This window comes from Hydra vulgaris, chromosome 13 (assembly GCF_038396675.1).
Source record: "Hydra vulgaris chromosome 13, alternate assembly HydraT2T_AEP".
NCBI lineage: Eukaryota > Metazoa > Cnidaria > Hydrozoa > Anthoathecata > Hydridae > Hydra > Hydra vulgaris.
In genome coordinates this window covers 25,536,621-25,600,000 of record NC_088932.1, presented here as the reverse complement: position 1 = coordinate 25,600,000, position 63,380 = coordinate 25,536,621, and the positions used below count along the sequence as shown (strand labels likewise).

Here is a 63,380-nt window from a genome sequence, read left to right as displayed (position 1 = left end):
AAAAGACCGATTGCCAGACTGTCTTTGGTTTATTAATATGAAGCTTTGCAAAGTTTGGGCTTTGTTAACTTTGCTGATATGGGGCTCTTTCAATGGTACTCTATCATTGTATCCAGCTCTTCTTAAGGTTATTCTAACAGTTTCAGGCTCCGCTTGTAAGTTATAATCATTTTGCAGCATTCCAGCGAGTTTTGGAGTACTTACTTTAGGATTCTGGATGACTGTTCTCAAAAAAGCTCGTCAATGCAATACTTGAATTTTATTTTTAAAACTCTGTTTGTGGCTTATCAGAATTTTTTTTTGTGGTTTGGTATTTCTTGATAATGGACTGCGCAGTTGCATGTGATTTCTTTACAATTTCTTCTATATTTCAGTATGATTTTCCCTCTTTTTATAATCTAATAATAAGCGATATAAATTGAGGTGAAAGTGCTGGGTGGATAAAAACTTTTTGGCGTAAAAACAGGCATTGTAAAATCTTTTTTTACAATACTTTTTGAATAGTTAACTGATATTTAGTTGAAATTATGCTTATATCTTTGCTGAATAAAAAGTTATCGCATCTGAAAAATGTACAGGATAGATGGATGAAAACTTTTTTGACAGAGTGTATAACTATATATATATATAAATATATATATTTATATATATATATATATATATATATATATATATATATATATATATATATATATATATATATATATATATATATATATATATATATATATATATATATATATATATATATATATATATATACATATATAGAGAGTTTTATGAATAATGCCGATGATTATACAAGTATATTTCGGAGTATTTTTTGTACTTTTTTGTAACTCTGGATTTTCTAACTCAAATCATGGCAACACTAGCCGACAATTTTTTGCAGACCTAGAGTTGGCAGCTGAAATACAATGTATAGATTATAACTTAATACACCGTCTTATAGTTATATAAGAATCAAAGCTAAGTGAATTTTAATTGTCAAAATATTTTTGATATATACCGTAAAAAATGTAAAGTGTATGTCCAGTAATAATCTGGTATCTCCAAGGTCTTTCAGAAGAGACCTTGGAGATGCTACTTCCAGTTGAACCCTTAAATCTTACTGATATGGCTGAATCAGCAGATTATAAATTTGATGCGAATTTAGAGCAGGAATTTCTTTTAATGTATAACTTTAGCTTCGAACATAACGCTATAACGTTATAACGTATAAAGTTACCTTCGTTACCGTGCTTTTTGTGTGGTAATAATTTTAGTTAAAATATAATTTACTCTGAAGAAATATTTTTTTCTTTAAATTATTTTTATTATAGTTGGTTTTTGGAGGAGCATAGCCAGCTAGTTGTGTACTTGACACATTTCAGTTGTTCCCCCTCACTCATTTTATTTATATAATAGCCTCTGGGTGGTCTCTTTATTATGCATGGATTTTTTTAAGATCTGTTTTTCTTTATCTTGCTTGGATACTTCTCCTTTAAAGGTTTTTAAAGACAGACAGTGTAATGTTTCGCTCTATTTATATTTATTTGTTTCTTCTCTTATAAGGTGAAATAAGTGCGCGTTTGGCGCGTACAGTAAGCGTTTGACGGTAGTTTTGCGCGTTTGGGGTTTATATGCGTTTGTGTACGCGTTTATATATAAAAAAAAGTCAATAAAATTCTTTCAAAATATTATTTGAAAGACTTTTAATAAATAAATTTTCTAAAATATAGTTAAAAACAAAATGAATAAAACTCCAATATTAAAACTTAACTATAAAAACATGAAACTAAATGAATTAAATTCCCGTAAACATTAAAAAAAAAAAATGTTTTCAAAATTCCCATTAGAGAAAAAAATTAACTAAGAAAGTTTATAATCCAAGATTTGCTGCACGTACAAAATGTGAAACAATAATTGTAAACGTCTTTCTGATGCATCAAACCACAAGGACGTTAAAATTATCCAATTTTGGGTCGTTATTTTGATGTTAAAGAGTGAGTGCAAATTCAGCTGATTAACATGGTTTGTGTAAATGGAGAAACATCAGATATTTTATCAGAAGTTATCTTTAAATACATTAGTGCTAACAATATTTCTTCAAAAGTTTTGGCTATTTCTGCAGCCAACACCAATACCAATTTCGGAGGTTTAAAACGGAACAATAATAACAATATTCACATAAAGTTAATCTAAAGCTAAAGCGTGAAATCATTGGCATCGGTTGCAATGTTCATATTTTATCAAACGCAATAAACACTGCATCTGGTTGATTATCTATTGATGTGGAGATAATTATTCCTCAAATTTATTTATTTTTTTACCTTTTTACAGTTCGAGTTTCTAGTTTAGAAAATTTCTGCGATAAGGCCAGTGTGGAATATTAAAAGTTGCTAGGGTTCTCAAAAGTTCGTTGGTTAGCCTTACTTTCAGCTATCGAAAAATTGCCTAAGTTAAATTGACCACTAAGATCATACTTTTTAAGCTTAGAAAATTGTCCAAAACTTTTATTTGGCTTTTTCAATAAAGAAATGGGTGAAATAGTATTGCTTTTTTGACTTTTTTAATAAAGAAATGGGTGAAATAGTATTGCTTTTTTGACTTTTTTAATAAAGAAATGGGTGAAATAGTATTGCTTTTTTGACTTTTTTAATAAAGAAATGGGTGAAATAGTATTGCTTTTTTGACTTTTTTAATAAAGAAATGGGTGAAATAGTATTGTTTTTTATATACATTCAAGGCAATGTTTTTTATAACACGGTAAAAAATATTGAGAAAGATGATATTTCTGCTGCTGAAGTTGCCGTAGTATTAAAAGATTTGAAAGACCAGATAAAATCTAGAAAAGAAGAAAAATTTCTACCTTTCATGGTATGACAGCATTTCCAAGTTACCGAAGAAAATAGTCATCATTTGAAAAACTAACTTCTAAAAGAAGTAGACATTTTTTGGAGTGTCTGGCTAGAGTATGATGTAGAGATGAGTAGAGATGAGTGGACGCGTCACTTTAATCAGGTTGAAGTTTTTTTTAAATAAATAAACGAGTTTATAGTAAAACCCATTTATACCAAGCTTGTAGGTAGGGCGGACGCGAGGGAAGAGAGGGGCCACGTGCTCCCCTGCGCTTTGCCCTGTTTGACTAAAAAATCGAAATTCAACATATATTCAAAAATTGTTAGTACAACACAAAAAAGGGCAAGGCAAAACCGTCTTGAAAATATAAAAAATATAATTATTCATTTTATTAAATTTATGCAAAATCATATCAAAAAATAGGTAAATATAGACGCTAAAAAAAGTTGCCCTTGTGCGCCTTTCTATTTATTTTATTTTTGGCGCTTTTTGAAAAAGTGCTCCTCCTTTAAAGAAATGGTATTTAAATCAAGCTATTGTGTATTTATATATGCCAAATTTTCCTTGTACGCGTCTGGTATTTTTCAAATATGGTCACCTTTATTCTCTTACCTTTTTTAATTCATTTCCTTACGCGTTTTATTTTTTACCGTCTAAATAAACAATGTAAACGATGGCTTTTGTTAAAAACCAAAAATAAGATTTTATACAATCTTGTTATGCAAAAAAAATTTTAGTTACTCTTCCAGTTGCCAACTCAGGGTATCATCTAGATATCTTTTACTCCTCAGCTTAACTAGAACAGTGACATTAGCAAAAAAGTTATTCTCCAATCTTACCAAAATTATCTTTAAGATTTCTGCGTAGAAAAAAAGGAAAAATTGATTAATTGATTTAATCAACTCACAACAAAATAAATTATGCAATGAAAATAAAAGTTAATAAATTTGTTTAGAGTTCTGTAAAAGAACTAATGATGCAAAAACTTTGAACATGCTTTAGGATATTATGTTAAGTTTTCTAACAATTAAAAAATTCGTTTTTCCTTTACAAGACTTAGTGATAAAGATTTTAACTGAAAACAAAACTCTTTGTCTGTATAACAATAGATTATCGGTGCTGAAATTGAATTTAAAAATCCCAAATATTTTATTGCGAATTCTAAGTAGGTTTGACTTGCTGAGTTTATAAAGTTTTTATAAAAACATTTCTTCGGGCAGAACTTACTTAATACATAGTAGATAACCGATGGTGTCCAACAAATTGCGTAACAAACCGATATTAAAACAGAAATTTTGATGATATTTTTTGTATGACTAGATATTTGTTTATTAAAATTTAGTGCAAAGTAAACACCAGTCTGACTTTCGTACTGTAAAACATTCTGTTGTGACGTTTCTGTGCTCTCTTGTATATTCTTAATTCTAACGGATTCTTTTTTAAACTCTTGAATGTTTTTGATAATACATTTATAAAAATAGAGAATTATAAGATAAGGGAAAAAACAATTGAAAACCAGCATCGTTATTGTCCAAGCAGTATTCTGACGATAAATACAAAAATCATTTTGTTGATTAATACGATCTGGCAACAGCTGCAATGGTTGCTCAGGTGAAGATTCCAATGGTAGTTCAGTTGACGATTTCAATGTTAGCTTAGGTGATGGGTGCAAAGGTAACTCAGATAGTTGTTGCAACCGTATCTTAGTTGATAATTGCGTTGGTAGCTCAAATGACTGTCTCCGAGGTAATTCAGATGTAGAAAATGGAATTATACATAACATAGTAATATAAATCCATGATATAATTATTACAATTCTCACTGTTTTTACTCTCACTAAACTTTTATATTTGAAAACAAAAGTAGTAGCAATATATCGATCCGACGCAATAAGTAGAACACAAAATATTGACATATAATATGTTAACATGTATAAAAATCGAAAAGAATTACATACAAAACTATCCCAAAATCTACTGTGAGTGCTTTGTTTTTTAACGGCATAGATTGGAATTACAAATATTCCTTGTAACAAATCTACTATCAACAGATTGATAATAAAGTGTATTGATGGTCTGGTTAACATTTTCTTTGATTTTTTTATAACAACCAAGCTTATAACGTTTAGTGTTATTGTTGCCACAGAAAGCAAAGAAAGAAAAGCAATGGATAAAGTTTTAAAAGATTCATGTATTGAAGTGGTATTCATTATTTCTATAATTCAACAAAAGTTTAAATTGCAAGTTAACTATATAAAAAGTTATTTGAAAACTTGTATTTAACTTTGAAAACTTGTATTTAATTTTTTTTTTATTAAAAGTTACAAAAAGTTTATGCTTTAATTTTTTTACCACCTGCAATTTCACAATTTATTCTTTTCGATTATTATTGCTGTTGTTTTAATAAAAATATTTCTCTTATTCCCCCTCAATTCTATTCAAAAGTTTTTTAATAGTAATTAAATACAAACATGTTTTTCTTGTTTTAAAATACTATATCAAACAAATTAATTTAACTTTCAATATAATGTTAACAAATATTTTTAAATATTTATATATTTTATAATAACAAATAAGTTTAAAAATAATTTTGAATAAAACTCAGCAACATATTGTAAAAAATGAAGTACTTACTAGAGAATTTCTCGCAAATCTAATGCTTATCTAATCTCGCGTTAAAAAATTTATAACAATTTTTATAAGTGTTCAAGCCAGCGATAACTCGACGAATCTGATATCAAGTGATAGCTGAATAAATCTTCAAATAAGCGTAAACTTTCTTACCATTAAGAAAAAAATCATGAATTTTTAACAAAAAATTATTTTCATACTTGCGTTTATAAAATATATTAAAATAAATACGTATGCAAATCTAATAAAAAATATATATATATATCTTTATCTTTTATTGTGTAAATTTGCACACATTATCATGTGCAATATATGTGTATAATCTATATAATATTAAATATATCATAAGAAAATACAAGCAATATAAAGGTAAATTAGCAAACATTAAAAATGTTCTTCTTATTTGACAGGATAAATCTTTCTATCATTAATTTATTTCCTCCCGTAAAAATATTTTGCACCAAAAGGTTTTGTTGGTGTTACAAACCTTTTTCACATGTGGGAGGAGCACACGTTGATCAAAATAAATACAAACCTTAATTAAAAGATATATCTGTTACGTTACGTTACACAAGAGATTGGTTAACTCATGTATCTGTCATGTCTTTCAACTTTTACACCTGGTGCTTTGAGAAGCGCCAGGTATAAGACTTGACTGACGTCATATTTAATATATAACACGAAAGTGCCAATCTTATTCAGTTCACATTTTTTGTGTGAGAAAAAGAAAAATCTATATTACTTAATCAGAATTTTATTCAATTTTTTTAAAAAAAAAAATCCCTTTTTCTTATTCGGTCTTAAAAAGATTTTATACGGTTTCAAATGAAATTGAAGTATTCATAGTTAAAACATGGTTTAATTAATTTCTTTGTTTACTAACAACATTTTTACAAAACATATTTTTTAATAACAAGTTTTTGTTAAATCCAAAATATTTTCTTCTTTCGCAATTTTATTTAGTTATTATGTTAGCAAATAATACGTTTTTTGTAATATTTTCCTCTAGATAATTTTATATTTAGAGGAAAATATTACAAAATAGTTTATATTAGAATAATTTTATTTGTTTCTTTTCAACGGGTAGTTTTTTAAATTTATTTTCTTACGGGTTTTTTGTTTATCGTCTAAATAAACGATTTGTTAAAAATTGAATGGAAGATTTTAATCAATCTTGTCAAGATTAAAATTATTTTATCGATGATTTGTAGGAATTTTAAAAATATAATATTTTATCAATTTTTTTGAAATATTCGATTAGTTCTTCGATTTTTTTTAAAACGAATTTTTTCAGAAGAATTTAACTTATTTTTTTAATCTAAATCGATTTTATTTTCTGGTAGGTTAGGAAAAGTTGATTTTTAAAATCCGAAGTGTTTGGTTCAAATTTTTATAAAGATCGTTTCTGATTATAGAATAAGGTTTGTTTTTGCAATGCCATTTTAAAATTAATTTTGTTTTATTTATTAAGCGATCCTTAATCCTCTTAGAATTACAAAGCTTAAAAAAATTTTCAAGGAAAGAATTAAAATTATCCATTATATTTGACGTTAGGAAAGATTTCCTTAAAAAAAGGAAATTCGTTCTTAAGGAAACTCCTTTGCGTAAAAATCTTTCTTATTTTTAGGGGAAAAATTAAAGGAATAATTTCTTAAATTTGACGCTCGAAAAGTTTAATTCTTTACTTTGCCATTAGTGACAACCGCTAAAAGTAGCTAGCCGATGACTAACCACTATATCAAATGTAGGAAAGTTATCGGCTAGTCACTTATAGCGGATGCAACTAATGGTCCACTAAATAACCAATAAGCAAAACTCCAATGAACCCTTTAAAATGTCTATATAGGCCCACTACAAACCCACTACAAAAATGTCTAATGGGAAGAAATAATGAGTGTCTCTATTCCAATGTTTTCTGTGCAGCCATTAACAAATCTTGATAATGGCTGCAAAAAAAATGTTGCGAGTTTAAAATTATTAGTTTATACGTCAGCCACCTGTTAAATCGATTGAAAAGAAAAGTGAAAAAACTCTATTCTATAATAAGAAACGCATAAAAAATATAAGATGTTTAAAGGTTGGATTTATGACAATCATTTATACCATATAAACTATGTTTGGTAACAACGCTACTTTAATTCGCTGTAACAACCAACAAATGCAAACCCGTTTTTTCTAAGAATAAACCTTTTTTTGCATTTTTAATGTACTAATTTTATCACTGCAATTAAGCTTACAACTTAAGCTTAATGAGTGCATTTCTAATATACGAATTTCATCACTGCAATTAGGCTTAATAAGTGCAATTCAAATGTACTAGTTTCATTACTGCAATTAAGCTTACTGAGTGCATTTTCAATTCATTTTGCCAAAAAGTCTTTAAACCATTTAGCATAAAAAAAATCTCAGGTTTTAAACCAGCAGTTCCTAAACGAAATACACTTACCAGTTAAAGAGAAAGATACCCTACAAAGATTTGATCTTGAAAAAACCTATAAAATTATAAATAACCTTGTCTATCTACTTTTTTCTGAGTTTTTTACGCTTGCTCTTTCTTACTATCCTACAAGATGTCATGCCCAAAAATTTAATTCTCTTATCAAATGTAAAAATGATACACGAAAATTTTTCTACTGTGAAAAAGTTATCAAGATATGTTATTCTCCACCTAATTATATTGCTTACTCGTCCACTTAGCCTTTTTTTTAAATCAAATTTAAAAAGTACAATGTTCATTATCATTGCACACTATTTTATCTTGTTTTTTTTTCGGTGTTACATAAAAATAATTTTGATATTACCTGTATTCCTTTTTTTATATTTCTTGTTTTTAAATGCAAATAAATCAGATAATAGTAATAATAGTAACAGTAATAATAATAATGATAATAATAATAATAATAGTTGTTATAATTAATGTTATTATAATTATTTACAAAACTAATGTAAATACATCCTAAATAGCAATTTTTTTTTAGTTTTTTTTTTTTTGTAAAATGCAATATTTCATCAGGACGAAATGTTACAATTTTTTAAAACATATTTTTGGAGCAATCAGACATAAAGCCAACAATAAAAATTTAATTTAACATAAATTTAGTTAAGCGCCACAATGTGTTATAAATTCATGCATTTGAAGTATTTGTATAGTTATTGAGGCTTTGATTTTGGGAAGTATATTAGTGTAGGACTTTATAAATTGACTCGTTAGCCGATTCTAGTCCATCAGACCAATGTTGCTAAAAATCCGTTTATAAAAATGCTTTTCGTTACTAAAAATCCGGACTTTTAAAGGAAACTACTTCCTTAATTTTTAAGCTAGAGATTAAGTAAAAATGTCGTTAAATTGAGTTTTTCTTTATTTGAGTAATTCTTTATTTTCTTAAATTAAGTTTGTCTTCAACCATCTTCAGACAAGGCCAGCCATCTTCATTCATCTTAGGATTCGTCCATCTCTATGATGAGTTAACCAAAAAGTGAAAATACAAAGGTAAGCTAAATTTTTTTCAGACAATGCTATATTATGGTTTGTAGTTACTTTACGCTTGCTATTTAAACAATTTGCTTCCCTCATACACTTTGCCTTAAATAGCCTAAAAGCCTTTGATTGAGCAGCTTCTGAAAGATTTTCAACTTTGAAATCTGTATTAAAATATTTACTTCAAACGGCATCAATATTTACTCCTGAAAAACGCAGATTGTTTTTTGTGTCTGAGCATTCTTTTAAATACAAAATCAAAATACCTAAATTATAAATTGCGAATAAGATGGCTATTAAAAAATGGCAAGCTTTTTGTCAAACAATCTTAACTTATCTATTATAAAACCAAAAGCTTTAATGTCTTGGTTGAGCTACATTATTTAACGATAAAGGTTTAAAAGTATTTTTTGACAAATAAGGTTATGTTATGGATGCAAGTTTAATGTTTCGCAAACATAAGCTATTCCAAAAAACTGCTTTTTTAGCATAGTAAAACTGTGGCAAAAAGCAAACGTTATGTTCGTGCTATAGACTCAAGAGAAAAAAAAACACTAGCGTCACAGCGATAATAACTGTTTTCGTTTTGGAAATACAAAGTAAATTGTATTCTTAAATGCATGCTTCAATGTCCGGACATTGCAAAATAAGTTTTAAAGATTAATGTTACATTTATTTGTAAATATTTCATATTTTAATTATGCGACACTTTTACAAAAAAATAATGGTGCGTTTAGTTTTAAATGTTTAGTTTTAAATATGTATTTATTTACCAGTAATAAGTACTAATGTATTTTAGTTCATATCTTTTGCCTAAGAACTATCATTTTTAATTTCCATTTCTTATTTTTTCGTAGGTAAGAAAAAACAGCTCAGCAACATTCTTAATTTGCTATTTTTTTTTTGCTATTTTCTTTTACCTATAAAATTATACATATTAAAATATAGATTTTATTCTTCTATGGTGTTTTTTATCAGTATATTATTATTCGGTTTTTAAATTGTAATAGTATAATCGTTTTTGCATTTTGCTAAAATATTTTTTAAAAAAGTATAAAAAAGTTAGTGGTTTTGTGACGACTCATATGGGACTTATTACTAAAGTGTTACAATATTGTGACAAGGTAAGGGGTGGGGGTCAAAAACGGTCTAAAATTGCGTGACGTAATTTAAAAATCATCAAATAATATATATATATATATATATATATATATATATATATATATATATATATATATATATATATATATATAGGGGAGAGTGGGGTAATGGCGAACGCGGGGTAACTCCGAACATGGTCAAAACAGCATTGTAGAAAAATAAATTCGACAATTTCTTTTTACCTGCTGAGAAGGGATCCTATGCTCAGTTCCAGACGTGCAGTAGTGTAATGAAGCTGCGGATGTTGTTTACTGTAACTTGATTTTAACTTTTCCTGATAATTTTGGAAATAAAGCCACTCCTTTTTTGTTGTTGCTGTTGCATAATATAATTTTTAGACTTAGTTATTACAATTAGCATTTTATTTGTTATTACACAACAGCGTTTGTGATTGCCCCCCGATGTGTTCGGAATTACCCCACGTAGGTAGGGTAATTCCGAAAACCAATAGTTTTATTTTTGCCATAAATTTTTATTTTATAATAAGATTTTTAAAAATTGCTTTTGAGGGTTTGTGACTGAATAGTTAAACTAATTGATTAGCAACAAATATGATCAATTATAACTGGTGTCTTTAATTTGCATTCCCGCTTAGGTGTTCGCCAATACCCTACATTATATATATATATATATATATATATATATATATATATATATATATATATATATATATATATATATATATATATATATATATATATATATATATATATATATATATATATACATATATATATATATATATATATATATATATATATATATATATATTTATAAATTAGGGTATTGGCTCTATGGGTAAGGGTATGGGTTGTGATGATAAACGCATCATCCGTACCTTCTTTGAGCCCCTGACTGATTATAACAGTATATATATATATATATATATATATATATATATATATATATATATATATATATATATATATATATATATATATATATATATATATATTATAAGTTAAAAAGATTAAAAATTTTTTATGTTTTTTATGTTTACGATGTTATTTATTTTATATGAAAAATTGTAATATCGTTTAATCAGCGAAATAAAAGTTAAATAAATAAATGTATATATATATATATACATTTATTATTTATTTAAGAAACTTTCGCTAGATTTTTGATTTTAGTGTTTTTAGCTTTAATTAAAAACTATTAACCATATTTAATTACAAGCAAACGGTAGCTTCACTTTTTAATGGCTTCTTTAAAGTTCGCTTTAAATGGGCTTCTTTAAGGTAACGTAAGGGGTCGTCCATAAAGTACGTACGCTCATAGGGGGAGGGGGGGTCTTCAAAAAGCGTACGAAAGCGTATGGGAGGGGGGGGGGGAGGGTTCAATTTAAAAGTACGTACTTCGATTTTCTAATTTATCACAATTAACCAGCTAATCAATAGAAAAGTTACATTCTGACTAAAGATTCTAGTTTGCCAACATAAAAAGATGTATGGTATATGAAGTAGAGGGTATAGTTTTCCTCTATGCACACACATGTATGGGCGCCCTCAGAATTTTTTGATGTTCCAGATAGGACACTTTCACACATCGTGCAAACTCATAACTTAAGTCTGTTTATACCTATGCCAAATGAGGAGGCCTTGCAAAATATCGGGATGGCGGAGGCCTGTGAACAAAAAGCCTTAAAACGCTTACCCTCCCGACCCCCAAAATGAGAGGGGTGTAAATTTTGCATAGTTATAACTTTTAGATTTGGAAAAAAATTTGGATGGCCTCCGTCATCCAAATTTTTTGCAAGGCCACCTCATTTGGCATATTAACAAACTTAAGTTTGCACGTTGTGTGAAAGTGTTCTATCATCAAAAATCAAAACATCAAAAAATCCTGAGGGGGCCCATGCACACATGCTTGCCCTTATATACTGGCCCTGAGTAAGACCTGAGGGCCGTGGTTGATGGGACGGAGTCACCCAAAAAAAACGTGTCAATGGCGTCTCAAAGACCGCTAGGTTTTGCTAAAATAAAAAGTTTCTTAAAATAGCAAAAGTGCACAAAATTTGCTGTTGCTCCCTCCCACTGGGTTTTACCCTTTGTTTTCAATATTACTGATCTCACCTTAGACTCGTTTTTTACTTACTAAAGAGGGGTGCCTGAAAAAAACGTCCACCTTAAGTATAGTTTATTTACATTTGATTCGTTAAAAAAACAAAAAAAGTTTTCCTAGATTTCACCGAGAATCGAACCTGGATCTCCGTCAACTATTGCCGCCGCATAAACCTTTCGCCCAAATACACACTTACATTAGAAAATTTTAACTTTATTTAAATTATTATTTGCATTTATACTTAAAGACGTTTTTAAAATGCGTAAGCAAAAAGCTTTGGGGTAGTATAAAGTATCTAAGGTACCCTCCGTCTTTTTTTTTTTTAATTAAAATTTTTAATTAAGAAAAAAAAAACAGGAGGGATGGGGGGGGGGATATTTGAGGGGGGGGGGGTAATTGAGAAACGTACGTACTTTTAAGGGGGGGTGGGGACATAAAAGTACGCATGGCAACAGGGGGGAGGGGGGGTCAAATTTCAAAATTTTTGGCGTACGTACTTTATGGACGACCCCTAAGTATAAAAAAATGAAAGAAAAGATTGCAGCCCCATGCCAAACCCTCAGTCGCTGTAGCGGCACTACTTTGCGTCAGCAGGCAATAAGATAGTTGATGTACGGACTATTTGTATATATATATTACTATTATGATTTTTATATTTAGCAAATAATTCGACAACAACGATACCAAATTCGTGAAATACACAAAATTTTACCGATTTCAAGAATTCGGCAAGTTCGTAAATTTGGTGTAACGTGCGCGCACACACATACATGCACACACATAAATATATAACCTACTTTTTAAAATATGAAATAATTAATGACAGAATTTAAAGAATATGTTTTATTTTACAAGAATATTGTAAAATTATTTATTCATTGACGAAATATATTGAATTGAATTGCTATTAAAGTATGAAATTAATAATACTTCATAAAAAATTTGTTTACTAACACGACACTTGGTACCAAAGTGCAGTATGTACTATTGGTACAATAGGTATGATTATATTTAGTTATTAACATCAATTAACTCATTTTTTTCAACATAATGTGCCAAAGCTAACTTCTTAATATTTTATTAATTTACTGTATTAAAAAGTTTTAAACAGCTGGTTGGAAATTCAAATTTAAGGAAAGCAATTGGCTGAAAATCCGAGACGCTATACCACGTGATCAAAACAATGTTTTAAGAAAAGCTGATTACAAACATTTTTTAAACACTTGAAATTTTTATACAGATTTTAGAAATAAAGAAAAGTTTTTTTTTTGAACAATTTAATGTAATTATTTGATTAAATACTGCTTTTAACATGAAAATAGGTTATCAGAAAGATTTAACCTGGACAGTTGTTAAAGCTAAAAAAAAGAAAAGGTCCCGAAACGAGGTTTGTTATTGTTTCTGACATTCTTTTTATTTCATAAATACTTATAATATTTTGATTTCCCAAAAAACATGTTTTTGTTGTTTTTAAATTCTATTTGTTTAAGGTTGATGTTTTTGAAAAAATAATCCAAGAAAAAAAATTTTTCATTGTTTTCAAATTCTGTTTGTTTATGGTTAAAGTTTTTGAATAAAACTGAATCGGCTAACAATTTGCTAATATTCAAAGAACCCTAACAACTTAAACCCAATAACTTTCAGCCTAAATATAAAGCTTGCTTTATAAGCAGGAGATCGAGGTTCGAAACGAGCTCTGGACAAATTTTCGCGTCACGGTAAGGAAGGAGGCGTGAACTTCCTGGTTAAATGCACTTCCGCGGTGCTCTGTGACAAGACCGTTAGGACTTCTTGGGGCACCTAAAATAAGAATTGAAAAAAAAAAAAAAAAAAAAAAAAAAAAAAAAAAAAAAAAAATATAAAATTACATTTAACACAAATATATCAGTTTTTATTTCTCTTATTGTTTGTTTATTCTAAAAGTAACTAGTAACTAGACCTATTAAATAATGACAGACTTATAATTGTGGCTCCGCGGAGAATTTGGAATCATAAGGTTCCAAGCTCATGTTTTAAAAACTATTTTTAAACATCTCCATAAAATAATCCCCGGTTTTTGTTAATATTCTTTATCTCTTACAACGCGCTTCAAATGATATCAGTTTTATTAAATGCACGTATTAATTAATTAATACACCCTATTAATTAATAAATGTTTATATGTAGAAATAGTAAATTAAAACACAATATATACGATATTTTATGAATTAGTGATTACTTGCGGTTGCAAGTAATCACGTGGTTAATTGCGGCTGCCTAAAAATTAATAAATAATGAGCATTTATTCACTCCGATTTTATTTTTATTTTAAATTCAACTTTGTAATAAAAAATAATAAATAAATTTTTAGTACATTTCATTGAGATTTTGAAAATTAAAAAAAAAACGAAAACTGTCTGAATTGATATCGATAGCAAATTAATCTTTACCGCATAATATTATTTTTATAAGACAAGAAGTAGCTCTACACCCAGTGCAAATCCAAGGGTCTTAACTAAGTCAAACATTTGGGTCTCATTCTTTCTTTATTTAATTATTGATTTTTTTTCAAACTAGCTGCCGTGGTGTAGTTGTAATGTTTTGGCTTCAGAACTTGAGGTCCGTGGTTTGAAGCCGGCTCTGACCATATACGCGTCATTGGTAAGGAAGACGGCGTGAAATTCTTGACCAAATGCTATTCCGCAGTGCTCTGCTCAAGCGTTTTAAGGCTAAAATTTACGGCCAAAAGAACCCAAATTTTTTTTTCTAAATTTTTGGGTTTCTTTCGTTTATGTGCGGATGACGTGCTTTTTATCGTTCATATTTAGCGAATTTAAAATATAACAACTACTTTTTGGCTTATAAAATCCAACAAAAAAGTTTTCTATGCTCTATGTATGCTTTCTTGAATTTTTAACATGAAAATTATAAGCTCGTGTTTGGGTCAGCATATAATATGATGAATTCATAACATAGTTCATTTTTTAATTTATTACTCTATCGAGAAAAATAAAAAAAGATACGAATTGAGTGATCAATATTATGTAATTTGGCTATACTAGTCAGAGTTATATTAGTGCTTTTAATAACCTTAGTACAATATTATTTTTATTGGTTGAATAAAGGGATAAATAAAAAAGTAATCACCACCTCTAAGTCATCAAGAATCCCCAATTCATCAAGAATCCCTAAATCATCAAGAATCCTCAAGTCATCAAGAAACCTCAAGTCATCAAGAATCCCCAATTCATCAAGAATCCCTAAATCATCAAGAATCCTCAAGTCATCAAGAAACCTCAAGTCATCAAGAATCCCTAAGTGTCTATTTAAAATCTGGAACTGTTATGGTGTCTATTAGATTTAATTAAATTTTTTATTTAACTCCGGTTCAGTACCTAAATTGATATTTTGCTAAAGCTTTTTTTTTCATATCAAACAGAGATTGCTCTTATCAATAAGTAATAAACAGAGATTGCTCTTAAGTAATCTATCTAAAAAAAAAGTAATTTTTGTTAAAGTTTATAGAACTTGTATGAGGAGCAGAAATAAAAAAATTAAAATTGCAAACCAAAATAAATTTTAATATAAAAAACTATATTGCATAAAGGAAATTTATTTAACAATATATAACCTGCAAAAAACTTAGTTAAATCTAGACAAATTCTAAATTGTCTTTAAAATTGTCCACATCTTCACATAGATTTTTTGTCTAAATAATCCATGTGGAGGTTTTCTTCGAAAACCTCCGCATGGATTTTTTAGATCTGTCAGTAAAATTCTCTCTATCAATCGAACTTCATTTTTAGATCTGTCAGTAAAATTCTCTCTATCAATCGAACTTCATTTTCGTTAAAAACTTGTTGAAAAGCTAAAGTGAAAACACTTTTTTCAAATGTTTTTAGTTTTTTTAAAAAAATGATTTAAACTTGAATTATTCTTCTTCCTTTTTTTTTGTTTAAAAAACTCATAGCATCAAATAGACTGCATAAAGAAACTAATCTAAAGAAGAAGGACGAAGCTCTATTCACTTAAATCAAATTTTCTTGACGCTTTTCGTCAAGAAAATTTGATTTAAGTGGTGAAAGTTGGTACTTATTGTCAAGTAACAAAACTGTACTTTATATGTTTTAAACGAATGTGAGCTGAAAATGTCCTAACTAATGGTTTGCTGGAGAAAAAAAAATTATGTAGAGTTATTCTTCAAAAGTTTTCAAGCTTCAGATTAATGGCTAGACAAAGTAAGGAAAAAATGAATTAATTTTATTTTATTCAATCTTTATGATTAACGACTTTTTTTAGCTTTTTTCAGTGATTTTTCTATAAGAAAAAAAAATAAACATATTCCTGATTAAAGTTTATATTAAATAATAAAAAAATGCCCGGGACATACACTCTAAAAAAAAATAAGTTGTATTAGACGGATCGGGTTATAGATCCGTCCATCGTTATTGTACCGACGGGTTTTCTATTAAACTAACGGATTAAAATTTTAACGGATTGAAGTCCGTTGGTATTACCCCATTATAATTTAGGATGTGTTACGTTATAGAAATTCTATTGAACTATTTTTCTTGGGTTAACATTATATAAAACGCACAGACATAGATTTATAATAAAGATTTAAAATAAATCACTGCTAACAAGTTAAGCTTTTGTTTGTTATACTGTTTTTTTGTACATGTGCACACTGCAATTCCACCAAGCTGTGGTGGGTTTCTTAAAAATATAATAAATAGTATAAACTTATATAAAGCAAATTTAAAACCTAAATTAAGTACGTAATGCCAAGTTAAAATAAAATCATAATTTTACAAATAACACTATAATTTTACAAATAACACTATAATTTTACAAATAACACTATAATTTTACAAATAACACTATAATTTTACAAATAACACTATAATTTTACAAATAACACTATAATTTTACAAATAACACTATAATTTTACAAATAACACTATAATTTTACAAATAACACTATAATTTTACAAATAACACTATAATTTTACAAATAACACTATAATTTTACAAATAACACTATAATTTTACAAATAACACTATAATTATACAAATAACACTATAATTTTACAAATAACACTATAATTATACAAATAACACTATAATTTTACAAATAACACTATAATTTTACAAATAACACTATAAGCATGATTTGCTAGCTTTTATTTTATGAATTTATTTATAAAATCGTATTTATATTTATAAAATTGCTATAATTTATTTTATGAATTTATTTACAAGGCCGTATTTAAGATTTTGGCGCCCGTGGGCAACAAAATTTTAGCGCTCCTCCACCACTTTGCTTATAATTAAATTTAAAACTAGTTGGTAAGTAATACTACTAATACTAATTATAGGGATTTGTGGTGTCTGTATTTAGTATTTAATTTAAAAAAAAAAAAACTAATGCAGTGGCCTGGTAAATATTATTATAATATTTAAAAATGTAAAAAATAACAGAATAATATAGGTAATATGCTAATAAAATATAAATAAACATAAATTATATAACATATTATTAAATACATAATATATAAAATAATTACTTCAGTTTTTTTTTCTTGCTTGGTAAAAAATAACAGAATAATATAGGTAATATACTAATAAAATATAAAATAAACATAAAATATATAACATCCTATCAAATACATTATAATATAAAAAATCATTACTTCAGTTTTTTTTTTCTTCCTTGTTTTGACGCAAATGTTTTTATCACATCTGAGTAATTTAAGCTTTTTGTAAGAGTAGCTTCTATGTTAAGAACTGCAAGACTATTAAGTCTTTCTGAAGACATAGATGATCTTAAATAATTTTTTATTCTACGGAGTGTAGAAAAAGACCTTTCGGTTGAACAGTTGGAGGCCAAATTACAAAGGAACATTCTTAAAGCTACATTAACATAAGGAAAAATTGTAACTAATTGTTTTTCTTTTATAAATTTACTCATATCTAATAGGGTTTTAGGACGGTTGGTGGTTAATTTTAATACACTTTAAAAATAAACACATTCATTTTCAAAGGATTCATCTAGATCTTGTTTGTAAATAGTTTTCAATTTTTTTGCATCTTCACGTATTTTTGAAGGGTCTAGTTCATATATTTTTAAAATAAAGCTGTATTTAGATATTATACTGTCATGAGCAGATTTTCTTTTGTTTAGTTCGACTGTTAAATTGTCACATATGACATAAAATGTATTAATTTTAAAATTGTTTTGGCTATCAAATGTATGACCAGGATCATTGGATTCATCAAAATGTTTTTTTCGTTTTCTTTGTTTATTTCCAAATTCCGGAATTTTATTACAATCTATAAATTTTTCTTTTGCTGCGTCTTCATAGGTTTGAAACATTTCTCGTACAGATTTAACATAAGCAACTAATGAATTATATAACTCTGCATCGTCAATGAACCCAATAAAACGTTCCACTGGTTCTCCATTTGGTAATACATACCTTATAATAAAAGAAAGTTGGTCAATGTGAGTTATATCTGTGGTTGAATCAATACTAATTGAAAAGTATGTCGCCGCTTTGACTTCTTTAAGTATTGTTTCTAGGACTTTTTCTGACATTATACTTATGAACTGCTCATAAGTATAAAAAGATAAATTTGATGCATTTCCTTTACCAGGATTCCCATATTTACTTATATGCTGAGACAAAAAAGGATCATATTCTGCAACTAATTCCATTGCCATAATAAAATTACCACTATTAGCAACAGAAGATCCATACTTTTCTTCAGTTCCTCTAAATGGTAATCCATGACTAGCTAATGACTTCACTACAGAACATACTCGAGTTAGCACATTAATCCAATAATTTGTCTCTATTTTTAATTGACGAGTAATTGTAGTGTCTATTCGGCCTAAATCAGTTGCCCGTTGTTTCCTTTTGTATACACAAATTTTATGTCCTTCTGAGTTTTCATGTTTTATCAATTTTTCTGGATATTTCCAATTTGAGAATCCTTTTTTAGAAAAAACAGTCTGGTTTTCAAACAAATAACAAGGGATACAATACATTGATCCATTTGTTTCTGAGTAGGATAAATAATCTCGTTGGCATGTCTCTTCATTGACTAATACAGTTTTAAACCAATCTTTGTTTAAGTACCTATTAAAAGTCCGATGACCTCCGGATTTATGTACAATGAGATACTCTTTTTTGGAATGTGTAAAATCTGCATTTATAATTTGGCTGAATCCATTTAACTTCATTATGAAGTTATTGTATTAATGTAATTTTAACTAAATTAATATTAATTATTTTAAAGATGTATTAAATGTAACTAGAGAGCTAGATTATAAAACATATAACTAATAACCGACAGTTGCCAAAAACACTTACCTTTTATTTCTTGTTTTGAAAAAAAATCAAATATTTTTGGAAGTTTTGAAATATTATTTTCAATTTTCAATTTTCTTTTTTTGTTTGCAGCTCCGCTAAGTTTTTTTTTTGATTCATTATATATCAATAATAAATATATTAATTATAACTATATAAGTATAATATATTTTACCGTGACCGTGCTCGCCGCTATACTCATCTATGACGGAGGCCGAAATAATATTCCGCAGATTGGGAAACAAATAACAATTTACAATATTGTACAACTGTCAACTGTCTACCTAATATTTAGTATTTTGTATTATAATATTATATTTTAATATTAATATAATTTATAATTTTTCTGAAAACTTTTTATAGTCTCCGTAAAAATTTTGGCGCCCCCTTGACATATTCCAGGGGGGGGGCTATTGCCCCTCCGAACCACCCCTTAAATACGGCCCTGTTTATTTATAAAAAATTTATTTTATCAATTTCTGATATCATTTTCTAAAGATACCATGCAACAAGATATCTTTAGTAAAAACTAAAAAAAAATCTAATTACGCTTGAAAGTTTGCATAATTTCCAGAAAATTTTTTAATTGGCTTAAGATGAAATGATAAATCAAAACAATAAATAAACACATTAAAACAAATAGAAGTAACAATACAAAATTTTAAATTTTCTATCGTTTGAATTAAAACTTACACGCTGTAAGTTTTGATTCAAACATACAGCGTGATACTACGTCACATGTATAAAATAATAAATTCTAAAATTATATAAAAAAAGCCATATATAAACGTTATTTAGTAGTTGCAGAAAAATAATAGTCTTTAATATTTTTTTTTTATTATTTACTGGCTTAATGTGTAATATGCTGCTAGTAAGCAGGTAGTTCTTATATGTTTATGCAGGTTTAGTAATTGTTTTGCAAGTGTAGCGTCATTATTTGGAAAATTCCTATTATTTGATTTATTAAGGTCTAGGTTTTCAACCCCTTAGTACAAAATAAGTTTACAATATAGTTTAAACATAAACTTCATTAAATATGCTTCAGCTTCAAAATAGGTTATTTCGACCTGTCGAAATGAACTAAACGCACACACTATGCATTTTTGCTTTTCGTCATTTCGTATGTAGTTTTGGCATTAAGATTCCAATATTGTTAAATTTGTAGAAATTGTTAACTTTTACAATATCTAAAAAAAAGATCACAAAATAAAATACAAAATAAAATAGATCATCTGCATACATAATTACCAATACATTGTTTTCAATCTCTCTAATCATGTCTTTAGCATAAAAATAACCAAAGTTACACGAGGCCTTCTTGAATCCAACTGATCATCAGTAAAGTAAATAGATCAGATCTGTCTATTTACCTGGTGGGAAATCGGCTAGCGAATAGCTAGCGATAATCGTAACAATAAGCGAAAAGCTATTGATATTTGTAAAGATAAAGATAGTGATTTGGCTACGAGGACAGCTAGCTTAATAAGCTAAAGACTTGCTAAAGTTTGGCTATTGTAGCTAGCGTCATATTGTAATAAAATTGCTGTCTTAAAAATTTTGATATGTAGCTATCAACCAGCTATAGATTTGTAGATATTTTGTTGCTAGCTACAAAGCTACGATATGTAGCTAGCGACACATTGCTACAAAATCGCAATGTTTAAAGTTCAATTATTCTCATCATTATAATAGGCTCAACACTAAAAATCGAATTTTTAACGATGTTAGAGACATTAGGAAAAAATAAAATAAGGAAAAAAAAAATCGATTGAAAATTGCTATAAAGCTAGCTAGTCGCTAACTCATTTCCCACCGGGTACTTTCCATTTAAAACTTACATCAATGGCACATACATTTAAAACTTACATTAAAGGTACTTACTTATTTATGTTGATATATTTAAGGCATTATAATAATTTGCTCCTTCAGTACATAAATACTTGATTGCAGGAACTACTTTTTTCTTAAAACCAAACTGCAACTTTTGTTCATTTTGCGTCTTTCAAGCCTCAGCCATAGCAATTTTTTCAAATATGTTTGCAATTTCATTTGATATCTTGATATAATTCAGATTGTCTGCATTTAAGTTTGCATCCTTTACGATTGAAGTAATTTTGCCAATATTGAAGAAATGAGGAACCTTGCCGAACTGTATGATTTTTTTAATGCCGAATTGTATTAATTTATGATTTGACACATACCAGAATGCTTTTCCCACTGTATTTTATTATTTCATTGGATATCTCTAAGTTACCACGGTTAACCAATGAAATGATAAAGTATGCATATTAATATTAATATAGGGTAACAAGTGGCAAAATGAGACACTTAAGCACTAATTTATCTAATACAGGCCGTCTAAGAACGTTCGAAAAATATGAGTTGCAAAATTGCAGTGGTTTAGTCACTAGAGATCATTTATTGACAACACTTATCCTGTCTCATTTTGCCCCCGCTATGTGGGGCAAAATGAGACAGATTTTTTTGTTAAGTAATTCAAATAAATAATGATAAACAAAATAGATTTTAAGGTAAACATTTTATAATACAATACAGCTAACAATATATAATATATAATCAAACAAATAAAATACATAATCAAACTGTCACTAGTTAATCATACAATCAAACACACTGTTACTAGTCACATAAATCACATAATGCTTCACCAGTATTTTGAAATTAACAGCAGTCAGAATGAATAATTCATCACAGTTAAAAATTTTATCAGGTTCAAACTTGTACTTTTTTATAACAACTTCTATATTATTGAAATAAATGTTCACAGAGTTGCTGTTTAAACCATAAACACGACTTAAAGACAACCCTTAAGACTTTCTGATTGAAAGGTCTGGATGTTTTTTTAAATACCCACTTACAAAATCTCTTCCTGCAACACCATTATATTTATTAAATGCATGAACTATTTTGTACTTTTCAACATACTGGAAGACAATTCGTTGATTATCACTTAGAGACAATCCATTTCTTTTATGTAGTTAACTAATTGACTTTCAGTATCATCTGGTAATACTTTTTTAAATGAATCAAGTAATTTTTTATGTATAATAATAGTCTAAATTCTTTAATTTTCTTTAAATCCTTCTGTGTGAAGCATCTTTATTTACATTAAATGTCAAAGCTGCTTTTCTCAATGAGATTTCTTTTAATTTTAACATAACATGCTCTGCTCAGAAAAATTGCCACATCTAGTCTTTCTCTTATAGTTTCTAACCATATTTAACTTTCTAAATAAACATGGCTGATATTGGCAAAACAAAAAAAACCAAAACGTCTCGTTTTACTCCGCAACATGTTGGCATCAAAATTGTGTAATTTTCTGGCAATTTTGTCAAAAAAATAAAATATCAATATATGGAAAATGCCTAAAGATGATAATAAAACACTAACTTTAAATATAAAAATTTTTTTCACTCCGTAAAATAAAAAAACTCTAAAAAATTAAAACAAGAATGCACCGATATTTTTTTTAACACTAAATAATTTAAGAACGCAACTAAACTTCTAAAAATCATTAAAACAATAAATTGTGTGGTTAAGATCATTATAAATGCGATCTGTCTCATATTACCCCCCACTGTCTCATATTACCCCGCTGTCTCATTTTTCCCCCTCTTACCCTACATATTTTATATGATTTTGATTTTTGTTATACATAGATTGGAATTTCTCATCACAAAATGTAATTAATTCTGATAACAAAAACCTGTTTAATATAGAATAGACGAAATTCTGAACATTTGATACCAAACTATATTCACGAAGTATTAACGAAATTTTTCATTTAAAGGCTGATATGGTCAAAACATGTAGTTTTGACTTACTAAACTTAAATAGTTTATACAGCATTTTTATATTATTACTTTTTATATTACATACATTTTTTATGGATGCATATCAAATTATTAATTGAAAAAATATATAATTTGGCAAAGCATCCTCAATAATAGCGACAGTTTGAAAACGTACAAACACGCTTGTTTAGTTTCAAACAGTCGCTACAATATTTTAAATCCAAAAAGCAAGCGTTAGCCAGGTCTGACCTTACTGTACGATTAAGAAGTTTGCAAAACAAATAAAATTTTGAATGGCTTTGGCTAATTATTTATTTTTTCAGACCCCTGATTGAATAAGAGACGTATTTAAATAAGGCAACAAAAAAAAATATTTTTAAAAAATTTATAAGAATTTTAGAAGAATTTATAAGACTTTTAAATATTTTTATAAGAATAAATTAATTATATAAGAAAACTATAATTAACAAATTAATATCAAAGTATTTATATCAATATAATATATCAAAAATTTATCTCATTTACGTCATCATTACGTCATCGATGTGCTGAAGCAATGCGTGTGTGTGTGTGTGTGTGTGTGTGTGTGTGTGTGTGTGTGTGTGTGTGTGTGTGTGTGTGTGTGTGTGTGTGTGTGTGTGTGTGAATATTATACCTTTGGTCCTCAAATAGAGTTTAAGATTTCTCTAAGACGATTTCACAATTCAAATATAATGATATATAATTGTAAAGAAAAATTAAATTTAAAAAAGTTCAGTTTATTATCTCCACAAATATTTAATAAACATTTTAATGCTTTTATTGTTGTAGAAGAATCATACTTCATTTTGGAACGAAGAAGAGAAAAATGAAGAAAATGATATGGATTTTGAAGTTGTTTTTAAAAAACAAAAAGATGTTCAAAAAAACTCATCAAAAGATAAGAAAAAAAAGCATTGTTTAGTCGAAAAATTCTCAGACAATTTTTCCGATTCCGAAATTGAAGTTGTTCTATGTCCGGATGAAAATTGTAACCCTCAACATAGATCAAACGTTCTAAATAACAACCTTCTTATGCAAAATGACTGCGATACATGTCAACCTATGCAATTATCTTTCGAAGGATTTAAAGAATTACTCAATGAAGATTTTTTTTTAGAAGATTCTGACATTGAAGTTTTAGACAAAACAAGTAACGTTCAATCTACCAGTAATCGTAAATTTAAGGAACTTGATATTGCAGAAGGTAAAAAAATTAACAACGAATCATTAGAAATCATTTTTGATGAAAATTGGCACGCAGGGTTGTTTGAAGGAAATGAAAATCTTACTGAAAAAGAAAAGATCAACATAGGAGAGAATAACGAAAATAAAGGTAACATAAGTTTTATTTACAATATATACAGTAGCGTCCAAAAGTAATTGGACAAGTAATTGGACCTTTTTAATTATATTTTCTCATTAAGTTAACATTTTTAAGTGAAATTTCGTGTAAGCGTGTCAAATTATATTACAATTATGAAAAACAAACTTCCCTTTTGGAAGTAGTTACTCAAAATTTTGCGAAAAGAATGGAAATAATTGGCTCAAAAGTAATTGGACAAACAACGTTGGACAAAAGTAATTGGACAAACAACGTTGATATAACTTAGACTATTATAACTTCTTTTTCTGAAGACATTTTTATAAAAATATTTAATGAACAATAATTTGCAATGGGACATAATAAATATTTAAGCGAGGCAGTAAAAAAGTTAATTATATAAGCATCTAATAACGGTAAGACTGTACGATAATGTCGTACGACTGTACAACAAATTTCAATAGATTTTCGCAATCTACAGTTGGTTATACATTAAAAGTTTTTCAACAACGGAGTCACTTTCAAGTTTCAAAAAAGTCAGGACACCCGAAATTAACAACTTTTTGCCGAGATAATGTTGTAGGAAGATCGTCAAAGGCAGATTCGCGCAAGAGTGCTGAAGAAATTCATAGAGAATGTACACAGCCACATCAAATTTCTTGCTCTTATGCAATAGTAAAACGTCGCTTAAGACAAAACAATCTTTTTTACCGTCACCCTGTTAAAAAACCTTTTGTTTCTGCAAAAAATTGTAGAGCACGGTTAAAATTTGCTAAAGAACATCTTAATTGGACAGCAAACCAATGGTCAAAAATACTATGGAGTGATGAGTCAAAGTTTATATGTTTGGTTCTGATGGTATTAAATATGCTCGACGTCCTGTTGTTATGATGTTAAGTACCAAGTTCCTTCAGTAAAGCATGGTGGTGGTTTAGTAATGGTTTGGTAATGTTTTAGCCATAATGGAGTAGGTCCAATCTATCGAGTTCAAGGCATTATGGACCAAAACATGTATAAAGGAATAATCAAAGATATAATGCTGCCACATGCAAAAGACAAAATGTTGCGTGGTTGGACTTTCCAACTTGACAACGATCCAAAACACACCTCCAAGCTAGTCACGGAATTTTTGGCTCAAAAGAAAGTTCGTATCTAGGAATGACCGTCACAATCTCCGGACCTGAACCCAATCGAACATTTTTGGGAACATTTTGAGAGAAAAATTAGGGTTCGGAAACCATCTAATCAGCATGATTTATTCGAGTTGATTAAACGCACTCGAGAGGAAATACCAATTGATGTTTCAATTAATTTGGTTGATTCAATGCCACTTAGATGTAATGCTGTCGTTGCGGCAAAAGGTTTTCCAACGAAGTACTAGGATTCTGCACAGATTATATACATAATGTAACAATGTATAACACTATATAACATTATATATATTATTTAAGAGAAATCTTCATAAAAAATGCTGAAAATTTATCCTTTTTTGAGAAAGTTTAAACGACGTATTTAGTTTGTCAAATTACTTTTGAGCCAATCATTTCCATTCCTTTATTAAAATTTTGAGTAATTACTGCCAAATTTGGAATTTTGTTTTCTTTTTCATAATTGTAGTATAATTTGGCATGTTTATGCAAAATTTCATTAAAAAATGTTAACTTGATGAAAAAATATAACAAAAAAGGTGTTTGTCCATTTACTTTTGGACGCTACTGTATATATATATATATATATATATATATATATATATATATATATATATATATATATATATATATATATATATATAGTTCTATAGTTTGTTGGCTTTAGGAAGAGCGGAAGGAAAAAAGTGATTCTTACGCCAACACATACGTCACTTTTAATTACTTTTGACTTTCGTCCAACATTTCCGTGTTGGACGAAAGTAAAAACCATTAATTTAATTACAAATTAATCGTTTTTTAAAAAAACCACAAAAACGCAAATTTAATTGACCAGAATGTTTTTAAAAACATTCTGAATGTTTTTATAACATTTTGAATGTTTTTAACAATATAAACAATGTTTTTATTTTTATTTTTTTTAATAAAATGTTTTTATTTTTATTTTTTTTAATAAAATGTTTTTACTTTTATTTTTTTTACTGTAAATCATGCGCGGAGTGTTGCTACATCGACTATCTTATAGCCTGACTCGCAAGGGAGTGCTGCTACATCGACTGACAAATAGCCTGACTCGCAAGGGAGTGCTGCTACATCGACTGACAAATAGCCTGACTCGCAAGGGAGTGCTGCTACATCGACTGACAAATAGCCTGACCCGCAAGGGAGTGCTGCTACATCGACTGAGGGTTTGGTTGGGGCAGGCAGTCTATCATTATTAAAAAAAAAAAATTCCGGTCTTGCATTTTAATTTTTACTTTTTGTCAACAAAATATCGAAAAAACTTTCGGACAACATCTAAGGGTTCTATATATATATATATATATATATATAATATATATATATATATATATATATATATATATATATATAGATATATATTTATATATATGTTTTTACTTAATAACAATATGTTGGTAGTTTTAAAATTATATTTTTAGTTTGCTTGCGGTACTGCGTTTCTGAATGTTTCTGTGAACAACTTTTTGAGCCTTATGAAAAAAATTTTAGTCCTACAAAATATGCAAGCAGTAATCTCGCTCAGGACAAATCATTAGTTGACTCGGATGATGAAGAATACGGAATAAAAACTTTGTTTGAAAAAGCCTCGTATGATTTTGAAGAACATATTGATAACACCAAAGATGTCATGACAATGAAAACTTCAACATTAGCCATTTTTTTTTGCATCAGCATTATTGTTGCAGTGCATGCTGGGAACGGTATGTCAATTGAAAGTTTCACATTCAAAAACCGCTATTTTTTTAATTTATTTATAAAGTTTACATAGGGGTATTTTAAAAAGGATTTGTAAAAATAATAATGTTCCGCTCAGCATGTGGGGCCTACACTTTATAGGACAATAAAAATCCAAATTTAGATTAACTGAAAGTTTGTTATTCTCCATATTGGTTGGAGTTACTGCCTTGTTAATTTGTACTTATATAAAATGTACTTATATAAGAAGAAGGGGGCTGGAAAGGAAGGGGGCTGGAGGGAGGGGTTAAAATGAGTTCTAAAGTTCTAATAACAGTCATAAAGTTCAGAATCAACTTCAAGCTTCTTGTAGTCTATTTCAAGGCTGATGAAGAACTTGAACAAATGAGGATTCAGTAAGTAAAGTGTCTACAATTCTATATTTACCCAGCTCCAATTGTCTGCGAAATGTCGAAGCGTTTAAGCTATAAATTCAAAAAGCATAAAAGTTAAACTCACTATTCACACTAAAATAACGTTTTTTCCAAAAATCTATGCCATGTCTTTATAGTCACCTCTTTTTTTTTTTTTTTTTATCTTTTTTCAGAAGCAGTTTTTTGTAGAAATTAAGAATTTCTTCACTTGCATCAACATAATCATGTATTGTGATTTCTGCAGTTGCATCATTAGTTAAGCTTTCCATAGAATCCGCTGATGTTTTCAAAAAACCAACGCCCTATAGAAATTCTATAAAATTTCTATAGAATGTCTATTAATTTTTATAGAAATTTCTATAAAACTTTTTTTTCTATATAAATATATGTAGAAAAAAAAGTTTTATATGAGTTTTTATAGAAACTAACCGAGATTCTATTGACCATATGTTTCAAAAGTTTATAGAAATTCTATAGAACTTTTTTTCCTGGGGAGATTTTATGATTGAAATAATTTACATACTTGTTTTATCATGAATGGAGGTCTTTAGTTTTAGACCACTTTCAAACCTATTATTAATTTAGATAGTTACTCATAGTAATGACTATGTTGCTAAATATCTGCTCACAATAATATGTGGATCCAAAAAACTGTCAAGAATTCAAATGCCACTAGCTTAAGATGGTTGTTACTGTAAGACTATTCCATGTTTCAAATATAATCTGACCTTCTTTTTGAGAAATCAAAAGTTCTTTCCATTAATGATCTTCTTTTAAATATTCTGCATTTTTTTCCGAGCTTTTTTTTGTTTGCAAAGTTTATTTGATTATAATAACTTATTGAAACGGTTTAAAATCTATTTCTTTGCTATTTACAATAAATGGATGTGTCACGTTTTACAAAGCAAATTTTTTGCTTTGTAAAATGTGACACATCCATTTTGCTGCTATCAAAAAAATCTTTCACTTTTTGAAAGCAGCAAAAAAAAAACAACCTAATTTTAATAAAACTTTGTAAAATTTTGTGTACTAATATCCTAGAATTATCTTATCTTAAAATAGGACAGGTATTTGAGTTTCAAAAGAAACTTAATTTTCTAAAGTCAAAATTGCAGTACTATCTCGTCCTTGCAATATCTTATCGAGATGTTAAGGTAAGCTTTCATAACCCTAGCATAATAAAATTTTTGTAATCAATAACTTTTTTTTCTCCGGGTATTCAAAAGCTTTTAATAAAAAAAACTGTTTTAATATCGATACGGAGCCCAAACCGTTCAAGAACACCACGTGTGCAAACAGCAGACATTTTTTATACAGTAACGGATCAGAAAATATTTGATTTGACTTCATCAAGTAATGAAAAAAGTTTGCAAAGATTTAATGCTTTTGATTATTTTTACAACTGGAATCTTAAAGAGAAATATTTGGGAAAATTAAAGTGTTGCTTAAAATTAGTCAGGTCATGGTTTAACGTAGTTAGATTAACTTCCATTTCTTATCTAACAATACTGTTTTTACACTGATTCTATTTTATGTTTAAACATTACATTCAAAAATTAACAGTTTTTAAGTAGACACTTTTGCTTGCAAATTTTTATTCACACGCTTTTACAGAATTGTGCCTGTGTTTGAGCAAAGCTATATAAATAATTATGTCCTTTATTTTAATATAACTTTATGCAACTATAAATCATTATTTTATCGCATTAAAAAAGAAATTTTCAAAAAAATATTTTTGCTAAATAAATTACATTTTTTATTTGTTTCAATAAAATTAATACTTTTATAATTCAGTCATGTTAAAGAGTTTGGATAAAAATGCGGCTCGCGAACCGCGGGTTACCGACCGCATTTTTATCCAAACTGTGTGGTTATTCTAGGCTGTTTTAAACAACTAATATTAAGCAACCATAACTTAGAGCTTGAATACATGGTTACCGGGTTATTCTAGGCTGTTTTAAACAACTAATATCAAGCAACCATAACTTAGAGCTTGAATACATGGTGCCTACATGGTAAAGAAAAAAGTATTATTTCTTGCATTCTTCCAGTTCTTATTTCTTGATAAAAAACTTCCTTAGCTTGTGCTTCTCCAATTTGTGTATAATTTTCCTCAGTGTAGTTTGGTGCCTCAATAACCAGAACAGCTACGTAATATTTTAGTACATCTAACTAATCCTTCATTATTTTTTCATTGCAGTGAAAAAAAAGCAAGGAAAGATTTCAAAAGTTGAAACTCGACAACAATTCGATCAAATAATACAGACCGATTTTTTTTCCTGCTTCTTTTCACAGTTGAATAAGAAAAAGTTATCAAAATCATTTTTATCATCAACTTTGTCTTTCTTTATGATTGTAGAGAAAAAAGCTACTACTTTTCTTGGACAGTTGTTTCTAGCATAGCTGTAATATCAAAGTCATCCATGAAGTTGTTAGTGAACTCAAGCACTTCAGTTTTATGTTTTAGTCGTTAAGTGGTAACTTTGTTGTTTGATAATTCTTTTCATTCTCTTCATTCTTCTTCATTCTTTTCATTCTCTTCATTCTTCTTCATTCTTTTCATTCTCTTCATTCTTCTTCATTCTTTTCATTCTCTTCATTCTTCTTCATTCTTTTCATTCTCTTCATTCTTCTTCATTCTTTTCATTCTCTTCATTCTTCTTCATTCTTTTCATTCTCTTCATTCTTCTTCATTCTTTTCATTCTCTTCATTCTTCTTCATTCGTCATTTTCTTGAACTAACTTTTTTGTTGTTTGTATTGTTTTATCCTAAATCCAGTTCATCGATGCGTTCATCAATTTTTTTAAAGAATGATCTTTAAAAATTTGTTTATAAACATAAACAATCTGTTTATAAACATTACAAACACTCTATTTATTAAATTAAAAACACTCTGTTTATAAACATTGTAAACACTCTGTTTATAAACATTGTGTCTTTTTAGCGAATAATCGTATTTTTTTCTTCTCTTTGGTTGATTAAAAATTTTAAATTAAACGTTTTTGGATCAGAATCTAGAAGTTTGTTGAGGCTTAGTTCTTTGTGCTGAGAATTGAGTTCTTTCTCTAAATTCAAACAGGTTACTTTTTGTCATTTAGAAAATCTTAAACTTTCTTATTTTTCTTTGTCATTCTGAATTATAAAAAAAATTTCAAATTTATTTAAAGGCGGTAGAGCAGTAATGTAACAAAAAATAACAAAAGAAACTGTTAATGTTATTATTATTTATTATTCTTTATTTAAATTAGGGTAATATCTATATGTTTTATTAAAGGTATCAAATATTTTTACCTTTGTTAGTCACAGTACTTCTTAAACAAATTCGCTACATTGTCTGCTACTCTGTACTTAACTCTGTGCTTTTCTGTACTCAACAATACTCTCGCACGTATAGAATAAAAAAAATTTTAATCCAAGAAACCTTATTAAATAATAGTGAAATATAATAAGCAACTAAAACCTCAAAATAGGAAAAAAAAATTCTTTTTGAAATTAGTATGGGTTGATAATATTTTAGGCTTATCCTATAATCAACAGCAAGATGTTCTTGTAGAACATGTAGAACTTTGACACTTAATTTTTATAAGAGAATATTAGACGGCCTGAAAACATTAGACTGTTTTAAAAAAGGCAGTTTTCACAGATTCCAATGTATATATTATGTTGAATTTATTGTATAAGCTCCTACTTTAAAACAGAATAAATCCAATAGTTGGTTTGATATAAACCTGTTTTGTTATAGAAGAAATTTAAAAAACTATCCTTTGCTTTGCTAATTTATTTTATTTTCAAGTGGACTAAGTGTACGCAATTAATTGTTATTTTGTTTTCAAATGAACAAAGTACAAGTGTACGCAATAAAGTGAAATAAATGCAAGTGGACACAATATGTAGTTAGTATTATTTAATGTTCATTTTAAACTATAAGAAAGTTTATCAATATAAAAAATTTTCTACAATTAATATTTATATACCGATATCAATTTCGGAAGGCATAGACACTAGTTACCAAGCATAGACACTACCAAGCATAGACACTAGGGTACCAAGAGTTGTTTAAAAAAATTCCCGTCATTTTTCAGTAAAAAAATGCTAAAAACTAATTCAACAAAATCAAACCGATTTTGGAAATTTTAGAAACTTTCAATTAAACTAACGTTTGGATTTTTATTTTAATTACATGCAGGGCATTACTTCTTTTTTTAAAACACATTTAAAAAAAACCATAAAATGAAAATAATTGTTTGTTTAAAAAACTTTCTGTCTCTAAGGTTTTGGATTTGCAAAAGAAAAGTCACCAACGCTTGAGACAACAACGACACCACCAGGGCCAGCACCAGAACCAAGTGTTAATGAAAAGAAAGATTTATTTCATGATTCTAATTTTGAAAATATAAACTTTAAGTTACTAAGGGCTTCATCAGAAACAAAGTCTGCTTTGAAAACATTGTTGACGTCATTAAGGTTGTTGCAAGAAAAGCATCGTCAGTTGCAAGAAATTCACGATGAAACAATGAAAAATTTTAACATTCAAAAACAAATGACTTGGTACTGGAGACGAAAAGTAACTTTGATTGATCACAATGAAAATGATGATGAAAAATTTAAAAGCCAAGAACGTAAAAATAATCGTTTCTTAATTGCTCAGTTTGAAGACGTCATTCAAAAACTTAATATCTCATTAGAAGAAGCAAAGTTGGAAGCAAAAATGTGGAAAAAAAAGTTTTTTTCAAGTAAGCTCCAAAATATTCCGAACTCAATTTTAAACAAAAATTTTGAATCAAATACTTATTTTTCAAAATGCTTTTTTCACTTCTCCAACGCACTGAATGATGCACGATTGTTGAATCTATCCAAACCTATGGACACACCTTTGAGTGTTTTTAAAAAAGACAGTAAAACAGCATGGAGAAACATTAAAAACAATTGGAAATCGCGAAAGAGTGAGAATGAAAATTTTGAATTTGATGAAAAAACAAGTTTGTTAAATAAAAAAAAGAAAAACCATTGTATCAAAAAAAAGAGAAATTATTATATTGAATTAGCGGATGCACAAAAAAATAATAACAAAAAAGTAAACGACAAAAAAATAAATAGCGAAAGTAAAAGGAAATCAACTGAAACCGCAAACTTAAATGAAAAAATACCTAGTATGACAAACGAAACTAAAACCGTCATTATTGATTGCGGAGATCGACAAATAAAGGTGGTTACAGAGGATCAGTTTCCTGAACAACCAGCAAAAGTAAAATCAACATATTGCAAAATTAATGGAATCGCAATTACAGTTTTAGAGGGTAAAGTTCAAATTGTTTCTGCAGTAGACAATAAATCTCTCAATAAAACTGTCTCTACAGTAGACAATAAACTCAAAAAACCTTTTTCTGAAATAAACAATGAGACACTCATATTAGAAAAACTGGATACGAAAATAAGTCAAAAACATTCAAACAGAAATAAAAAAGATGAAATTCAAGAAAACAAAGGTGTAAAAGACAACACAAAGTTTCATCTTCAAACAAACAGTTCTGAGGTACAAAGTATTTTATTAAATATAAACCAAAAGATTTCTATAATTCAGGTAGAACAAAGAAACTCGAGTCAAAGGATCAATAAAGAAATCAAGTATTGCGAAGAGAAAATAGAAAAAATGACTGCAAGTTTTCTTGGTGATAAAGAATACTTTGCAATTGAAAATGAAAAACTTACTCGTCGATTAGAAAAATTAGAATCACAACTAAATCAGGTTATCAATCAAACAAAAGTTGAAGCTGAAAAAGATCTAAAGAAAGAAAGAACTCAATGCAAAATAGAATATGACGATCGAACACGTAGAACTAGCGAAGAGCGTAAATCACAAGAACGGATTAATAAGATTGCTTTTTATAAAACCAAACTTCAACAAGCTGTGAAAGAAATAAAATATCTTAAAAAAAAACTTCAAGTTCAAGTTAAGTTTTTTAAACGTGAAGCTTTGATTGAGATTTTAGGTAAAAAAATAAATACTTACAGGAGGTTACTTCAAGAAAGAAACTATCCAAATGATATCATTAAAAAAAACTTTAACCTTCAAGGTAGCACAAGTTCCTTTTATAAAATAGAGACAAATGATCGGGTCCCATTAGCTCTAAATACTGAATCAAACAAAAAAGTTTATTATGGAGATAACAGTTTAAATTTACATTCAAAAGAAGATATTTTTCACATATTGGCTGACAAGCTTGAAAGACCTCCTGAAAGTTCTTATAACCCTCCTGTTGCTTTGGAAGAAAAAAATATATTTTTTACCCCTAAAAGTTCTTATAACCCTCCTGTTGCTTTGGAAGAAAAAAATATATTTTTTACCCCTGAAAGTTCTTATAACCAAAACAAACTTTATCAACCAGAAAATCACTCTAAGTTTTCAAACAAACAACGTACGTCAAATAAGCAACGTGAGTCGGTTCAAAATAAAGGAAAACCTAAAAAATTAGTTATGAAAACCAAGACGCGTAATAAAAATTTAGTTAAAAATAGTTCCACATTACCTAGCCCTAAACCCTCTTTGTCTAAAACGCTTAAAAACACACCCAACGAAAAAAAAGTTTTTTCTGACAATAAAAAGGTTAAAAAACAAAATCCGCACAAAACTGCTAATCCAACAGATTTCTCAAAAGCTTCGGAAAATTTAAAACTCCAAACAAAGGAAGATTTAAGTCTTTTCACTGGGTATACCACTTCAATGCATCAAACAAAAACGTGTGACATATTTCAGAAAGAGAAAACTGATGATGATCAAAATTGCTGTTTAAAAAAATCAAAAGGAATCAATTTTTCAAAGGTTACAAAACCATCGTCTTTAAGAGTTACACCACCTAAATCTTTAAAGGTTAAATCTTTCCCATCTCTATCTATTGATAACACACTCTGGTACTTTGATTCCATTGAAGACAAATACAACAACAATCGAGACGACGAAGATGAGCCATTTTACTTAAATTAAATTTTTTTAGATGTTTTTAACTTTTATAAGTGTTTGTAATTAGTCAGATTTATATGGTTATTATGACAGTATTGTATGATCAACACGTTTTTAAAATAACCTAAGATATTAAAATGTAGATTATTTCAATGTATTTTGCAAATGTGTTTTACCATTTTCAAAAATGATAAAATAGAGGAGACCGGGGCACGTTGGCCCGCTTTTTTTTCCTTGATGTGTAACTTTTTAGCTTTTTATTTTTTAATTTTTTTTTTTGGAAAAAGATTGACCAGATAGTCTCAAGACTATCTAGAAAAAACATTATCAAAAGTTCATAATAGCTTTTCATCACATTTATAACTGCTTTTGTTTGGTCATATCAGGTGGGCCAACCTACCCCGTTATCGGGGTAGGTTCGCCAAAGGATTAAGGCAGGTTGGCCCACGTACAACTTATGGCAGACTTTGAGGTGGGAAAACGCTTATTAAGCAAAAACAACTTTAAAATTAGATGAAACAAACAACTTTATAACTTGATAAACAAAATTGAAATAACTTTAAAACAATAAACTACAAAAAAATGAAGTAAAAACAAAATACAACAAAAAAATATTTTATTTAACAACAGTATAAACATTTATAATCTAACCCCTATGCATATTTTTCTACACAACTCACATGGGCCCAACACTGACAGCTTGAACACCCATGCATCACATGCTGAGTTCACAAATTTTTTAAAAGGGCCATAAACACTTCTATCTAATGGTTGTAATTTATGACTGCAGTGTGCTGGAAAAGATAAAAGTGTGATACCATTTTCTTTACAAAAATCAAGTACTGCTGCATCAAGATGAGAGTTATGGTTGTCAATCAATACCAGACAAGGGCAATCATTGGAACAACGTGCATGGATAGAAAAATGTTTGATATGTTTAAGAAAATTTGTCTCTGTCATTCATCCTGAAGAATATGCTGATCCATCATATCCTATTGGTCCATCACGAATAAAGTGAGATTTGAAATTAACTCTGGGAAAGATAAAATATGGAGGTATGCTATTGCCAATCGCACTAACCACCAAAGCCATAGTCACTAATACTTTTTTTCTGCTGATGTTACTCGACCTATCTGGCGAAAGCCTCTACGTGCAACAACACAATCAGGCCGCTGCACTGTTGTGACAAGCAAAACATTGCTTAAGTTGTCAAAAAATAAACTTACATTATGTTTATTAAAACTTGTGCACCGAGCTAAATTTGTTGCTTGAGGAGAGAGAATAGAAAGCTTTGGATGCCTTTTTAAAAATCCGGAGAACCAATCACTACCAGCAGATTGAAATTCTATCAATGAGTGAGGAATTTTCCTGCTACAAGCAGCAGCCTATGTATAAACAAACCGTTGAACTTCTTTAGGAGAAAGACCAAAGTAAACATCACTTGCTTTCATTAGGTATTCTTCAAGCAAAACTTCCTGCTCAAGTTCAAATACCTAAAGAAATATAAAATATATTTTTTACCATTAGACATAAACATTAAAATCATATTAGGTATATGTCCCAGTCTCTAATGAAATTCAAAAATTTAAATATATCAAAGCAGTATTTTATATTGAAGTATCTTATTAAATGTTTAAATAAATTACAGTACTAAATTATATTCAAATTAGTTGGAGAAAATAGAAATACCTGAAATCTTTCGGCATAGCCAAATATGTTCCAGGTTTATTTTTATCTAATTTAGGTGATATTAAATCTCTCCCTATAGCTGCGTTATGAGGCGTATGTTCTGCATTAGGCTTATGTACTGTTGCAGCAACATCAAACTCAAGCGCGTTATCATTGCTAGAATTTAAAAGAATCACTTTGCAATCAAGTTCTACTTCAGTTTGAACCGAAGCGTAAAATGCAGATGACAACCTTTTGGATATGCAATACCTACCTAGAGTCTTTTGTGGTATATTAAATTCTCTACTAACTTCTCTAATTGATCTTTTACATTTTGTAACTTGTATCACTGCCAATAACATTGTTTCTTCTGACACTTTTCCACGTTGTGACTTGCAAATATAATTTCATACCATTTTTAGGAAGATCTAAAAAAAAAAAAAGCAAAAACCAAAAGTACATTACTTTATTACATGTTTTATATTTTAACTATTTCTTTTTTATTTAATTATTAATATACCTGCATACTTATATATTTAAAAAATTACATTTTATATTTTTCTTTTTTAAAATACTAAATACTTATTTACTTTTAATCATTAATAATTTACATAACTTATGTCATATTAAATTTATATATTATATATAAATTTAAGTGTTAAGCATGAAAAGTTAAGTGTATTATGCAGAGGCGTAGAAAAAATTTTTTGGTGTTTGAGATAGGTAACTTCCAGACATGGAGCAAACTCCGAACATTTATATGTTTATACTTATGTCAAATAATGAGAGTTTGCAAAAAATTGCGATGATTGGAGGCTGGGAACGAAAAAGCCCCAAAATTTTTTGCCCCACCTGCCCCAAACGTGAGAGCAACAAGTTGATGAAGTATTTTTTGTACTATTCTTAACTAGACTTATATTCATCGATAAATTTTAGATTTCATTTTAAAATATTTTAGCGTTCAAAAATTATGACCATACAAAGTTTAAACCCCCCTCAATTTGAGGAGGTTGCAAATTTTATATGGTAATAATTTTTAAACGCTAATAGATAATACTATGAAACTTAAAATTTATAGATGAATATAAGTCTAGTTAAGAATAGTACAAAAATTACTTCATCAACTTGTTGCTCTCACGTTTAGGGAAAAGGGGGCGAAAATTTTAAGGTTTTTTTGTTCCCAGCCTCCAATCATCGCAATTTTTTGCAAACCCTCATTATTTGACATAAGTATAAACATATAAATGTTTGGAGTTTGCTCCATGTCTGGAAGTTGCCTATCTTGAACACCAAAAAGTTCTTTCTACGCCTCTGGTATTATGTATAAAGTATTAAATTTATATATGTAAGTATAACTAGTATGTAAAAGTTTAAATATCAATTAAATTTACATATATAAGTTATATTATAAGTTAAATAATATATATAATAATAATATATAAATATACACAATATTTAAGTTTAGACATATATAAATCTAAGTTAAAATTACATTTTATAATAAGATTACTTATCCAAATTTAAATATTATGTTTTCGAGTGATATTTTCTTATTATCGACGTATAAAACCCAAAAAACCGTATAAAAGCAAATACCAATTTGTTTATGAGGCCTATTTCTGATCTAATATGTTTTACAAGTTTTAATATTTTTATAACTAAAACAGTTTTTCCGTCGCAAATTTACAAATTATTTTAAAAATCTTCGGGGCAAGTTGGCCACATGGCCAGCGTGCCCCGGTTGCATCGGGCCAATCTGCCCTTTTGTCATGTTTAGAGTATAAAAAACTTTCTCCTTAAACAATCAACTCATTTTGTGGACCATTATATACTAAAATAATCCTTAGACTATAAGCTTTAAATATAGCATTTGATTAATGCTGTATTATCAAATGTCAGTGAGTATAAACACTTTGAACAAGTTTTTCAAAGTTTACTTTGATGTATCAAAAATTGTTAAAACGGCCTCATACGCTCAAATATGGTCCGATAAATATGATTTTTTTTTTGAAAAAAGGATTGAATTACTCCCAACCTTCACTTAGACTCCCAGCTTGTTAAAGCGTCTAGCCTTTGAATAAACTCAAATTGGCCAACCTACCCCGTGACCCAACGTGCCCCGGTCTCCCCTATTTACATAAATTTGTATATATCGTAGTTTGAGTTTAAACCTAAACTTTAATTACAATATTGGGTAAACCGGGGGCGCCATGCCACTTGATATTACAACATATGGGAAACCAAAAGCAATTTTGCCACTTTTGATATTATGATAAAATTGAAACTGATTAAAATATAGTCATAATTTTATTGGCATGAGTTCAGTGGTATACATAAGTTTGTTGACATAAGTTCAGTGGTATACATAAGTTTGTTGACATCAGCACAGTTCGCTGTGCTGATGTCAACAAACTTGAACAGTGCTGATGTCACTGCAGTGCATTAATTTGTATAACAAGTTGCCCGTACTGTTGATAAACTATCTATATACATACTGTTGATAAACAGTATATGCAATATTTTTTCTTTGTGAACAATTTTTTTTAATAATAGGCGTATAATTGAGCGACAGAATTACTAGTGTATTGAGAGAGTAGCAGTGTTATAAGTAGATAGGACTAACTACGGACGTATTATGACGTTTTACAGACATATTATGAACGTAAAAAAATTGGTTTAAAAGTTATAAAGTTAATCGTTTTTTATTTTCATAATGCCTTTTTATAAATTTAAATTTGAAAGTTAAGGAAATTTTCTTTCTGATATTTACAAGTTTTGGAAAGGTTTTTAAAATGAAATTAAAATTTTTTAACCTAAATTACAAATATTTGTATTTGGAAAATGCCAGTTACATATATTTGTATTAGAATTTGTATTTGGAAATCTAGAGTTAAAGTATTTTTATTTGATCAATAATATTTGACCGCCAATGCCAATAGCATATTAGCATTGGTGGTCAAATATTATTTAACAACCATGCCAATAGTAAACATTCGTTCTCTGAAAAAATAACAAACTAAAGAATCGGAAATTTCTTTAAAATTAGCCAATACAAGCGAACAAATCAAAGAAGAGGAAACTATTGTTTTTTTTTCTATTAAATTAACTCAAGTGTTGTTATCGACTTTGATTAAATCGACTAAAAGTCGACAAGTGGAAAGTCAAAATTAGTCAACAAAGAAAAAACGAAGTCGATTTAATTGACTATGGACTTCCTACTAATCAACTTAAAGTCAATTTAGTCGAGTGAAAATCGTAAAACTCTTTAACCTTTTCATTCGATTTAACTTTCCAATTTTTAATTTTTTTGCTCGTTTTAAGACAAAAGCATGTACTATTATAAATAGAGATGTCACGGATAGTGGCTTTGCCATATACCGAATATTTGGCTAGACGCTCGGCCAAAGCACTAAGTATTTGGCAGCCGAATATTTGATAACACTTCTTATTTTGAGGGTTCCGACCTGGTTCATTAAAATGCATATCGTTGGTATACTGGCAAAAGACCTTAGATCAAAAAATTGGCAGTTTTGACTTAATGATGCAGTATTGTAAAGTTTACAACGCTCCTACTAACTGGCAAAATACAAAATAAGTCGAATGAAACATCTTTTACCTGGTTATTAAAATATATTTAACGTTAACTCATAAAACGGGTGTTTTATTTAGGCTATAAGTTTTTAAATTAAAAAAAAAGTAAAAGCTATAAATATATTTCTAAAAACACTTAACATTATGGTGTATTTAAATGTTAACAAAAATGCAATTTAATAAGATTACAAAAGTTTCACATTGAAAGAAAACTTAAATGATTGATTTCTCTAACAAGGATTTTTAAGATAACGTTTTTTGCCAGAATATTCACAATACGTTAATTACACTGTCCGCGTTTTTATCAATTTATTACTGGCTGTATTGTTATACAGCCAACAAGTAATGTGTTCTGTTGAACACATTATTTGTTGACTGTTACATCAATTTATCATCATATACATCTGGCTTTTGTTGTGAGCAGACGCGTTTTTAGTCTGGTCGCTACGTGTAAAAAAAAAAAGGAAAACTAAAAGAAAAACTGTTACGGCTATTCTTTCTTATACAACGATACCATTGAGAAGGGGAAAATCATTGAAATTTTTTTTATAAATGATTGAGAATCTAGAAAAAATGTATAACCCATACCGATTGAACAACCTTCTAATGAAGACGAACTACTAAGGGTTAAGACTGTAATGCCACCTCTTCTGTATCAACTTTTTGCGAAAGTTCTATTTTGTGCTAGAGTTAGTAAATAAGGAATCGTCAAAATAAACTCTCTTTGGCAATTCTGAAACAGCTTGCTTACAATAAACTTAAAACTTTTGCAGATATTAGAATTTATTTTAAATCTAATTCTGAAAGGATCCACAATATATTTTGTGACAGACCAATACCAACCTGGCTCGATAAAATCATTCAAACGAAATCAATCAGAATCTCTATATTTTAAGATTCAGCGTAGAGAACAAGCAAGACCTAGACAATCGCAAAAATATTTCCAAAATGCTACCAACAAAACTTTCAGTAGAAACATTTCATTCCTACTAAAAGATTGGTCACATACGGAAAGATTTGCATCACAGCTTACCGGATATGTTCTCTTTGTAAACATGCAGTCACGATTTTATAATTTGACATCTGAGGTCAGCGGTCAGGTTAGCTAATAAATTATTACTTTGTTTTATTTGTTTACTTTTTATAAGCTATTTCTATTTCTGTAGCGTATCTTATAAAATTATATTATACATAAAGGTTTCCAGCGAGGAAGTTGTATTACTGCACACAAGTCAAAAAAAGATACAAAAGTATTCTTGTGCTCTTAGCACGCTGCATCTATTATTTATAAACTTTGGCATATATATAATTCTGACATATATAAAATTTGCCGAATGGTCACACACGAGCAGTGAACGCCTGAGGGAAGAAATGAAGTACATTAGAATAAAGGAGAATTATTTTTCAAACAAAGCATATTTTGACAGTTGTCAAGACAAAAATAAAGATTAATAGAGAAATATTTAAAATATATATAAGACAGACAATGCACCTAAACAGTACTAACAATAATAATAAAAAATAAATTGTTATATAAATACTAATATGAACTAAGATAAACAAAAAATATATCACCAAACAAAAAATAAATAAAACAAAAAATACATTATAAAATAAAAAGTATGCATACAACAATGAAAGGCCTCAGAATGGGAAAAAAAACACACAAGTCAAAAAAAGATACAAAAGTATTTTTTTTTGACTTGTGTGTTTTTTGTTATTTGTGCTGGAAGTACTTATGTGGTTTAAATCGTTGACATATTGCATGGTCTTAGGGAAAATTTATTAGTATTTTCTGTTTGCACACTTTAGTTGTTTTAGTTTTGTTTCTAGCGTTTTTATTTGAATTTGAGTTGTTAAAAAACTATTTTGGGTGATAAAGCAATAATATTAGTCGTGATATAAAAACGATGTACGAAGCGGGAAAAATATTGTTTAGAAGTAAAGTCTTCTCTACGGTCCGAATTAAAGTTGTGTTGTTTACTGCACACAAGTCAAAAAAAGATACAAAAGTATTCTTGTGCTCTTAGCACGCTGCATCTATTGGTTTTGAAACCGTTTGCATTCACACGGATGACACTGATATTGCTATTTACGCTTTGTACTTCTAAGATTAACTTGAAATACATTTTTTTTGTGGATATTGGCGTTTCTACTGAAAGACTTCTTCATATAAATCTTGATATAAAAGGATTCTCGATATAAGATTCTTGATATACATTCTTTTGATATAAAAGGATTCTTGATATAAATCTTACTTTCTCACAGTTTGGAATTTCTTCACAGATTGTTGCAAAACTCTTCTTGCTCTTCATGCATTTAGCGGGAACAAAAGTGCATTTTACGGGATAGGTAAGTCAAAGTTCTTCAAACTAATGGGACAGTCTAGAGAGTACAAGTCAATTTTTTCCAAAGTTGAGGACTTTTGATGTAACCCATTTTGACTAAATAGAAAAGTTTATATTTCAATTATATGGATTAAAATGCAATAATACGAACGAATGAAATAAACTTAAAGCATCTACCTTAAGTTTATTGCCGAGAAAAAAACTCCGAAACCCCAAAAGCTTCCAACAACTAGGGATGCTCTTATGTGTAATTGCAAGAGAGTTTCGTGTGTAACAGCAATTGTCAAACAATTACTAGAGGCAAATCCCGATATTTCCGAAACCCCATGGATATGAGTGGCAAGAAATTAGCGATCAATTTGATGCTCCAGAAGATATTTTGCAGATGATTTCCTGCAGTTGTAAAAAGTCAAAATGTGAAACATGGTTTTGTCTTTGTCGATCGCATGGATTGACTTATGGATTTGTGCAACTTTAGCAGAATATTATTCGACTAATTCCAAGTTCAGGATTTTCTGAAACTGATTGAATATCTATGTATGATATATATATATATATATATATATATATATATATATATATATATATATATATATATATATATATATATATATATATATATATATATATATATATATATATATATATATATATATATATATATACATATATATATATATATATGTATATATATATAAAAAAATTTTTGTATAAAAAATTACAAAATGTTTTGTTTTGAATAAATTTTAAATAAAATAATTATAATATAAATTTTTTTAAATTGCTTAGTTTCATTTGCTTTAAATAAAGACTTTTATTAATGATCAATAAATATTTTCTCAATACTTTTTAAATGTGACAACGCCGGTTTTTCCACTGAGGTCTTCATATATATATATATATATATATATATATATATATATATATATATATATATATATATATATATATATATATATATATATATATATATATATATATATATATATATATATATATATATATATATATATATATATATAAACAGGGCCGGTTCAAGTATTCTTTTTGGTATATGTGAGATAAAGATTTGGCGCCCCCTAATATAAAAAAATATATTCTTTAAAAATTCTAAAAAATATTTTGAGGGTTTTATATTTTTATAAGTTTTTAAATAATTGGAAAAGTATTATTAATGTGAATGTTTCTTAAAAATTTAAATAAACAATCAAATATATTTGTAAAGTTAGTTATATAAATAAATAAATCCCTTTTTACGACAGTAATTATGAAAAAAGCAAAACATAATGGTATGTTTATCATTAACTTATCCTAAAATGTGTTATGATAAATTGCGCATGCTCATTAAAATATTTACCGTACTTTACATAAAAACTGACTAGAGAATTGTAAGCGTCATAAAATACATTTTTGGTCAAAGAAACTAACAAATACATATTGTGCAGTTCCTAATGGGCATTTGTTTTGTTAAAAGTTACGTTCTAAATGAATTTTAAATGTCTATTAAACGTCTTAAATTAAATTTCTATTAAACATTCTTACGTAAAAACGTTTAAAAGACGTTTAAAAACGTTTAAAAGACATTTAGAACGTAACTTTGAAAAACAAATGCCCTTAGGGTTATATTTACAAAAAATAAAATTAACCAATGAAATATCATAAAGTAACAAACTTTTCTTGCCTTAAGTTTAGCAAAGTCTTTCAAAAATGAGCCGGTTTCAATTGTATTAAGACCTGGTGCACCAGGTCTTAGTACAATTGAATGAACACCATGGTACAAAATGAACACCATGATGTTTAATTGCTAATGTGGCTATCCACTTAGACGGTCATAAGTGCTAACTACAACTTTATCAGAGAACTTTATTTCGATATGCATTTTTTCAGCCAGTTCCATTGCATCTGTAATAACACTATACAGTTCATAATCCAATCTCATGTTCTCCAAAAAAGTCTCCAAACTTTCAAAAAATTTCATTAATTCCTAAGAGCTCTGCAGATTAGAAGTTTTCACCTAAGGTGTTTTGCTTACTAATTTTTGCTTAAACTAAATTTGAAAAAGACACCATACCAAGTGATCAAACAGCAAAGGAATTTGAAATCTGTAATTTTCTTGGCAATTCCCATAACGGCACTTTTCCCAAAAGCATCAATCTTGAAATCTAACGCAGATTCATAGACAGCATTATAAACCACAACTATATGGCATCGCAAAGATTCAAGGGCGTCTATCCAGCTTCCCCAACGGGTTTTACTTAGATTTGAACCAAACTCATAGACCTGAACAAATCCAAGAAAATGATCCTTTGCCTTTATCTCAACTCCTAAAACTGCATAGACAAACCGAACTACAAGTGTCGTTTATTCTTTACAACTTACGTCAAGAGTGCAGTCCAAAACTATAGAATAATACAAAGCTTTTTACACACAAAATAAACTTAGTAACTTTAAAGGAAAGAAGACAACTAAACTCATTTTGATTTTTTGTTTGTTTAAATAATATACATGAATTTCGCGACGTAGATGTTCAGAAAAAAACAGTGTTAAATTTTGAAACGTGTTAACAAGTTTTAAAAAGTTTCCATTGTTTTCTTTGAAAACTTATTCAACAAAAAGCTTATCCTTAGTACCAAGGAATTGTACAATCAAAAAGAGGATTTAAAACTCAAGTTTTTGTTTTAAAACAAAACTGTTACTGTATTTGTATAAAATTTATTCTATCAGGAAAAGGATTAAACTTAAACGAATATAGTGAACTTGACGTACTCATATTGGTACATGGTTGTAAATTAAAGCGCTCTTATACAAAAAGAGCTTCAACTGCTTCATCAGAAATGTCTTTTAAATCTTTAGACTGTGAATTTTCTTCTGACACCTGCGGCTCCTAGCATACAAGTTGTTTTAGTTTTTGATTGTTATGATTTATAAAAATGGGTAAAAGTACACCGAACACCCAACATCAAGAAAAAATATTACAAAAATAGAACACAAAAGTTATGAAGGCTTAAGTAGCAGCAATCAATTATCTCTCTAAATTATAATTATTTTGACTTTACTAACTTAAAAGTAATGAATGCACTCTTATATCAAATCTTGCAATTGATGCTAATTATCGTTTGGATCATGTTCTTTCAGTCTATAAAAATTTTTATTCAATGTCTTTGCTTGTTTTTTTGCCTTTTCTTTCATCTGGTGTGCGTTTTAATAAAAGAAACCCGTAAGTTTCTTTTTTTCCACCATGATGACTCACAAATTTATTCTTTGAAACGTTTTCCAACTACTTTCTTCTTTTATTATTTTTTAATTGAAGTGCATAGCAAATACATACAAACTAATAATTTTTAATATAAACTTTGGCGCCCCTAAATGTAAACTTACGATTACAATAAACATTTAACATGCAAACAACATGATTTAAATAAACATATAACTCGCAAATTTTCAAACAGTTAACTAACTACTACTCGTCTATTTTTTTTTCATTGAAATGCAAAAATGTACAAAATTAATAGTTTAGGAAATAAACTTTGGACACCAATAATTGCATTTAAGTTAAGTTTTTATCTTAAATGTTTTTTTTATCTTTTTTTTTATCTTTTTATCTTAAAAAAATATTTAGAACATATAGAAATAAAGATATTGAAGAAAGTTTAAATGTCACGCAGGAAATTCAAGAAAAAAAAAGTAGGTGAACTGAAAAAATGATAAAAAGTAAAAATAATAACGCTATCGATGATGGAGGTAAAAAAAAAAAAATTATGACAGTTGGACGACAGACTAAGAAGAAACAATACTCGGATTGATGGAGTTATCGAAAACAAACTTGAAAATTGGGTGATACTGAAAGAAAATTTCAAAATTTGTTCGAGAGTAATCTACTAATGATATTGCTTAGACGTAGAGTCTAAGCAATACCAACATAGAAAGAGCTCACAGAAAGGAAAAAAATGAAGAAAACAAGACTAGAACCATAATTGTCAAATTACTTCATTATAAGGACAGAGTAAAGGTGTTACAGGCAGCAAATAAACTCAAAGGATCGCGAATCTATATAAATGAAGATTTTTCCAGCGAAACACGTGAAATAAGAAAAAATTTACTTAACAAGATGAAAGAACACAGAAAGAATGGTAAGTATTATGTTGTTATTTACGATGAACTCATTGTGAAAGATTTTAGGAGAAAGCAAACCAACGCTTAATCACATTTTCTACTTTTAACCTTTAAATAAACACATTTTATTATGCTTAATAAAGTAATTACATTATCATTCATTATTATTTTATTATTTTTTTTATTTGATACGTTTATCCTTACAATGAGTCAAAGTACTATTTTCCAAAACACTGAGTTTAGAACTAATTCTAAATAAAAAAACAATATTATTGAATAAAGATTCTGATCCTGATATTAACTATTATAAAGAACAAATTAGAAAATTCAATCCAATATACTATGATATAGAATCGGAAAACCTTATTGAATGTTTGGACATAAATTCGTTCTCACTTTTGCACTTAAACATAAAAAGCTTACAAAAAAATTTTAAATTATTCAAGCAGTTTTTGTATAAAAGCAAAATTGATTTTAAAGTTTTAAATTTATCTTAGCGAAACGTGGTGTCACGATGTTAATATTGAAAACGATTCAAATTATCAGTTACAAAATTATAAAGCAATTCATCGGTTTAGGAACTCTGAGAAGATAGGTGGGGGATTTTGTATTTTTATAAATAACTTATTGTCTTATTTTACTTGAATGTAAAAAAAGAATTATGCTCAACCACAAGCAATTATGAGTCGTTGCGCATTGAAATCGCAAACAAAGCTTTAAAAAAATATTATTGTCTACGTTATATACAGGCCACCTTCTGGAACAATAAAACTATTTGAAGATTACGTTGAAAAGACATTTAAAACCGAATCAAGATAAATAATCAAAATAAAAGCTGTACCGTGGGTACAGCTTTTCTGGGCGATTTTAACTTTAACTTTCTTGAGTATGACGCAAATAAAAAAATAAAAAACTTTTTAACTGTATTTTTCCGAATGGTTACATTTCACAAATTAATAAACCCACTCAAATTACCAAAGAAAGTGCTACTGCAATTGATCAAATAATCAAAATTCATAATATTGAATTCATAAATACCAAAAATTAAACAGGAATATTTAAATCTGACATATCTGACCACTTTCCAGTATTTATAGTGTCACAAAAGTGCGATAATATTTATAGTGCCCAAAAAATGAGAAGAACAACTAGAGTAATCAATAAAACTATTTTCATAACCAATCATCTTTTACAAGTTGGAATCATCTTTTAAAAATTAAAAACGTTAATAAAGCATTTGTTCCTTAACAAGTTTCAAAAACTTTATAACAAAGTTTTTCCGGAGACTACGAATTTGTCAAAACAAAAACGCTATTAAATCCTTGGATAACAAAAGCTATTCTAAAGTCGTCCAAAAAATAAACAACATTTATATAAAAAAATTTATCAACAAAAAAAAAAAAAACACTTGAAAATGAAACCAAGTATAAAAACCAAGTATAAGCGTCTTTTTGAATCAATTTTAAGACGTCCTAAAAAATATTATTATTCTGAACAGTTAAGTAAACACAAAAATGAAACGCAAAAGATCTGGGGGCCGTATTCTCATCTCTCCGTTAAGGTGGTAGTATAGTAATTAAAATTGAAAAATTCATTTTTTCAAAAATATATTTTTTAGCTAATATAACTATCGTAGAGTCGAAATCTTATCTTGCTTTATAATAAAAAAATCAGTATATACCAGTATCTTATCTTGCTTTATAATAAAAATATCAGTATATATGAAATTGCTTTTAAATTGTTCAATATCAATTTTTATCCATAGCAACGCTTTATTTACCAGGTTGCTACGGGTTTTTGCAATCAAAGTTATATAAAATAAGCGATAAAAACAGTTTCATGCTAAACTTTTATAATGAAAATTGTTAATCAGCAGTTACTTCTTGTTTGTTGACTCGATTTATACGCGAATGAGCACGCTTTATTGCTATTTTATGCTCTATATAAGTTCACCAATAGTCTATAGTGTAGTATACATCAGTCAATTTTTAAAATATCTTATTTTAATAAAAGTGTAATGGGTCGAACGAAAAGGAAACAATCTTCTAAAAGAGTATACCAAAATAAGAAAAGAAAGTTTTATGGAAACAGACATACAAATGTCTGCAAAAATAATGAAACCGTAGCCATACCTTCAGTTGAAAACATACCATGTTCCTCATCCTACAAGAAGTTGTTCAACAAAGAAGTTGTAAATGAACCTCAACAGATAAATGAAGACTTTAACTTTATTATGAACTTTGGTTTACTTAAAAAAGCAATAATGGTCCTTAAATGCCCAGAATGTAACAAGTTAGTAAATTTGCAGTTTGATTCTTCAAAAAAATATGGCCTAAGTATTGGACTAAAAATTTGTTGCAGTGATTGTGAATGGGAAACGATTTTTTTTTCATCTGCTAAAATGGATAAAAAAATTAATTGTGTTGGACGAAAACGCTTTGACATAAACACTCGTACAGTAATTGCATTTCGTGAAATGGGTAAGGGATTTTCAGCAATAGAAACATTTTGTGGAATTATGATCATGAACCCTCCAATGAATAAAAACTGCTATAATGACACATTGCACATAATGTTGGATGTCTATCAAAGTTTGGTTGACAAAAGCATGTCAAATGCAGCAAATGAGTTACTATCAATCAATGAAACATCTAAAGATACTATTTGTGGGTTTGATGGATCATGGCAGAAACGTGGATACACCTCAAACAATGGATTAGTAACAGCTGTTGCTGTAGAAAATGGTAAGTGTGTTGATTACGAAATAGAAACAAAAACTTGTAAGTTGTGTTCTATATGGTAGTTAAAAAAATACACACATCATGAAGAATATAATGATTTTCACTCCTTACATTATAAAAAGTGCAAAATCAGTCATACCGATTCAGCCTCCTCTATGGTATCAAGTGGTACAATAAAAATATTTTTGCGTTCTGAAAAAAAAAAATAATTTGAGATATACAACGTTTCTAGGAGATGGAGATAGCAGTTCATATGTTAATGTCATTTCTGCAAAACCTTATGGAGATTTTGAAATAAAAAAAGCAGAGTGCATTGGGCATATTCAAAAACGTGTTGGTACTAGATTAAGAAACTTAAAAAAACAAAATAAAGAAACTTTATGTGATGGCAAAAAGTTAGGAGGAGCAGGTCGCTTAACAGAACATGTTATAAATACATTGCAAAATTATTATGATAAGGCAAAATGTTGGAAATTTATATGGAATGAAAAAGAGTGTTGCAGCTGTACTTTTTCACTGTTCTGAAAGTTGTGATGGCGAAACGCGTCATCAGTTTTGTTTGCGTACCAAAGATTCTTGGTGCAAATTCCAGTCTGACAAACTGACTGGCAAAATTTCATATAAAGAAAATATTTGTATTCCCGCTGCTGTCTGCAACACCATCAAACAAATATTTATAGACCTTGGTTCCGATAAACTTCTTGAAAAATGTTTGCATGGAAAAACGCAGAATCCCAATGAGTCTTTAAACCAGTTGATATGGAAGCGATGCCCAAAAGATATATTTATTGAAAGAACTGCTTTAAGTATAGGAGTAGCCTCAGCTGTACTAAATTTTACATGAAGGAAAGCAGTTCTTAAATAAGTTGTTTAATGAGCTTGGAATGGAATTCGGTGTAAATGCGCAAAATTACTGTTTACGTAAAGACAATAAGCGAATCATTAAAGCAGAAAAACAATGTAGTACTAAAGCAAAATCAAGAAGAAAAAAGTTAATAGCAATAAAAAAAGGTTTTTGTGACCAAAATGAAGAACTGGAAGGTGTAACTTATAAAAGTGGTGAATTTTGAACTATTTTATTCTTCTTTTTTTTTTTAATTGCGTTTTTCTCAAAATCATGTATTTGGGGTTTGCGACGTGGATTTTTTAAAAAACCAATTATCAGATTTACTTGAAATTTGGCACACATACTCACTACATTAGTATCTACAACATACACTAGGATAATTTTTATTGCTTCTCTCATTCAGTAATTTTTAATCATTTTTTTTCATAAATTACCCCCAAAATTGCAAAATTTTACACAAATGCAAATATTTTTTGATTTTTTTGACCATATCAATATCTTCTAGTCTATGTTGCAATGCCACATGTAATATATCACCAGCCAAATTTTCAATAAAAAATATATAAGGGTTCTTGAAAAATCTCTGTCGCAGTTTACCCCATTTATGGGCCTTCAGCGATAATTATGCTGAAGAAGATTTGTCATAATTTTTTTTTTTTTTTTTTCGCTTATTGATGTTATATTACACATTGTAGAATTTTTTTTTATTTGAAAAAGTTGATTTTTTTTTTTTTCTTTTTGCTAATTACTATACTACCACCTTAAGCTTAGTCAAAAATTTCTTTTAAATTACATTAATAAAAAAAAATTTTTTTAAATTATAATTTTTTAAACATAAATGTTTTATTTTGGTATAAGTTTTATTTTAACGAATTTATATAAATTTTCGTTAATTCTCTACTCAGAAATATTGTAATGAAATTTCAAAATTTCAGGCTCCGTTTAGCTTAACGGAGAAATGAGAATACGGCCCCTAGAACATAATTAAAGAAGTAATTGGAAAAAAAAAATCTTGATCGTAATAGCCTTCTAATCAATCTTAAATCAAATAATGAATTTATTACAGATAAACCTTTAATTGCAGAACAATTTAATCAGTACTTTGTTAATAAAGGTTCTAATTTAGCATCAAAAATAGAAAACGCATAAGTAAAATTCGAATCTTTTTTAAATTCTAATAATACCTATGTAATGGACAATAATGAACTTACGGAAAGAGAACTGTTGAATCTTTTTGTTAAAACCTAATAAAAGTTTAGGATATAATGATATCGGTAGTCGCGTCATTGTAAATAAATTATATTAATTTTCCACATTTTTAATCTATCTTTAAAACAAGGCGTTTGTACTGAAAAATTTAAAATTGCAAAAGTTGTACCAACTTTCAAATCTGGTGATGTTTCAAACGTTGTAACAAGGCCGTAGACAACTTTTTTTAATGTTTGAGCTAAGCAACTTTGAAACAAAGAAAACTCCATATTTAAGTATGTTCATATATATGAGGTATGAGGATGCTAAACAAAATATTGCGGTGATTGGAGTCTGGGAACAACGAAAACCCTAAAACGTTAGCCCCTCCCCCCCAGCCCAAAATAGGAGGGCAACGAGGGAAATTTGAATTTTTTTTTCAATCTTAAGCTTAATTTATATCCATAAATTTCAAATTTTATTCAATAACCTCTTGTTTATTGGTTTTTATGACTTTATAAAGTTTATAGCCCCCTCAATTTGAAGGGGGTGTAAACTTTATTAGATCATAAAAGCCGAACAACAAGAGATTATTAAATCTAATTTCAAATTCGTCGATGAATATAAATTAAGTTTGATATTGAAAATAAAAATTCAAATTTGATTTGTTGTCCGCCTATTTTGGGCTGGGGGGGGGCTAAAGTTTTGGGATTTTTGTTGTTCCTAGTCTCCAATCACCGCAATATTTTGCGTAGCATCCTCATTCCTCATATATATGAACATACTTAAACATGGAGTTTTCTTCATGTTTCAAAGTTACTTAGCTCAAACATCAAAAAAAATTGTCTACAGCCTTAAACTATAGGCCGATTAATTCTTTCTTGTTTCTCAAAAATACTAGAAAGAATTATGTACAATAGCAATAACATTCTTTACAACAAACAATTCGGATTTAAGTCAAGATATTCCACTGACCATGCCATTGTTCACCTTATTCATGACATACTTAAAGCGTTTGATGAAAAAATATATATAGTAGGAGTTTTTATAGATCTCAGCAAAGCCCTTAACACAGTTGATCATAACATTCTTCTAGCTAAACTAAAACATTATGACATAAAAAACTCAAACATTGATTGGTTTAAAAGTTACTTAACAAATAGAAAACAATATATATCATATAACGAAGGAAGATCAAAATATATGACAGTCACATGCGGTGTTTCTCAAGGATCAATACTTGGACCACTACTCTTTCTTGTTTATATAAACGACTTACATAGGTGTCTGATATTTTAAGTTCAATTTTATTCGCTGATGACACAAACTTGTTTTACTCTAATAGTAACATCGACTTCTTATTTGAAACAATCAATAAGAAACTCACAAACTTAACTAAATGGTTCAAGTCGAATAAACTATCCTTCAATATAAATAAAGCCAAATACACTCTTTTTCATAGACTTTTCATGGCGTGGACACATAAGTATAATAGAAAACAAAATATCAAAAATAATAAAATATAATAAAATGACTCCTCCAATATTTAATACCTTTTTTAACAAAATAAATCATGTTTACTCTACTAGGTTTTCAAATCAAAACTACATTAAACCCAAAACCTGTTATACAGCCACCAAATTCTCTATTGCAAATAGAGGACCCAAATTATGAAATTTTAAATTTAATACATCAAAACTACTGCTTCTTTTCACAAATTTAAAATAAAATTTAAACAAAAACTTCTTACTATTGACAATGAATTATTTTATTTCCCAAATTTTTTTTTTTTTCTTAAACTTTATTTTTATCTTCTTTTTTATTGTTTTCTGGTTTTTATTTTTTTATTTATCTTTTTAATTTCCTTATGCGAACAAGCCACCTGGTTTGCTTTTTTCTGTTCTTGTTATTATTAACTTAAACAGTGTAAAAAATAACTCTTAGTCCTAATAATAATTATTAATTAACAATCAATAAAATTATTCCAACAAATAGTTCTTTTTATAACTTTATTTCAAATCAGCTCTTTTTTTTTTTGTTTTTTGTACACCTTGAGATTTTTATTGTCTTTTGTTAAATTGTGTCATTTTTTGTTTTTTGTTTTTTGGCTTTTGTTAATTAAATAAAAATATACTTCAATTAATTTTGAACGGTATAATAAAATATTTATCTTATAAAACTACTGCTTTATAATGTAAAAATACGATGTAAACTACGGGGCTTAGTGATAAGGTTATTTTTGCCCCGGCCATGTTAGTATTATACATATTGGTATTGTAGTATTATTTAAACGGCAGAATATATACATAAAAAAAATTAAAAAAAAAAAAATTTGAGTTATCTATAGCTATGCATAAACGTCGCATACTCAAAAAGATTTCGACTCAAAAAGATTACAAAAATAACCAGTTATCGCGGCCGTAGCACAGTGGTTAGCGCGCTTGCATCAGAAGCAAGAGATCTGTGTTTCAATGCCACCTCTGGTCAAATTCTATAAGATTGTTAAGGAAAGAGGTATAAATTTCTTTCAAATGCTCTTCCGCGGTTCTCTGTGATAATACCGTAAAGATTTCTTGGGGCACCTAAAATAAAATAATAAAAATAAAGTGTTTGCATTTCAGCGGAAATTTTAGTTGTTGAGATAGATCTTTATTCCAACCTAAACTTAAAACAAGGTTTAGCTTTAATGGGAATGTCAACAGTACGGTTGCGATAAAACGATGCGATAAATTTTTCTCAGTGAAAGGTGACTAGTAGCACCGGTGATAATTCTCTCTGCGTAAGAAAAACGTAAATGAAAACAATCAAAACAATCTCTACGAAAAAACGTACACATATGAAGGTGTAAAAAAAAAGAGTTTTAATTGCAAATGATCTTAGTTTTTACATGAAACCGTTCGCTTAAATTGTAGAGCAAACCCTTACAACAAACGCAAAACATTATCTTAGCAGAACTTGCGAAAATTTTCTTATAATTTGCCGGTGGCAGTGTACATAGTGACTGGCTATTTTAGGAAGTTTAATTATAACTAATTATAGCTATTACCTATTTTTTGTTTACTTTTTAAAGGTTTTATCTAATTCGTAGCATACCAGCATTATTTAGACTCTTTCCGTTGCTCTGTAATAAGACTGTAAAGACTTCTGAGAGCACCTTAATCACTAGAAAGAAAAAAGTTACCTACTTAAACCTAATTAAAATACCTAATTAAACTATCGGTTATGCTTTTATTTTCTTTTTTTCTTTTGTTTACTCGATGCTTTTGATTTTCCTAAATACTTTCATACTAGATCGCTTTAAACTGGCCTTGGGGCAAAGTTAAGTTGTGAAGGTCCAAAATTTAAATGTCATCAATACATTGTTAGTATGATTGTAAAGAGTTTGATATTTAGAAAGTACTTAAGACAGTTGGGGTCTGGCAATAAATTGTCCAGTTGTCGGAGCTGCCGTTCTCTCATTTTGTTTTGCTCCATTAACATTTAAATGGTATGAAGTTAAAAAATGGAAAGCGAAAATAAATTACTTTATAATTTTTATGACAATTCATTTCAAAAAAATGAGTTATTCCCATATTTCGACTAAATTGACATTTATTCGAATTAGTCGATTTTAAAAATGTATTAGTCGAATTTAGTCGACAGTCAAATTATTTAGGTCGTAACAATACTAATTAATTCTATGTTAACAAGAACATCAATAAATAATATTAATAATTAAATAAATATTAATGGCAACAGCATAAAAACATCTCTTTGCAGTGGGTGCGGTGTAACGTAGATGGACTTGTCATAAGACATGCGTTTTCTGCCATGCATTGGCGTCTAAAACTTGCTTTTGCATCGATTGATAGTCAACAAAATGTGATTAATTTGAAAAAACCTAAAATTTAGTAATAGACTAATGATCTAAAATATAAATAAAAACAGCAAACGTAACCTAAACTTTAGTTATACTAATAAAATAACATGAAAATAAAAACAATAAATGTATAGAAATGTATAGATATTAAATGTATATAAATGTTAAGATACAAACAAAACTTTAAATATCTTTTTAAATACATTATTGGAGCGTCTCAATAAAATCTGCCACTACAAGGATATAAAAATGCAAGGATATAAAAATACAAGGATATAAAAATACAAGGGTATATAAATACAAGGGTATATAAATAAAAGGAAATATAAATACAAGGATATAAAAATACAAGGATATAAAAATACAAGGATATAAAAATACAAGGATATAAAAATACAAGGATATAAAAATAAAGGCAGAAGCTATTGCTGATCCGTGGATAAATTGCTATTGAAATGCTCAATTACAATTTATATTAAAAATGCTCAATTACAAATAACGAATTGCAAAAAATATAAATACTTTTATCTAGCACTAATTAAAAATGCAAAAAAAAAAAAAAAAAAAGCTGTTGCAGGATGCTAATTTCAAAATATTAATTTAATAGTAAAATAAAATGGTCCATAACTAATGACATGATCGAAAAAGATAAAAATATTGCATCTTCATTACTAAAGTTAATTAATATTGATAGCGCTGATATATTCTGTGAAAACTTAATCTCAAAAGAGTTCAACAAGTATTTCACTTAAATGTTAGCCTAAATCTTGCCAATATAATAACACCAACATCAGAATCATTTAAAATCTACCTAAAATCCTTAAATGACAATATATTGCATGACAATGAATTAAGCGACAAAAAATTCTTAACAGCTTATTCTTCTTAAAAAAATAAATAAAATAAAACAGGATATGATAAAATCTCTAGAAGTATAATTATGCTTAACAAGTTGATTTTAACTGTTTCGTATACTGAAACTTTTACTTAAGTTTACTATTTTCTGATGCACTTAAAATAACTAAAATAACGCCAATCTATGCAATGGTCATTTGAACAATTACTATGCAATGGTCATTTGAACATTTACTATGCAATGGTCATTCGAACATTTACTATGCAATGGTCATTTGAATATTTACTATGCAATGGTCATTCGAACATTTACTATGCAATGGTCATTCGAACATTTACTATGCAATGGTCATTCGAACATTTACTATGCAATGGTCATTTGAACATTTACTATGCAATGATCATTTGAACATTTACTATGCAATGGTCATTTGAACATTTACTATGCAATGGTCATTTGAACATTTACTATGCAATGGTCATTCGAGCATTTACTATGCAATGGTCATTTGAACATTTACTATGCAATGGTCATTTGAACATTTACTTTGCAATGGTCATTCGAACATTTACTATGCAATGGTCATTTGAACATTTACTATGCAATGGTCATTCGAACATCTACTATGCAATGGTCATTCGAACATCTACTATGCAATGGTCATTTTTACAATCTTTAGAACTTTATATTATTACTTTCTGTAATCTCAAAATTGGTTGAACGCGTTTTTAAATAGAACATTTGAATAATTCACTAAAATAGCTTTAGAACTATACTTTTGTATTTTATTTTATTTTATCTACATGCATACGTGCACTGTAAAAATAATATTTATATTATGTTAAACTGAAAAAAATATATATATATTATTCCAATAATGGGCGATTTTATCGCGTTTGAAAAATAACTTTAAAGCATCAATATAGCCACCCCGGTTTACTGTATTTATTAAAATTACTCTTCATTTAAATGTATCATAAATAGACAAAAATTTTAAAATAGTAGCCAAAATTGCTTGTTAGTAACTTATCAGAAATACAAAAAACTTTTTTTTCATTTCCAGTATCTTAAGGATAATCTCTAATACCTTCTGTGGCAATTTTTACGAGTGATCTGTGTCTGTGTTACAAATGATCTGTGTCTGTGTTACGAGTAAACTTTGTCTTGCTGATCTATTATTGCTTAAGTTATTATTGTTGAAACTTTTATGAATAATGTGGTCAATAAAATGGTTTTGTTTGGATGTAATACTTCTCAAAAAGGGTCAAGACCCTTTAAGTGCTTTTTTGGTAACCACCGAGTTCTTTCATGCTATGCACGTTCAATAATAAAATTTTGTTTAACACCCTTCTAAGTTATAGATTAACATTTGTATTACGTGGTCGTGAAAGGGTGCTTTTAAAGCTGGTTGATTTTATAAGTGAGAAGTATAAAGCGATCAAATTAAATGAACTGAAAAACTTCAAATGTTCAAAACGATGATATAGAACTTAATAATAACAACAATGCTTAAGAAGACCAAACTTGAAGTTTGAATCTTGCTAAAATTGAAGATCAGAGTCGTAGAAACTAAAAATTTTTGTGAAAGAACCGTTGAAATAAGGGAAGGCTTGTTCAAAGTTGCAAAAAAATTAAAAGCTAAAGGTAAAGTCATTTTTCAATCAACTTACTATGCGTTGTTTTTAAAATAAATTCTTTTATTTCTAAATACTTATATTTTTGAACTGGATTCTAATTACGAAAGAGATTTTGAATCATCCTTATTTAACTTTTCTTTAATCCAACGCCGTGGTGTTTAACATTAATAAAGATACTCGCAGTATTGCTGTATTTTTTAAAAATTCCAAATATACGTTAGGAATTTTCGTATTCCCATTTTTTAAGTTTTCATTGATATATCTAAAGTTTTCAATACAATTGATAAAACTCTTTTCAAAAATTTATGATAGAATTAAAGGAAATGTTTTATTGTTACTTAAAAAAAATTTAAGCAACTGATAACAGTTTGTTTATATTAATGAAGATGACTCAGCAAGTTTAATAAATATAACCAGTGGAGTACCTCAGGACACTATACTTCAACCCCTTCTCTTTTCATTTTCATTAACATCTTCATGAAGCTTCAAATTTAGCGGCATTCATGTTCGCTGATAACACTAAACTTTTTATCTGATAATAGTTTTTTATCTGATAGTAGCATACCAACATTATTTTAACTGATAGTAGCATACCAAAATTGTTTTATCTGATAGTAGTATACCAACATTATTTTATCTGATAGTAGCATACCAACATTATTTTATCTGATAGTAGTATACCAACATTATTTTATCTGATTGTAGTATACCAACATTATTTTATCTGATAGTTAATTGCATACCAACATTGTTTTAAAATATGAATATTGAATTAGAAAAATTTTTAATTTGGTAAAATAAAATCTTAAAGATCTTTTGGTAAAAAATTTCAGCAGTTACTATTTATCACTATCAGAATATTTGAAAACATTCAACAAAGTTTATTTCATTTCTAATTCAGATAAACATTAATTATTTCTCAATGGTTTTTTTTTTCCTACAATCTTTTTTCTATACATAAATCAGAATTTCTATAACATAATTAATTTGTCGAAAAAACCTTTTTGAAACCTGGAAAGATGGAAGATATAATTCTGCGATTTTAGCGTACTAATTTTATGTTCAAATGTAAAACGAACTTCTTTCCAGTTTCTTTCCATAATTCGTATAGATTGAAAGATAAAAAAAAGAAAAAGCGAAATATAAAAAGGATTTAATTCGGCAACCTTTTTTTAAAACTGATTTTGGAAAATCAAGCATTTTATTTTGTGGAGCTTTCTTTTGGAACAAAATAGTTTTAAAAAAATTTGGATTTTTCTTTAAGCCAAGTTTTAAGCCAAGCCTTAAATTTAACTGTAAAAACAACTATTGTACAATAGACAAACAACTAAAAATCACCTCTTAACTAACCTCTTTTCCAACCTCAATAACCAACCTTTTTACACATAATTTCTATTTTATTAATTTATAAAAATAATGAGGTTAATTAAAATGATTCACGACTCAAAATTGTCACCACATTTTATTGTAGACATCATGGTAAACGTTTTCTAAATCTTCACAAAGTGCTTATTTTTTGAAGGATGGTGCTATATTAGCTTAATAATTCAAATTGATGTGTTCTTGAAACTAAAGATCTTTAGCGTGTAATATTTTTAGGAGCAATTTTAGAAATAAAATAAAGCCCCCTCCCCTCATTTTATTTCCAGAATCGCTATTCCTTAAAAGGCGAGTTGTTAAAAGTCATCAGGCTGAAATGTGTCAAATACCTGACTAACCGACTAAATTCCTCAAGAAACCGACTAAAACTTTAATTCGTCTTCTTTGGAGAGGTGGAGGAGGGAAGGGTAAAACACCCTTACACACTCCGCAGAATGACTTTTGAATATTTTATCCTTATAAAGCTTAAATACTTCTCAAAATTTAGACTTAAAAAATATTAATTCAAAGTGCGTAGTTTTATTTAGCACTTGAAAGCTAGTTCTGTAAAACATTTATTTTCTTTTTTTATTTTTCAACTTTGATTTATTTTCTGGTCTTTAAATGTTAGCACAACATACTTCAATCAACAAGTTTGTATAAAGATGTAACTACGTTCTAACAACACATTGCATCATTTTGAGAATTACTTTTTGTGGGATGTATTTCATTAGTAGTTAGGTACAAGTGTATATAAACTGATGTTGTCAGGTACAAATGTATATAAACTGACTTGACAGGTACAAGTGTATATAAACTGTTGTCAGATACTAGTGTATTTAACTGTTGTTAGGTACAAGAAATTCTATTCTCTAAGAATAATATTTTTTTATATAGACTCTTTAACATCAACATCAAAAAGTTCATCATGTGAATGTTTATGAAAATTAGAACATCATACTTTATATAATATAATCAATACAAGATCAATACAAAGCTATTTCAATATTAACTTCAAAAAACTTTATTTTTATATTTATTCTATCTTATAACAAACACGCGTGTCTCTCTTTCAAAATCAGTGAATAGTAAATGATTGGAACATATTTTACTTATTCTGAGCTTTTATAGAGTTTCCTAATATGCATCCCGCTTGCGCGTAAAGTTAAAAGACGGAGTTCTTGTCGTTTTCTTTTTTATATAACTTTTTATATAAAAATTCATTGAAAAGGCTTTTTCTTAAAATGTCTTGTAAAGATTGTGAAATATTTGGTTGTTCCACTTTAAGACGACACAAAGGTATCAGCATTTTTATAGCTCTACTCAAACTAATGATTCAACTCGAATATGGAGTAATGACCTTCTTAATGTAATTATCAACAACAACAACAATAATAATAACAACAATAACAACAACAACAACAACAACAACAACAACAACAACAACAACAACAACAACAACAATAACAACAACAACAACAACAAACACAATAACAAAGTAATATTACACATAGTAAATATGTGCGTATCTGGCTATTACGGTACCAATTTTAAAGTCAAAACATGTGATTCGTTTTTCAAAGTGTGTTTGACGTCTGTGTTGTAAAAATATATTTGCTCTTCGTTTTTATAATTTTATATCAACTTAGACTTTATTTTAAAAGTAAAATAGTTTAAGTTTATCATGTTCGGTTTTTTGTTGTTATTAATGTGATTATTTACTTCATCGGTATTAAAGACCTCGTTTTACTTCTTAATGCGCATTAGAATCTCCTGAACTATATTTCTCACCTGTTCATTGAATTTTTTTTTTTACATAATTTTCTATGTACTTTCCAAATTTTATAGAACAATTTTCATCCTATTTTTCTTGTAGTGGAGTAACCTAGTTTTCTTTTTGTCATTTTATTGACTTAATTGAAAATAAGCTATAAGATTTTATCACAAAACTACCGTATGCCGAATTCCAACTTCAAAATTAATCACAGTTTTCTAAAGAAGTCTATGTAATCAAATTCATTACTCAAATGATTGTAACTTTATGTAGAGTCATCAGATTTATATGAACTTTAATCTGATAATCGCCATTGTATTGTTAATTATTAATACAATGGCGAAAATTTCATTTCATTAAAGAGATTATAGTTTATTATAAGCAGGGGTGATTCTAGAACAAAAATGAGGGAGGCGATTTCTTAAAACGTACCGATTGCTTTCTGAAAGAAAAAAAAAGGTTCTCAAAACTAAAAATTACCCGACTGAAATGTGTCAATTACCTAATTAACCGACTATATTCCTCAAAAAACCGACTATCACTTGAAAGTCGTTCTATTTTGTGTGTTAGGGGGAAGGGTGTTAGGAATGTTACAAACCCACCCCACCCACCTCCTTCCCCGTAGAACTGCCCCTCACTATAAACTCTTTTTAATGATATTCAACAATATAATGTTTAAACAATCTCAAATTATTACAATCATACCGATTTAACTTTAAATTTAATTTGTAAGTTTTTTTAAAAATTTTATATATATTTAAATAAGCATACCTTTAACAATAACTTAAATATTAGGTAACCGTTTCTCATTTAAATAAGTTTGTATTAAATTAAGAAACTGAAATCTAAATCTTTTTAGGGAAAAACAGTAGATCATCGGTGCAGCAAGAGAATTTAAAAATCCCAGGTATTTTATAGCAAATTCTAAATAGGTTTGGTTAACTGAGTTTATATAAGTTGTTGTAAAACATTTCTCAGGACAAAATTTATTTAGCACATAATAAATAACCGATGGCGTCCAACAAATGGCATAGCAAATTGATATCAAAATAGAAACTTTTAGAATGCTTTTTGTTTGTTCTGATATTTTTTTATTTTTATTAAATGTTGAGTCAACTTTCGATTGTTCTTTAAGTTGTGTAAAACTCTGCTGGGATCGAACTGTTCTAATATTAGATTCTTTTTGAGAATTTAGAAAATTTTTATAAATACATTTATATAAATACATTATTATGAAATACGGCACAAAACAGTTAATTAAAAGCATTGCTGTTGTCCACAAACTATTTTGACGATACAAACAATAATCAATGTTTCGAGCTACGTTTACTTTATATGAATTGCGGAGATAAAATGGGATGGTGCAAAGTGTTATAACATAAATCCAAGAAGCAATTATAAATAATCTTACTTTTTCAACTTTAACCAATGTTTTATATTTAAAAATATATGTGCTAGCAATGTACCTATCGGCAGCTATAAATAAAACGGAAAATATTGACAAATAGTATGTTGTCATGTATAAAAACCGAAAAGAATTGCAAATGACACCATCCCAAAATCTGTTTTGGTTATTAAGTTTTTTTATAGCGTAAATTGGAATTACAAAAATTCCTTGTACTATATCCACTATCAATAAATTGATAATAAAATACATCGAAGGAGTAGTCGACGTTTTTAGTGATTCTTTTATAACAATTAAGCTTATACCATTAATTGCTACAACAAATACTGAAAGCAAGCAAAGAGAAAAAATCAAAATTGATTTGAAAGGTTCTTCTATATTTAAAGTTATTGTGTTATTCATTTTCGCTACCTAAAAAGAATATTTAAAAACCATATATTAAAAATCGTTTGTATTTTATTAAAAGTTTTTATTACGAGACAAAAACTGAGATATATATGTTAACAATATGTTTACATATATCTTAGATGTTAAAACGTAATTTTTATAATATGCTATTTAGATTGACGGTATTTGTAAATATTTAAAAGGTAAACTGTATATTACAAAACATATTATACAGAACTGTAACAGTTGAGACATTTTGCCTACTGATTTCATTCCCAAAGATTGACACCAGGTTATATTAAGGTGTTTATTAAGGTAAATAAGGGCCGACGACATGGGTTTCAAAGTGGAGCGGCAGAATCGTCAATTTAAAAAAAATGTCGTCTATATCTAGAATTTTCTTTATATATATATATATATATATATATATATATATATATATATATATATATATATATATATATATATATATATATATATATATATATATATGTAATTTAATATACATATACATGTTCTATGTATATGTACATTAAATTAAAAAAGTTCTTTATAGTATATCTAATCTAAAAGCTAAAATACTGATGAAAAAAAAAATTCAAAAAACTGATTACATGAGTTGACTTATAACATGAGTTATAATACATTACGTCAGCTCGGAATACAAGTGTCGTATCGATATTTTATT

At 28.1% G+C, this 63,380-nt stretch overlaps 3 protein-coding genes across 3 annotated transcripts; 1 reads left to right on the top strand and 2 right to left on the bottom strand.

Annotated features, from left to right (window-relative positions):
* Positions 1–3,508: 3,508 nt before the first annotated feature.
* LOC136089397 (beta-2 adrenergic receptor-like) lies at positions 3,509–5,116 on the bottom strand. The gene has a single exon (XM_065815366.1). It carries the CDS (start codon positions 5,048–5,050, stop codon positions 3,869–3,871), a length of 1,182 nt encoding a protein of 393 aa, XP_065671438.1. The 5' UTR covers positions 5,051–5,116; the 3' UTR covers positions 3,509–3,868.
* Positions 5,117–13,125: 8,009 nt separating this feature from the next.
* Positions 13,126–35,066, top strand: LOC100207552 (uncharacterized protein PF3D7_1409500). The gene is made up of 4 exons (XM_065816524.1): positions 13,126–13,561; positions 24,152–24,695; positions 27,271–27,552; positions 32,233–35,066. Exons 1-4 carry the CDS (start codon positions 13,487–13,489, stop codon positions 34,941–34,943), a joined length of 3,612 nt encoding a protein of 1,203 aa, XP_065672596.1. The 5' UTR covers positions 13,126–13,486; the 3' UTR covers positions 34,944–35,066.
* A 26,611-nt stretch (positions 35,067–61,677) lies between these two features.
* LOC124816032 (beta-2 adrenergic receptor) lies at positions 61,678–62,712 on the bottom strand. Its single transcript, XM_065815225.1, has one exon. The coding sequence runs from the start codon at positions 62,705–62,707 to the stop codon at positions 61,685–61,687; it is 1,023 nt and encodes a 340-aa protein (XP_065671297.1). The 5' UTR covers positions 62,708–62,712; the 3' UTR covers positions 61,678–61,684.
* Positions 62,713–63,380: the final 668 nt, after the last annotated feature.

Excerpts from the sequence above, each read along its gene's own strand:
- LOC136089397 (XM_065815366.1), bottom strand. The coding sequence starts at position 5,050 with ATGAATACCACTTCAATACATGAATCTTTTAAAACTTTATCCATTGCT.
- LOC100207552 (XM_065816524.1), top strand. The coding sequence starts at position 13,487 with ATGAAAATAGGTTATCAGAAAGATTTAACCTGGACAGTTGTTAAAGCT. Across the intron at positions 24,696-27,270 it reads AGAGAATAACGAAAATAAAG|TTTGCTTGCGGTACTGCGTT; the intron begins GTAACATAAGTT and ends TTATATTTTTAG. Across the intron at positions 27,553-32,232 it reads TGCAGTGCATGCTGGGAACG|GTTTTGGATTTGCAAAAGAA; the intron begins GTATGTCAATTG and ends TCTGTCTCTAAG.
- LOC124816032 (XM_065815225.1), bottom strand. The coding sequence starts at position 62,707 with ATGAATAACACAATAACTTTAAATATAGAAGAACCTTTCAAATCAATT.